Here is a 72,089-nt window from a genome sequence, read left to right as displayed (position 1 = left end):
TCAGAAGGAAAATCATTTCATTCTGCCTTTCTCATCATTCTGAGTTGAGACACAGGTTATCATTCTGCTGGTAGTCATGGTGCTAAAAAAATTTTTTTTAAAGACATTCAGTTTTTATCATGAGAACAGAAAGTGTTAGTTTTTAAGGCATTGAGAGTCCTAGTGAAGGGATAGGGATCATGAGAAAGACATTTTGCAGAATTGTGAAACCCTAAATCAGCTATTTAGAATAAAAGGTCTTTTAAAAATCATAACTGGAAAACAGGTTACTAAGAACATCCAAGGAAAATGAGAAATCTATATGTTCTGGTATTTTAAGGTAAATAAAAAGGGAATGAGTGTAATCAAGTTCTGTCCCAATTAGTACCTTACCTGTGGTGTGCCAAAAGGCTCCAGCTCACTAACTGGATCCTCCCACTTCAGTGTTTCCCTAACAGAATCCTTTAATAAAGAGCTTACACTTTGGATTCAGGTTGCATTAAAAGCAAGCTTTCAACCTCAGGGACTTTCTGTTTCTCAGAAGAGTTTGTCTTGCAAAGATTGGATTTCTGAGTTTGTTTTTCATATATCATTTTAGTTTGTTTTGTTTTGTTTTGTTTTTGTTGTTGTCGTCGTTGTTCGTTTGTTTATTTGTTTGTTTTGTTGAATTGGAAGGTAAGCTCACCATGTTCACCAATGCTTTGGCATAGATGGGACATTTGTCATCTTTGTAGTACTGGGGGAAGCAGAACTGTATTTTTTTTTTCTGTCTGAAGCATTTTTTTTCCTATGCTTTTTTGAGTATATTAGAAACCTCAGCTTTATTTATGGCTAACTTTCTGATCCCATACTTCACCCTTACCCATCCCCATGCCATCTCCCACTCCATGCTGTTCCACTACATGTTAAATAAGAAATAAGTCCGAGAGCATTGTGTATTAAAAGTGACAAGTAAGTGACTTGCTTTTTGATCCTTGATATCTCCTCAGTAGTTTTTGTATTGTCTTCTTCAGTAGCCTAGTGTTTATTTTCTGTTTTTTCTACTTAGAGGTTTCAGTTCTAGCTTCAGATACTTTTAGACTAAACTTTTGCTTTTATTTATCAAAGCACAATTTAAATTTTTTTTCTTTCAATAAAATACTTGAGGTTGTTTTTGGTACTTAAAAAAAAAAACCAATCAACCAAAAAAGAATTCTCTGGGTGAGATAGTTCAAAAGAACTTCTGGGGGTGGTGGGAGGAATGGTTTAAGGAAGGGGAAGTGGGACCAGAGATACTGTTATAGGGAGACAGGACACTAACCAAATTGCAGCTAGCATAAGTTGATTTTAAGGGAAGACTGTCCAATGTGATCTCTCAACTTCCCCTGCCCCCTCCCCCTTTTAATGTGAATGAAATGTTATATTGAACATTCTTTAATATGAATTCATCAAAGGTATCTAGCCTTAATTCAGTATTAAATCCTAAGGATTTTCTGTAAGGTATTTTGTGACCTATTTAATTTTTAATCTTAAAAATGATGACCACATATTAACCACATAAGCCCATGGTATTGTGTAAAAACAAAATAAAAACACTGATTCATATTGGATCCTCATGTATACCACCTTCTTAGGGTAATAATATGGTTGGGAAGGATCATTTATTTCACTCTGCTTTTTATAGAGGATGTGTTAAGGTATCCATTCTCCATTTCTATGTTCTTGTTTTAGGTGGGAAGTATTTTATGAGCATAGGAGGAGGGAAACCCACTACCTCTAGAACTTTCTATTGAGGGCTTATATTTTCCTTTCATATCTAACCAAATAAAATGGAAGGGAGTCATTGAGTCATTTTGGTTTGGTTTGATGATATTAATTTTACCAAGTTGTGAAAGAATCTAACCTTTGGAAAATATGATGGGCCCACTTAAACTCTAAAGTCCCATTGGGAATGATGTTTTCATCATGTAGATATCACATTGAATATGTTTTATTAGCAGATATGTTTATATATAGTCATTTACTATGACTTTTTAAAATTCTAGTTTTTAATTTTTTTTAATTATAGGATATATTCCCATGATCTGATTTTACTTTCTTTACACAATTCGTTCAGTTAGATAGTTCACTAACGATTTCTTAAGAATATACATAATTCAGTATGGAGATAGAGATAATTGCTGTTTATGGGTTTTCTTTGTTTTGTCTTTTTAGATGACATAAAACAGCAAGTTATGTTAATAATTCAGCTTTGCTTTTCACAGGTGGGGATCCAGAATTTTTAATTTTTTCCCCCCTCTAAGGATTTTTACTTCTAGAATTGTAACTCCCCTTACTTCATTTGCAGGTACAACAAAGAAAGCTCAAGAATTCTGACATTCCCATTTGTTTTTACTTTTTTCCATTCGGGCTTTTCTGTAATTATAATTGCTACATTACTAACATTCATTGGGTTAGCTTGGCAAGGTGCCTCCCTCTTCATGCTTCTATTTTTCCCATCTGGCATCTTCCCACTTTCTTTGCTGAAACTGGCCAGCCATTTCACTCTGCTAGCCCCTCATTCCATTCTGATTTTCTTTTTTGATTTTGGTTCTTTTCACTCTCATTAGGGCCCCCCCCGTCCCCCTTTGTCTTTCTTCCCACTCTGTACTTCATCTGCCTGCTTCACGGTCACCCTGCATTCTTGCTTCTTTTCATTTACAAATAATTTTACCCTACTACCCGTGTATTCCTCTTTTTTTGAACAAAAATTATGCTTTTAATTTTGATGTGCAGGATTTAAGTGTTTTCATCTAAACCTATTGCTTTGACAGGTTTCTGCTCTTAATTGATTTCTCTAGGTCGCCGAGTAGAGGGAGTAACATTTTAATTCTCTTATTTTGCAGTTTTATCTTTTCTCTATAGGGTTGTACGTTGGTCCTTTAGCAAGGACCTTGTTGTCTGAGGTATAACAATGAAGATATAATTACTCACCCATTTTCTTTGTTTTTATTTCCTCTCCTTTTGTAGGAGCTCTGGTTCTTGTTGAGTTCAGGATAGGATTAGTGCGCCATATTGTTGCCACTGGATGTGTGATGGCTTATTTGACCTTACTCTATTACTTTCACTGACTGTGATCCTTCCTAACCTGTAATGTCTGTACAGTGTACATGCTGTGTTTGGGTAGACGGGAGCATTTACATCAGAGTTACCATTCTCATATGGACTATGAAGCTTATGTTTTGGGGAGGGCGTGCATTGAAAGTTTACAAATAAAAGAGACAAGTTTGTCATGACCCTGACTTTCCTGTGGGTTCCTCCATTTTGTATTTTCTCCCAAACAAAGATTCCAGAAATAATTTGTCTTTCTGTGAGAAAAATAATGTTGCCTTATTAAAATATGAATTGGTCATTGTACCAACTCTATCAAGGAATACATGTAAAAAGTAACAGTGACAGAATTGATAATGTACAGTTATGTATCATTTGTGATTTCATAATGAAAAATGTTTGTGTATAATGACATGTTGTAACTTGATGGACATGTAAATAAAATGTTCATTTTTCTAGTTGGAAAACTTTGCATTTTTATTGATTCATTTTACACTGCCACCAAGAATGCTCAGAATACATATGATTATATATTTAGGGGCTACATGTTTTTCCTACTGGGTAATTTCCTGAATTTGTTCTAGACTCTTGAAGTTATTAGAATAACTTTTCATTAAATGATATTGCAAACCAATTTTTTTAATGCAAAATAAAGATTTCAGTTCATTTTCTTACTGTATTCACATATCTTATTATAATATTTGCAGAGAATACAAAGCTGGGAGGGATAAGGTTACTTAACTTGATAGAAACCAAAAAGATCTTCCTAGTTTGGGGGTTGGGGAGGGATACTATGACCCTCAAGCCAGTTAGAGTACCAGGCAAACCTAATACAGTGAAATTTTAATAGGAGTAAAAGTCATACACTTGTATTGAAAATATCATCTTTGGAGCGGCTAGGTGGCGCAGTGGATAAAGCACCGGCCCTGGAGTCAGGAGTACCTGGGTTCAAATTCAGTCTCAGACACTTAATAAGTACCTAGCTGTGTGGCCTTGGGCAAGCCACTTAACCCCGTTTGCCTTGCAAAAAACTAAAAAAAAAAATTTATCTAACCATGATTCTAGCGAAGATGATATTTTCCTATTTTTTTATTTATTTTTTTTAGGTTTGCCCAAGGCCACACAGCTAGGTACTTATTAAGTGTCTGAGCCCAGATTTGAACCCAGGTACTCCTGACTCTAGGGCCGGTGCTTTATCCACTGCGCCACCTAGCCACCCCAGATGAATTTTTCTTCTTGAAAATATATGGAGATTTTTAATGAACTTAGAAACTCATTATGAGCAGTATGATACAGCCAGTAGAAAGACTAAGTAAGGCTGGGCCAGTTGGGTAGTCCATTTGCTTGAGTACTAGACCTGGAGTCAGGAAGACTAATCTTTGTAATCTTTGTGAGTTGAAGTTTGGCATCGGACACTAACTTTGTGACCTTAAGCAAGTCATTTAACCCTGTTGACCTTAGTTATCTCATCTGTAAAACAAGTTGGAGAAACGAATGGCAAGCCACCCCCGTATCTATGCCAAGAAAACCCCAGATGGGGTCACAAAGTCAGACACTAAAGAACAACAATAGAGAATCATTATGGGGGCAGCCAGGTGGTGCAGTGAATAGAGCACTGGCCCTGGAGTAGCAGGACCTGAGTTCAAATGCAGCCTCAGACATTTAATAATTGCCTAGCTGTATGACCTTGGGCAAATCACTTAACCCCATTGCCTTGCAAAAACAATGAAAAAGAATCTTTATGAGAAATGTAATATAGCAGGCAAAAGAACAAAGCTATATTAAGTGAGGCATAACTTTCAAGAAAAGGGAAGTAATTTTCATGTCCTGGTCACACCAAATCTAGAATGTTGAGTTTGGAGAGTTCTAGTTTAGGAAGGATGTTCACAAATTGGGAAGAACCTAAAGGAGGACAATCAGAATGAGGAAGGACTTTGAGTCTGTGCTTGTTGAAAGCCAGTGAAAGGCACTGGCATGTTTGGCCTAGAAATGGAGGACCAGTGAGGTTAGACCATACAGTTGTCTTCAAGTATTTGTAGAACTGTCAAGCTGGTAAGGGATTGGAAAGGGACTTTTTCCCTCATCACCTGGGGGGTCAGAACCAAGAAGAATGGGTAGAACTTGCAAAAAGACAATTCAGATTTGACAAGAACTTTTTTGTTTAGGATTTTGCAAGGCAAATGGGGTTAAGTGGCTTGCCCAAGGCCACACAGCTAGGTAATTAAGTGTCTGAGGCCAGATTTGAACTCAGGTATTCCTGACTCCAAGGCCAGTGCTGTGCCACCTAGCCACCCCCAAAAAAACTTTTTAACAATTACAACTATTCATGGGTAAAATTGGGTTGAAGAGCATACTGATTCCACATAGTCAAGAGTGTTCAAGCAGGGTCTGAGTAACCAAACATGTTTGAGGTAGGTGACAGTGGGGATTCCTATTTGTGAGTTGGCTGCTAAGGTCTCTTCAAACTCTTAATTCTGTGATAGCCCTTAATTTTACCCTCATCTATTTTTATTTATGCCTTTTAAATATAATATTTTCCAATTTTTCCCTTTTTTCCTCCATTGAAACTTTACTTATAAAAATTTTTTTAAGGAAAACACAACCAACAAAGTGACTATATCACTTGGTAGAGTCATTATTTTACACCCATGGAGAAGCCCCCTCTCCTTTACCAAGAGTAAGGAAAATGTCTTTTTTTTTTTGGGCTGAGACTTAAAGGTTATTGCAGTTAATCTAGGTTGGGATTTTGTTTCTAAGCCTTTATCCTTCAGCACTGCAGATTATGGGCATAATTCATCTGTTTTTAAAAATTTTCATTTTTGAAGGAATCCTCAATTACACTTATGAAATTACATTATACCTTTTAATTGCACCTATTAAAAATAAGAAAATAGATTTTTGCCTAAAAGAAGATAGTTGGAATCATAGAGGAAAAAACCAACAATTTATGGTGAATTTTACTTCTTAACTGCTACATTTTGGCAAAAACAATTGAAAGGAATTTTTTGGAAATTCCTCTGAATTTTCTCCATGCTGAAGAGTTAAACAGTCTCACAGACTAATTAATGTACACATATTTGTGAGTGTTTCTAGAAAGAAAGTGACAAAAGACAGGAAAGAAAAGATTCAGAAACAGCTACTGGCTTATTCTGAAGTGCGAGGAATGTGCTTTCTCTTATCACACTATAATTTGAGTTTCCAAAAAAGTCTCATTGAATCAGTTTGACCATTCTTCACTCTCCAATCCTTCCATGATTTTTTAGTGCCTGAACATCACTCTCCTACTCTGCCTTTTTCCATGCTATCTCATTTCTAATTAGACTTATTTTCCCATAAAAATACAAGTAGAGATTTTGTTTGATACACTGCCAAAGAAAGTTAATACCGTAGGACAGTATCAAACTCAAATAGAAACAGATCCTGTGACTGCATGTTGACTGAAACAACCACAAATGTACTATGTTGTATTTTGATTTATTTACTTAAACATTTCCCGATTACATTTTAATCTGGTTCAATGCACAGGGTCAGGGAATGTGAGTTTGATTCCTCTACCTTAGGACCTAGGACTTCACTGTTATGGGACAGCCCATCCTATATTCAACACAAGAACTTTGTGTTCAGATGTGACCTCAGATACTAGTGTGATCCTGAGCAAGTCATGTATCTTCTGTAAAATGGGATTCAAAGTAGCATCTCCTAGGGTTATTATGAGAAGCAAATGAGATAGTATTTGTATTTAATGAATGCTTATTTCCTTCCTTTATGTTTATTTAGTATTTTTCTTGGACCTATGATTTCCTGGGAATAAAGTTCTGGAGTTAGATGGGTCTGCAGAAGTCATGTGGTTCAACTTCCTCATTTTACAGAGGGGCAAGCAGAAGTCCTTGAGATGATACATACTAAATCTCAGAGGTGAAATTTGAACTCGGGTCTTTTCTTTATTACTTTTTCACGTTCAAGGTGGCCTCCATTTCATCAGTTTAAGGAATCTTCTCTGATGTAGGTGAACATTTCCCTAAAAGAATTGTGTAAGTCACTCAGGAGAAATGATTTGCTCATAGCCAAAGGACTACTTCATGTGAGAAGTAAGATTTGAACCCATAACTCCAGCCTCTGATATGATGATGGGACTTATCAAGAATTATGCAACCTATAGAGTGAAAAGCCCATTTGTGCTCTTTGCTTGTGGTAGAGACCTTAAGGAACTCTTCATCTTCCCTAGTTAGTACTCAGAAAGATCTGAGACCTTCATTAGAGTCTCTTCTCTTCTTATTAGGGGAGGGGCAATGCAGTACAGTGGAAAGAGAACTAATTCCAAAGTCAGAGGGTCTTGGTTTGAAAAAGCCTGTCCTCAGCTCACAGGATTTAATGAACACTTCTTGACTGATGATGATTGGAGGATCTCTATTATGTTTTCATACACACCTACCTTAGACTCAGTCAAGGATCATTTGTGATTGGTCAGCAAATATTTGCTGAACCACAGTGTTAGAGCAGCTAGGTCATGTAGAGGAAAGAACCCCAGGCCTGGAGTCAGGAAGACCCGAGTTCAAATTGGGCCACAGACAAGTCACTTCACTCAGCTTCCTCCTCTGTAAAATGAGTTGGAGAAAGAAATGGCAAACCACTCCAGTATCTTTGCCAAAAAAAAAAACAAAACCCAAATGGGGTCAGTCATGAAGAGTTAGATACGACTGACAGCAATCTTAGGGCTGTAATTCTGAGAGTTGGTCTGCAAGTCCTAAGACTTGTGGGAATTCCTGAAGTCAAAGCAATTTTCATAATACATATAATAAAAATGCATGTTATTTATTAAAATATTCCTTTTCTAATTAAACGTGTGGCTAGATTTTCTAAGTATATTTCAATCAAGATACATCTCACAACTGACTAAAAGCTAAAATGAAGACTTGAAAGAAATTTGCAAAATGATTTAAAATGATGCTCTGGTGGGCTTTCTGGTTGGGGTATTTTGTAGGGATGGGGAGAAGAGGGACAGAATTTTCTTATCCTGTATCTGGTTTCCATAGCCTTTGTGAAATATAAACAGACTTGAACAGTGGAGCAGAATTCCCTGTGTTTTCAGAAGAATATCTCTTATTAATGTGATCTCAGAGAGGATTAAGATTGACTGGCAACAACCCACATAGTATGTTTTGAGGCTGCCTTTTACATCGGTCTGTGAAGGTCCCTGAAATATTCTGTCATAAAACTGCCTGCCAATTATAGAAATAATGGAAAGTCAAATGCATGATCCTCAGACCTTATGCACAGCATGCATCACCACATGGGTCTCCTCTTAGGTATACTATCACTGGAGGTGCGCAGCATCCAACAAAGGGAAACATGGGGCTACACTCCCACTAGGAATCACAAGCTTCTCCAAACTTGGTGTACCTTTCTCTACTTTCCCACGTGGGCTGTGACCTCACAAAGTATGAATGACAAGGTCTGTGTATTATATATGTAAACACACACAAACAAAAACACATTGAAGGCAGTGCAAAGGGTTTTCCACAAGTAGGTAGAAACAGTCCTTTGCCCTCATACAGTTCCCATTCCAATTGAGAGAAAATGGTCTGGCATTCCTGACATTTTTCTTAGGAGTTATCCCTGCTTGTCCTCTGGCCTCACACTCATTACTAACACTTTACCAGAGTGTTGGGTTGACCAATATTTATTGAGCCCCTACTATGTGTAAGGCACAATAATAGACACTGAGAAGAGACATCTGTAAAAATAGAAATGTAATCTGAGAGATAATACATAAATCATTTTTAATAAGTTCTAATTAGAGGAAATATGGTATAGAGGGGAAAGAATCCAGAGTCTTGGCTCAACTGTAGTGTTAATTGCTAGCTGTGTGACCCTAGATAAATCACTCAACCATTCTGAGCCTGTATTTCCATCTATAAAACAAATATGTTGGACTAGGGAATTCACTCAGCTTCCTCCTCTGTATAATGAGTTGGAGAAAGAAATGGCAAACCACTCCAGTATCTTTGCCAAAAAAAAAACAAAACCCAAATGGGGTCAGTCATGAAGAGTTAGATACGACTGACAGCAGTCCTTCCAGTTCTGACTAATTAGCTGCTGCTGCTTAGCAGGACCAAGGTAAATTGTGATGGGGCCAATTACGGAAAAGTCAAGAAAATGGATAATGTGGATGGAGCCATGGAGCCCTGGGAAGGCAATGAGGAAAAGTCAAGAAAATGGATAATGTGGATGGAGCCATGGAGCCCTGGGAAGGCAATGAGGATATTGAATGGAATATTGTTCAGTCACTTCAGTTGTGTCTGACTCTTTGTGGCTCCATTTAGGGTTTTTTTGGGAGGGCAAAGATACTGCATTGTTTTACCATTTCCTTCTCCAGATCATTTTACAGATGAGGAGACTGAGGCCAATAGGGTGAATGACACAGTAAATGTCTGAGTCTAGATTTGAACTCATGAAGATGAATCTTCCCAACCAATATGCTCATTGTTCCTCGATTTTGGAAAGACAGCTTACTTGGAAATAGCTATTTTGTAGAATTTTTTTTTAAATACTGGATTTTCTTAAAGTGGAGCATAGATGGATTGAGTCTCTCTGTATATTCATTTAAATTATTACCAAAGAGAAGTGGACCCTGGTCCAGATAGATTTGAAGATAGAACCCATCTACTGCTTTTCATTGTTCTTCATGGCCCCAATTGGTTTTTTTTTGGCAAAGACACTACAGTGATTTGCCATTTCCTTATCCAGCTCAATACAGATGAGGAAACTGAGGCAAAAAAGGATTAAGTAACTTGCCCAGTCACATAACTGATGTCTGAGGACAGATTTAAACTCAGATCTTCCTGACTTCTATCCTTTGTACCATCTAAAAAAGTGATTAATACCTATGCTTTACAGATTACCTCTAAGATTAAAGAAGGCAATGCTTTACCAAACTCCTTCTGTAAGATAATCATAATCTTAGTACCCAAACCTGGGAAAGAGAGAGAGAGAGAGAGAGAGAGAGAGAGAGAGAGAGAGAGAGAGAGAGAGATTCAACCAGTCACTAATGAGCACTGAGACAATAATTTTGAATAAAATTCTAGCCAAAAGATTACAAAAACATGGAAAAATTACCAAATTAGAGTTCAACTAGGGATGCAAAGATGATTTAACATTAGGAATTAGTAACTAATTAGGAACACCAACATAATTAATCCTATTAAAAACAAAAACACTAAAAATTAACACATCAAAATATTTTTTATAAAGTCTGGACAAAGTATATTGATTTCTGATAAAAGAAAATTCTACAAAATAAAGGAATAGAAAAGTCATTTTAGTAACAAAAATTATATCTCTGAAATAAAAAAATGAGCAGTATTTTTTTAAAAAAAGGAAATATTGGAAATTGTCCCAGCATACAGAAGAGTATAGTAAGGACTTTGCTGCTGTTATTTGATGTAAGTCTAGAAAGTCTAGAGATGGCAACATGAGAAGGAATGAAGATATAAAAATCCCAAAGCAAAGACAGCAATCATTCCTTTTTGCCAATGATAGTTAACCAGCGAATCAGAAAAATACAACATGTGTTAGGATCAGCAATTAGGATAAAAAAAATTATTTTTTTTCCCCTTCATTCTGGAAGACCATGAATGACATCAGGGAGGTGATATGAACTGAATTTGAGGGAAGGGTTATTATGCTAAGTCACCAGTCTCACTTCCTCCTCCAGAGCCATCTGAATCCATTGGCCAGATATGAATCAGGATACCTGGAGATGGCTCTGGATGAGAGGCAGAGTTAAGTGACTTGCCCAAGGTCACATAGCTAGTTAGCATCAAGTATCTGAGACTGCATTCAAACTCCTGTCCTCCTGAGTTCAAGGACAGTGCTCTATCCACTGTGCCACCTAATTCACAAAAATCAACATTTCTCTATAGCAATTATAAAAGGGGAGAAATGTAAGGTAATATTCAAATAACAGAAAAATATATAATGTTTGGAAGTCAATCTACCCTAGTATGCACAAAACAACTACAATAAAAATATATGTTCTTTTCATTTAAACTCCCCCAAAAGGGACCCCAATAATTGCTGGTATTTGTTCACTGATCCTTTACATAGCCATATTATTATAATTACTATTGGTTTCAGATTTTCACTATGTAAATATTCTCTTTGGAGGTATTCAAGGGTGTGATGGAATAAGCACTACATTTGAGATCAAAGGAACCAGGTTTGAATCTTGTCACTGATGTTGACTATAGGTAAGATGTTGGGCAAATCAGGTTCCCTCTCCTGTTTTCAGTTTAAAATAAAGGATTTGGATTCCTTGGATCTCTGAGGTCCTGGACATTCTAACCCATGATCCCATGTGATCATTTAGACCATCGCCCTTTCCCTTCTCTTTAAGAAAAGAAGTCAAATCCTATGTATCTCTGTCCCTTGGAGAACCTCACATGAGAAAACATGTCAAAAAGTTCGATAATATTTGAACAATGAATTACCTAAATTAGGAACAGGGACTTGAAGAAAAACCAGAGCTCTCCAAATTGGACCAAAATATATTCATTTGTGGGATCCCAAACCAAATGGCAATATGCTTTCTCAACTAAACCATGAATTGAAGTTTTGTTTTCATTTTTCTTCAATGAATGAACAGATTTGGATCATAATTAAGACTATTTTCCAAAACAAAACCAAACTAGCTCAACTGTGTTCAGAAGCTGCCACCATCTGGCTTAGGAAGGACAGGTACAGAGACTATGAGTCAGGTCCAGGGAAGGCAGAGGTTAGCAGAATTAAGTACTGGCTACAGTTTTGAGACCAAGGGTATTGGAACTCATTACAGAAAATTCAACATTTATTAATTATCTACTGCATATATTGGAAAATATGATGGTTCTAGAGTCAGAAGACCTGGGTTCTAATCTATACTCTGACATTCCTTGTGGGACCCTGGTCAAATCATTTAACTACTCTGGACTGTTGCTAAAAGAAGGGGTTTGGACTCATTAGACTGCTCTAAATCTATTTTATTCTATGCAAGGCTTGTGCTAGTTATTAAAGATATAAAAGGAAGGTGGAAGGTGGGAAGGGAGGGAGAACCACAAATAAGTTCTAAATAAGAAAGAATGTGATTGTATGGAAGGAGAGAGAATTCTCAACAAAGAATCTGATGAGGGAGAGAGTATGTTGAGCCCTGAAAGAAAAGGAAAGGATTTATGGGAAAGGGGACCCCTGAGCTAGGTAGGCTTGAGAGGAAGAAGAGGATTTCAACAGGCAGAGATGAGGAAGAACACACAATAAACTCAGGAAACAGGTAGTTGTGACATTTGTTAGGATCCCAGAGAATCCTGTTGTTGGATTTCAGGCAGGATGAGCCTGGTTCTAGTTCTCTCTTCTGGATTTCCATCATGATGACAGATTTCAGACGTGTCAACCACAAGTTAACAAGCATTCCCGAGTATAACCATCAGATTAAGACTGAAAACCTTGGTTTGCTCATCTTCCCCCGCCCTCAAGCAGTTTATTTCCTAATAGAGAAGACAACAGGCAAACAACCCAGACAAACAAGACCTATGATCAAGGCAGAGGGAAGGCATTTAGAGGTCCAGGCAGGAAACTCAATGGAGATATCACAAATGGGGCAGAACATGGAGAACAGGTCCCGGTCCTTCAGGAAAGATCTAGAAGTGTAACCTCTTCCACCCGGAGGAGACTTTCCGGAGCCCAGGAGCTGCTCATTCTTTCCTCTTTCTCCAGCCCCCTCCTCAAATTATATTTATGAATTTAGGCTAAGTGTGTGATAAACTTAGAGATGGATGCGTTGTCTCTCCCATTCGAGTGTAAACTTCTTTTAAGGACAGAGCTTGTTTCTTTTTCTTTATCTCCAGTACTCAGCATTGATGTCTGGTATAGGAGGCAATTAATAAGTAATTGGTGAACAATTAGTCAAAGGCCTCAAGACCCTTGACAGAACCCAACCTGAATCAGGTCAATATATAATTTTCCTCCTCTCTAGGATGAAGGTTCAGACTACAGCTCCTTCCAGTTCTTCCCTTTTATAGCTCTGATTTAATACAGGGCATTCCCCAGTCTCCAAGCCTGTATTTCACTGAACTAAAATCCCAATTTAAGGAGTCATTTGTTTTACCAGGAAGCTGACCCTTTAATAGAGGGATCCTGGGACTGCCAAATAAGAGATCTCTCAGAGTCCAGGGTTGGCACTGAACTATTATGACTGCACTTTGTTTTTTCTATAGATTTTAGTTCTTTTCTCTACCTTTGGAAGAGGAGGTGGTCTACCTCTTTCCTAGCACTGTAGTTGGAATCCTTAGACCCTATGGGGGCAGGGATTATTTAGAGACATATTGAGAGGTAGGGCCTGGGAATTGAAGTCAACAGACCAAGGTTGGTGTCTCTTTCCAACACATACTAGCTGTGTGACCATGAATTAAGACCAAACACTTTGGTTTGCTTATCTATAAAATGAGGATAATAACACTAGTACAACCCTACCACAGAAAGTCATTGAGGGGAAAGAGCTTTGAAAATAGTAAAGGGTTATATAAACAGGAGCTGTTGATAATTTTCATTTATTTTATTTTATGGAATAAAATAGGAATTTCCATAAAACAATATAATTTTAAAAAGATAATTACACATGAAACTGTAAATCTATTATGCACAACATACTATCTCTTTTAAATATATAATAAATATATAATATATATTGAAATATATAATAAAGTTGTTCTGAAATTAGGGATGCCTCAAGCCTGCACATGTATGTTGTTGTTTGCACCCATAAACCTCTATAGGCCAGCCCTCCACCACCAGTTTACATACATCAGGGGATTCTTAGCCACACAAGACAGTTGACAGTAAGTATCCCATGAATCTATAGATTTAAATGTTGAGTAGGTTCAGAGAGAAGATGATCACTCAGGACTGGGGTGGTCACAGGAGGCTTCACAAATATGCTTCCACTGGGATCACAATTCCCTGAAGCCAAATGCTCCATCTACAGTCCCATGGGGCCATTAGGGCATCTTCTTTCCAATGGACCAGCTCCCAGTTCCATTCTTTACAAGGTCCCACAGAAACCTTGGGGACAAATGGACCCTCCCTTTCTTCACTTCCCTTTCTCCCTTTTTTCTTCCCTCATTCCTTTTCTCCCATTCTCCCCCTCCCATTCCCACTCCACCCCAGATGTTTCTCAGCTCTCAAAGTCTGAAAAAACACATCTATCAGCCATTAAAAAATTAAGATCCAATTGAACCTGTCACCACCCGTCTTGGTCTTTGGCTCCACAGGCCATAATCAGGGGCACCCAGACAGAGGGCCCACTTCACCTTCCCCCAGTGGGGACATAATCACCCGCAATCAATTAGACCCTCAATCATGGAGCTTTGAACAGCTGGTGGTAGATCTCTCTTGTCCTCATTTCAAGATGCCAGTCCCCTTCCTGGCCCCCTCTTCTGTCCCCACCAGAGCCTCCCCACCCTGTCTTTCTCCAGGTCCTCATACATTTTTATGATTCTCCGGATTGACAAGGGGGAGGGGAAGAACTTGGAGTCGGCTTCCAGACTCGTAAAGGCTAAAAGGCCATCAGTGTTGTAAATGAGGATAACGGCTACATACCACCAGCTGTTTATAGTGCCCTCCTGATTGAGCCTAATTGGTGAGAAGTAATTGCCTCCACTCCACAGAGGTGAAGTACCTCCTCACAGGGTGAATGCAGCTGATGAAGGGCCTCAGTGCAAAGTCCTGACAGTTTTAGCCAAGCTCCATCTGCCTCTGGTTTCTTGGCTAAAGGCTGAGTTCATGAGCCTCCAGCCTCCATGCCTCCCAGAGCTGACCAGCACTAACCTCTCCTTTTGTCCCTCTGATCCTCCTCCTTTTCTAACTTAGGAGATGGAAATAGGTGTTGGAATGGGTGCCAGCAGCCTATTGAGGCCCCTGCATTCAGCTGTTGGGTCCCTTTGTCCTAGAGAGTGGGGGAATTGTAAATGGGACTGCGGGGGGCCCTGATGATCTTGGCAGCCGGAGAGTGGCAATGCCTCTCTTGAAATCCTTGCCTGGCACCTGCCTTGGTGTCTTTCTAGAGGAATAAGGATAGATGATCCCATATCATATTAGCTCCAGTTAGAACCTGTCCCCACTCACACCCTTCTCTAAGAAGCCCCATTGGCCTTTAGATGGTGGAAGTGTGTTTCCTATTTTGGAAGGTAAGGACTGGGAGACCATGACTGAGAAATCAGGAGGAGTAGAAATCTTTCCACCCAACAGACTTTTGGGAACTAAATATTGTGTTTATCTCAGGCTAAATCTGTACCAAACACTCAAATGTCTGTTGATTAAATTTTGTAGAGTATTGATCCCTTCCTGAGCTTACCCTCCTTGTGTTTAAATTGGGATTTTAGTTACAAATGCTAATATATTCCATTTACCTACAAGGTCACTCAGCAGGACTGAGGATTTGAACCCAACTCCAATTAGATCTAAAATTTCTAAACTGTTTATTCATTTTTAACATTCATTTAAAAAAAATGAGTTCCAAATGCTGTCCTTTGTGTGTACATATTTATTTGTTTGTTTATTTATTTATCTCAATATTAATCTGCACTCTGGATTCATTGCATTTAAATTTAGAGTGCTTTCTACTATACCCCATTGCCTCCTCTAAAGACATCTAATCCTCTCATTTGAACCTCACAGGAGATAAGGAAATGGAATTTATTTGTAAACTGTGGAACTGATTGGTGATGAGTCTTTATCAATTGGCTTGTCTATGTAAGTATAAGGCAAGTAAGTATTCAGTTTTAAACAGAAAGTGTTTGCCAAACATGGGGGGTTGGGGTGGAGCCAGGACATATGACCTAATTATATAGATAGTCAACAAATGTTTATCAAGCTCTAGAGACAGGCACTGGGTTAAATACTAGAGAAATAAAGAGGAGTTAAAGACAAACTTTGCCCTTGAGTTCTCTGACTGATGGAGATGATAACATGCAAATAACTAGACACTAACAAGTTAAATTGGATAAATTAGAATATAGGGAACTCAAAGGAAGAAACTTCTGTCAATGCAGGTATCTCTTCTGCAATTTATAATCCTAGAAAGTCACCATTGTTCAGGATCATTGAGTCAAAGGATGTGAGAGTCTTACTGATTCTGTGGTCAGCTCTCTATCCACTCCACCATGCTGACTCTCTATAGATGGAGACCGTTATAACTGACATCCCCCAAAGTCCATAAAATACATTGGCTCATTCAAGGTCTCAGAGGATGTGGGTTTTAGTCCCAGCATTACCACTCACTATATACCATGGTACCATGGTAGAGTGCCAAAGTCAGTCTGGGCTTGGCAAAGGACCAATAGATAGGATGGATTAGGGGCAGAAATGATTTTTATTATAGACTCATGAGTGGATTAAATCCAGAGACCTGGAAATATGCACATTCAAAATCCTGGGATCAAAGGCATCCTTCAGGATGGGGATACAGAAGATAATGGGGAAACACACTCTAGTTGGTTGCCAAGTCCTTGCTAGCACCATGACCAGAGCCACAAGGGTATCAGCTCAAGGCATGAGATAAGACCAAGGGAAACTAATCTTGACATTTCTGGTCTGGTCTCCCAACTAGAAATTCTCTCTCTCTCTTTCTCTCTCTCTCTCTCTCTCTCTCTCTCTCATTTATAAAACACCACCAAAATCTGCAACTTGCTCTCTCTAAGGAGTTATCAGATGGAGCTTCCAAGGACACCCCAAAGTTGTCATTCACAGGGTGAATATTTTGTTTACTTATCCTCCACGTAAATGTTGTAAACTTGATTCTTTCCCCCTACAAGTCAACCTAGAGAAAAAAATGTGAGATGTGAAGAGAGAGCAATGCATTCAAGGTTTTTAGAGACATGGAGTCTAATCCCAGAGTTACCACTCGCTATCCATCTGACCATGGGCAGGTAGTTTAACTCCCTAGAACCTCAGTTTCCTCAGCTTTAAATGAGGGAAGAGATTGAAATAAATAAATAATCTCAAAGGTCCTTTCCTAGTCTAAAATCTTTCAATCCAGTAACCCCTGCTTGAAATCTGAAGATGGCTTTACATGTTAAGGGAGAAAATGTACATTTGAAGGAATGAATAAAGTATTTATCAAGGACATAATATGTGCCAAATTCTGAGTACACAAATAGAAAATTAACTTTATCCCTGCTCTCCAGGAACTTCCATTTTAGTGGAAAGACAAACCACAGGGAAAGTTTCAGATAAGCTTTGGTTGCAAAGGTCCCAAGGTCCTTAGTATACAGCAGCAAAGCAGAAGGTCCTGACTCTTCTCTGTTCTTCCTCTAAAGTCAGTTTCTTTGTTGAGCCACCTCCCAGGAACTTCTTTTGGGGTAGCTTGATAGTGCAGTGGATAGCACATTGGCTCTGGAGTTAGAAGGACCTGAATTCAAATTTGACCTGAGACACTTGATATTTACCAACTGTATGAACTTGGGCAAGTCACAACCCCATTGCCCAAGAAGGCAAGAACTTCTCTTCTGGGTCTTCAATAACTGTGACTGCAGTACCTTCAGGATAATCTCCAAGTTGCATCTGCACAGGGCCTGCTTCCTAGGATAATAGCATGACTATTCCCAGGCTCTCAGGTTCAGTGTCCTGGACTGTCTTCATCAAGGTCTGAAGGAAGTGGTCCAAGTGGTGCTGGTGGTGGTGGTGTTACTTTTTTTGGCATATACTTCCTCCTGTCTCTCCTCTGAAGTACCTGGCTGACTTGCCTGCTATAAGGGTTACAGTTGTTTGGCAGCTGGTGGGGGTGGTTGGTCCCTTCTCCACAGGAGCTAGTTCTTTGGATGATAAGGGTTGGCCTGAAGGAAGGATAGGTGGCCTGGAGTGCTGTCATCCCCAGTACATCTATTCCTCACAACTCTGTAGTAAAATGAATTCCTGAAGTGAGGTCTCTTGAATCCCACACTAACTCATTAAACTAAGTTGCTATCTGAAGTCATCAGTTCTTCTGAGGCTTTCCATTTTCTCTAGGCTCTTCAAGGGAGAGACTTCATCAGCAAGTGGTCAAGTTGACTCCTGGTGAACCACACTTACCCACTTTGAGATAGACCAGGAAGCATTTTCACCAGGGTTGAGGGTGAAGCAGAGGGAGTTGGCCCAGGTGCCACTACCCAGATGACCTCATATTTATCATTATCATTTCCATAGCTAACAAATAGTGCTTACTATATATCAAGCAATATGCTAAGCACTTTAAAATTATTACCTCATTTGATTTTTTACAACAACCTTGGGAGGAAGGTGATACTATCATCCCTGTTTTACAGATGAGGAAACAGAGACAGAGTTTAAATGACTTACCCAGGGTCACACAGCTATGACCTATCTGAGGCTAGATATGAAATCAGGTCTTCCAGACTTAAGGGGAAAATCAAATTAGCCGGCTGCTTGAATGAGCACTTCTTGGCTCCTTTCTAAATAAGAGATCAATTATTTAGCGGCATAGGAGTGACACCATAGCTAGCAAATCACCTCTGCTCCAACATGTTTGAGTCCAAGGCTCATCATGGTGGCCTGCTTGCATATGGAAATGTTGGGCAGATGGAACTCTACTCAAATTAGACCATATCTATCCACTAGGATAGGGAACTAGGTGAAAAGAGGACACTGGACCTGGAGCCTGGGAGATCTGAGTTCAAATCCAATTGTAGACACATCCTGGCCATGTGATCCCAGTCAATTCTTTTCTGTCTGCCTCACTTTTCTCAACTAGAAAGTAGGAATCATAATAGTATCTACCTCATGAGGATCAAATGAGATAATATTTATGAAATGATTAATGTAATTCCTGATACATAGTTGGTACTTAAGAAATGCTCTTTCCATTCCTCTCCTCCCTCTACCCATTACCTTTACCCCTGGACTGGACCACAGTTGTCATTGATAAATTGTCCATAAGAGAATAATGTAGATAGGAAGGGGATCTGAGACCATTCAAGTCAACACTAATTAAGTACTTGCTTGGTTCAAGGTGATATGCTAGTAATGGAACATTTCCTGCCCTCAGAGACCCCATAGTCTACTTGGGAGATACAGAATATATTTAGACAAGTCATTTCCGGGAAGAGAGAGCACTAAGAAGTAAGAGAATGGGGGAAGGCTTCATGGAGGAAGTGACCTGAGCTGAACCTCAAAGAAAATCACTATTTGAAGAAGTGGAGATGAGTTAATCACATCCATTTCACACACAGAGGATGGTCAGCTTGGGGAAATGCCCAGAGGAAAGAGAAGCATATTGGTGTGGTGCAGTATGTAAAGGGGAGTAATATGAAACAAGACTAGACAAACAGGTTGGAGAAAACCCTAAATTTCAGACTGAGGAGTTTGTATTTTTCACTTTGAGGCTTAAGGGACCATGCCATTTGAAGGAACTGGGGATATTTCTCATGGACAGAAGTCAGGAGGAACAGGAGAGGTCTCTTCAAGAATCTTCTAGAAGAGGGATTCAAATTTTTCTCCCTGACTACACAAAACAAAAGGCCAATGGGTGGAAATTAGAGGAAGTAGATTTGGAAGAATTTCCTATCAGTTAAGGTTGTTCAAAAATAGAATGGGATGCTTGGAGAGGCAGTGAATTGTCTGATACAGAAGGCATTGCAGAAGAGCTCAGATGGACCACTTTTCAGAGTTGTCCAGGAGTATGTGTATGATGGTGGTGGTCTATGCTTGACATAGGGAATTAGATGGTCTCTTAAGTCACTCCACAATTTCTTCAAAATTATGATTTTGTGTTTAGACATTAAATTCTCAAAGGTTACTATAGCAGTTTATATAATAAGAATAATACTGGATAGAATTTTGTGCTAAAGGATTTACAAATGTTATCTCATTTGAACCTCACAAAAGCCCTGGAAAGTAGATGCTAGTGTGATCACCCTGTGACAATGGGGAAATTGAGATAGAGGTTACATTTGAATATATAGTTTCCTGACTTCAAGTCCTGGGTTCTATCTGTTTATTTATCAGTTGCCTAATATTAGTTTGGCAAAGGTCAATGTGGTCTGGTGGCTTAGAGGATTCAAGGGAAATCATTCTCAAACAATGCCTATGCAACACCTCGCCCAATTTAATTTAGTCCTTTAAGTATTTATATGTATTTGTTTTAGATACCAGAGAAGCTAAACTGGATCAACTCCATGATGCCCTCTCAACTGGCTGTCCTGTCTCTGAGGAGGATCCCAAGGAAGTCTTCATGGATAGTTTAATTATTCCCCATGGTACCAGTTTTAAAGGCAATAGTATCCCTTATTTGTCCTTTGCAAGTATTTTTGCTTTGATTTTCTAATATGAGCTTCCTAAAATCCCTGGTCAAGTTAAGAACATCAGCAGGCAGGTCCTAGGATGCCAGATTTAGAGCAGGAAGAGCCAGCTTAGAGGTCATCAAATCCAACCTTCTCATTTTACAGAGGAAACTGTGATTCCCCAACTCTAAGTAAAATACCTTTTCGCTACAGCAATCTCTCCCCTACTCTCTAGATTTCTCTACTAACTCCTTTTCAATCTGTTATCAACGGAGTAAAGGTGAGGTGGAGTCAGACAGCACATAGTAGGGAAGAGAGCTTTGGAAGATGAATTAGAAAATCTGGGTTTAAATTCTCAGTCCTTGCTACTTACTGCATGTGAGGCTTTGGACAAGTCACCATTTAAGGGCCTCTCATTTCCCCATCTGTGGAAGAAAAAATGACATTGGAAAGATAATTCAGAAGGATCATTCAGCTCTAACATCCTGGAATTTTATGATTCTAGAAGTGACTTTTTCCTTTCTCCAAGAATAAGTGAAAATATAATTTTAAAATTTTCCAGCAGATGGTGCTCTGAAACAAAGAAGGAAATTTAAGCATTGACCAGGTAGAGGGAGGACCTCTGAAGGCTCGAAGTGGCTGATTTCTGGGACTGGAGTGAAAACCACTTCTCCATTGAACTACAATCTGTGAGAATGGTCCTGGATGCCAAATTGGAGCCTTTGCCCCCCAGTGGGACCGGGAGGGAGAGACAACCCACAGAGTGTGCTTGTCACATCTCCACTCTCAACCCTTCTTCAGAGCCAGGTTTGACACCTGGCTAATAGAGAGCTGATGCTTTCACCTGATCTTCCAAATGTGGGCAGAACAGAAGAGAGCTGGTTCATCTTTGCTTTCCTCTCCATTAGAATAAAGATGACACTGAAAGGAAGCAAAATTGATTTGAGGGGACACTGATAATTACTTAAGGATCTAAAAATCTCCCTCCCCCCATCTAGGGGTGCCAAAAAAATATGATTGTTTCATGGAAGACAGTCAGATTGTCAGTCTAAAGCGAAGGGAGAGAATATGGGAAGGCTGGAATGGGATGGGGCTGGGGGGAGGGATCATTCAATATTAAACACATCCCAGAAGAGAAATCCTAGGGTCAGACTGACCTGAGAAGGACAAAGATCTAGGATGATCTTCTCAGGTGAGATTTAAGACAGGGGACTTGAGGACAGGGAAGAAAGAACATGGGGTGGGGAGCTGAAACCTGCCTCAAGGTACTTCCTACCAGTGTGGTCTTGATCAAGTCACCTCAATTTCATTTCCTTATCTTTTTAACCTCCCAGGATAAAATCTTGTCTCCTTTTCTTCTAGCTGTATGACACTGGGACAATCACCGGATCTCCCTCAGCCTCAGTTCCCTCGTCTGTTCCTGTTCAGTTTATTTTTTTAGTTGTATCTTAACTCTTTTGTACGCCATTTGGGATTTTCTTGGTAGATAATGAAATGATTCATCATTTCTTTCTTCATCTCATTTTACATGAGGCAAAAGGGGTCAAGTGACTTGCCCAGGGTCACATAGTATCTGAGGTAGGATCTGAACTCAGCAAGATGAGTGTTCCTGACTACAGACCCACCTCTCTGTCCACCTAACTGTAAAATATGGACAATAACTGGCCCAAGGTCACACATGCTAGTAAGGTTGATGTGACAATCAAATGAGATCATAGTTGGAAACCACCTAATACAATACCTGGAGCAAAGGAAGCTCTATATAAATGTTAGTTTTTATTAATAACATTTATGAAACTCCCAGCAAAGTGCCCAGCAGGTAGTTGCTATGATCAGTCTTTATAAAGTGCTTAGCATAGTAATTGGAGCATAATAGGCACTATATAAATGTTAACTATTGCTAATATTGATGATGCTATTTGTCCTTCATTTTCAAAGAAGACTATGACATCAGGGAGGAGATGTCATAACATTACATAATTCGTATTTGAGTGAGGGAGACTGTGCTAAGTCACCCACCTTGATTTCTCCCCTGGAGTCATCTGGATCCAATGGCTAGTTATGGATCAAGATGACTGGAGATGGTCCTGGAGGTGAGGTAATCAGATTTAAGTGACTTGCCCAAGGTCACACAGCTAGTAAGTCTCAAGTGTCTGAGGTCACATTTGAACTCAGATCCTCCTGATTCCAGGACTTTCCATGGCCTTTCTGCCTAGAGTCTGGCATTATATAAATAGTAGGTATAATCGGCATTAAATATGTATTAGTTTTTATTGATACATGGAAGACTCTTAATTAAAAGCAAAGGACCTAGATGGGGAGGAAGTGGACTTGGGGGATAAAAAGAGTCAAGAAGAGGATTTCTCTCAATTGATCATCTTCATCTTAGGAAAAAGGTGAGGATAAAGCCAACTCATGTAAAAAATTTAGTGCAAATTTGTCTTCAGCACCCCCTCTAATTTCTATTTTTGTTTTCCTTCCTCCATCACAAGTGCCTGTTGCCTCCATGCTGTTCACATCAGCAATAAAAATAAAGTCAATAAAAATCAAATATCTACTAATATCAGCACTGTGTTAAGGACTGGGGGAATTCAAAGAAAGTCCAAAGACAGTCCCTGCCCTTAAGAAGCTACTCGTCTAATGGGGGGGGCACACAACTATATCCAAATGAGCCATATATGATTTGGAGATACTCAACAGAGCCCCTTTGCCACTGGACTTCAATGACTTTGGAAGACAGGGTGAGACTGATGACTTTATGAAACTCTGCCTTTTGTAAAATCTAATTCACAATGGAGTCAAACCATCACCCCTTGATGACATTGGTCCTCTTTGAAAATGAAGGATAAACAGCAACAACAAGGACCAACAGAAGGAATCAGGAAAGTCTGCAGAGGAATTTGGCTGAGATTAGAAGGAAAGTTGGAGGCTGAGAAGAGGAGGGAGAGAATTCTAAGTATGGAGGACATTCAGTGAAAATGTCAGGAGATGGAATGTCATTGGAAAAACAGCTCCAGGGGTGAAAAGTAAAAGAAGCCTGGAAAGGTGGGGGGCTGGGACAGATAATGAGAGCCTCTACCCTTACCTGCCCTGCCCTGTCATTGCCATAGGAACTGAATCTTTCCCTCTTCCCTGTTGTCATCAAAACTAATCTGTACAGTTTCACTTTGGGATAGGGAACAGTAAATTAACCTGATAAATCCTTGGTTGTACATTAGCAGGTGCAAATAGCTTAATTGTGACATCCCTAAGCAAATGGTCATTTTTATTAAAGCAGGATGCTTTCATGAGTGAGAACAGAAGCCATAATTTAGTCCTTGCTGGATTAATGTACTTAATGTCCATCAATCAGCTGTTCATCAATTAACTAACATTTGTCAGAGTTCAACAAATTCAATTATTTAGACATTAAATCTTTCATTCATTGAATAAATATATTAAGAACTTACTATGTACAGAGAGCTCTGTGCTGTAGACTAAGAAAGATCCAAAGTTTAGATTATTCACAGTCCTTTCTATCATAGAGCTTACACTTTTAGGATAAGATACTTTCATAGAGTTGTATCAGGGAAACATCAATAAAAATGTATTTAAAAAAAAGATTTGAGTGTTTACCTAGTTTATTTGAGTAAAATTGGGTTATTCAATTAATTGACCCCTCTCTATCTTTACATATACATATATTGTTTTTATAATTTTTTTTTAGGTTTTTGCAAGGCAATGGGCTTAAGTGATTTGCTCAAGGCCACATAGCTAGGTAATTATTTTGTGCCTGAGACTGGATTTGAACTCAGGTCCTCTTTACTCCACTGTACCACCTGGCTGCCTCCCATTATGACCTGTTTTTGTCATTTTTATTATGCCATTTTGTCTAAATTCATGTAGGCCTTCTTTGTAGTAAATGTATTCATAATTTTTTATAGCACAAGTAATATTTCATTACATTGGTATTTCAAATCTTGTTAACCATTGCCCAAGCCATGAACATTTATCTTGTTCCCAATTCTTTTCTATTATTAAAAAAATCATAAATAAAAAATTACAGATAATATTAAAACACTAATATTACATGAGTGTTTATAAGTTATGAACCAAAGTGCTATGTGAAAGCCCAGAGAGAAATGAATGAACTTTGTTGATAATGATGTATATATCCTCAATCTAATAGTTACTTTGTTTAATTTTCCCCAGTAAAGACCTTTAGCACATCAAAAGTTGTCTAAAAAAATAATCATTACTAAATAGGCTTAAGGACAAAATAATAAACAAATATATCATTGTCTCAGCTCTTTACAAATACAAATTGATATACTAACAGTGATTAATGAAGACAATAACTATCATAAGTTAATAACAATTGACTGAATCTAATAACCATTGCTGGGCGATAGCCAGCAGATATTAACTGTGACATGCCTGCTTAAGTATTGATGCTTTTGGAAGGTAATAATTAAATCTTAGCCTGTATAAACACATTCCGATCTTAGAGAGTGATTGTTGCTTTGGGGTTGACTGGGCCATATGTTCTCCTGTATTTTATCTTATTTTTCTGGATAATTTAATCATTTTATTAATAAGACCAGCATGATATTAATAAAAGGATGGTTTTTTGCCAGTTTCTCTTAGACCAAAGACCTATCTCCTGTATTAAAATAGAGGATTAAGTTATTTTTTTTTAAATTTTGATCAAAGAATTTCTAAATTGATAGCCAAGGCTCAAACAAATCCCTGTGTGATCATCTCTGAGACATGAAAATCTTCCTGTTTCCTCCACTGCCTGTCTTTCCACTAAGAGCAGCTGGGAAGGTAAACCTAGGAGCAGAACCAGTTGACACCACCCTACATGAGTTGTCTTTCCCCTGATATAGGGAAGGAAGGGAGGCATGTAGTTTCCCCTGACTTCCCAACTTGACTGATGTCTGGAAATTTTTCTTATCATAGACTAGTTGGGTTGTTTTAGACTTCACTTACCTGTCTCCCATCCCAGAAAAACAAAATAGTGATAAAAAAGCATAGCTTACATTGGTAAAATACTTTTTTAATTTTCAAAGTACTTTGAGATATGAGGCACCAGACCTGGAGGGCTCCTCTGCTATGTCACCTGGATGCCCAAATGGAATATTATTATGCAGTAAGAATTGATTGATATGAGGAATTCAGGAAACATGAAGATTTATAGAATTGATATGGAGCAAGTAAAACCTGTAGGACAATATTCACATCCACTACAATAATGCAAATGAAAAGATACTGAAAGAAAGCCAACAAGATAAGTCTCAATGGAACATGACCTAGATATCAAAGTTCATATCATAAATAAAATATAGGAGAAAGGAAGATCTATGGATAAGGAAAGAATTCATGAAACAAGAAATATACAAGAGGACATAAGATAAAATGAACAATTTAAATTATATAAAAATAAAATATTTTTTGCATAATCTAATATAAAAAATTAGAAGGGAAACAACTTTTTTGCTGGAAAATAGGTAAAATTTTTACAACAAATCTACTCTGATAAAATTCTCATATCTAAGATTAATGAGGAATAAATTCAAGTTGATGAAACCAAGTTCCCTAAAGGTCAAATGATAGGAACAGGTAGTTTTCAAGTAAGAAATATTTTTTGTTTGTTTTTTGCAAGGCAAGGGGGTTAGGTGACTTGTCCAAGGTCACACAGCTAGGTAATTATTAAGTATCTGAAGTCGGATTTGAACTCAAGTTCTCTGGACTCCGGTGCTTATCTGACTCAGGAAGAAATCTTAATTATCAAGAACCATGTGAAAAAAAATGCACTATATCATGAGAAAAAATGCAAATTAAAGCAACTTGAGGTTCCATTTACATTTATCAGACCAGAAAACAAGGTGAAAGAAGAAAATAACAGATGTTGGAGTCAATGGGGGGGGAAAAAGGCCTTTAGAGCACAGTTGATGGAACTGTGAATGGGTTCAGCCATTTTTTGGAAAACAATTTGGAACTATGTACTTTGACTCAACTATACTACTACTAGGTATAAGTATAAACTACTTCACCATCACTACCCCAAAAAGAAAATCAATAAAGAGAAAAATGACCTACAAATGCACAACTATTTAATAACAGTTCTTTTTGTGGTAGCCAAAAATTAGGAACAGAGGTGAAGGAGAAGGACCCTCTATTGGGGAATAGCTAAACGAATCATGGGAGATGAATGTAACAGAAAATATTGTGAAATAAGATATGATAAAATGAACACTTTCATAGGAGACTGGGAAGTCCTCTACAAAGTAATGCATAGAAAACTGAGCAGAACTAGGAGAAAGAATTTATCCGATGGTAGAAGCATTAAGAGAAAATCAAGTTTGTAAGACTTTAGAACAGTGATCAACACAATGATAAATCACAGGATGATTTCTAAAAGAATGGTGAAAGGTCACTCACCTCCTGGTAGCTGATGAATCTAAAATGCAGAAGGCGGCGTACTTTTTTGGTCATGGCTAATGTGTTTTTCTTGACTCTATGGACTAAGGTTTAATTTTTATTTTGATTTGCAAAATGGGGATAGGGAGGTAGTGGGAGGAAGGAATTTTTTTAAGAGGAAAAAACAAAAAAGTTATTTATGCTATAACATGCCATATTTATTTAATGTAACTTGGGTTGTGCAGTGGTATTACTTTGAATTTATAATGATTGCTAATAGCTAACATTTATATGGCACTTATGTGTCAAACATTTTACAAATGGAATCTCATTTGATCCTCCCAACAATCCTGGAATGTAGTTGCTACAATTCCTCGAATTTTGCAGTTGAATAAACTGAGGCAAACAGAAACAAGTGACTTGCACACAATCACCCAAATTGTAAGTGTCCTGAGGTTAGATATGAAGTTAGGTCTTCCTGATTCCAGGTCCAGGCTTTACCCTCTGTGGCACCTAGCTTCCATTGTATCAGCTTACGATTTAAAAAAAATAATTTCACTACACTGCTTTGATCAGATAGTACTACTATTAATATATTCTTGTTATTGTGAATTAATGGGAATATTTTATTTTTATTTATTTATTTATTTTTATTTTATTTTATTTTTTTAAATGGCAGGTGCACAGGATTTATAGTGAATATCATTAAAAATTTTAAGTCATTCAATTATTGCTGATACCTATGTTGTGTTATAAAATAAAATATTTTATAAATTAAAAGAAGTCAAATATTAAATCATTGTAATGACCAGTCTGAGTCTTATAGAATTGATAATGAAATATGCCTCCCTCTTTTTGGGGACCATGAAGAGAGAATGTTGCATGGGTTGTCAGAAATCGTCATTATACTATGGGGACCATTATACTATGAACTGAAAAGATTTTCAGAAAGGTCATCTGGTCCAATCCCTTCATTTTGTACATGAGGAATCTGAGGGCCAGGCAAAGGAAATAATCCACTAGATCTAAGTGCTTAGAACAGTTTCTGCACATAAGCCAGGAAAGAATGACTAAATGACTAAATAGATAAAGAGAGAGAGAGAGAGAGAGAGAGAGAGAGAGAGAGAGAGAGAGAGAGAGAGAGATGCTTTTGTTATTATTCAGTCCTATCCAACTTTCTACGAACCTGTTTTGGGATTTTCTTGACAGAGTTAATTGCAGTGGTTTGTCATTTCCTTCTCCAGCTCATTTTACAGATGAGAAAACTGAGGCAAAGAGGGTTAAGTGACTTACGCAGTGTCTGGGACTGGATTTGAACTCAGGAAGAGGAGTCCTTCCTCACTCCAGAGCTGATGCTCTCTATCCATTGCCCTGATAGTAGAGAATTAGATAGATAAACAAACAAGTGGGTGTTTATGTAATAGATATAGAATGAAATAAATAAATCATAAATATTTGTTGAATTGAAATTGCAGGGGCAGAGCTGGGGTTCAAATCCAGATCCCTCTTGACTAAATCCCCAACTAGTTATTTTTCATGGTTATAAAGCAAGTAAAGTGAATTAGGAAGGGAAGGGAGATAGTATCTGTTTCCAGATTTAACTGTACTATCAAAACAAATTTTTTTAAAAAAATTGCTTTAAAGAAAGTTATTTCCTCTCTGTGAGCATCTTTTTTCTTTAAAAGATACTTGGATTAGATGACCTCTTTTTTTTCCCCTTCCACTTTTAAATCTCCATGGTTCCATGCCTTCAGGCTTGCAGACTTGAAGGTCTTTTTTTTTTTTTAATTTTTGCAAGGCAAACGGGGTTAAGTGGCTTGCCCAAGGCCACACAGCTAGGTAATTATTAAGTGTCTGAGGCTAGATTTGAACTGAGGTACTCCTGACTCCAGGGTCGGTGCTCTATCCACTGTGCACCTAGCTGCCCTTGAAGGCCTTTTTTTTTTTTGCCACCAAAAACAATCTCATGTTCCAGACATGCAGTCACTGAAATATAATTTATCTTCCTTAAGGATGCCCAGGACAAGGATGTAATTAGCAATGGGAAATTTTGAGCCTCATCTCCTTTTTCCCCCGTCCCTTACATTCCATCTAAAATCTGAAAAGAATCTGTGGTCCAGGCGTGATCTGGGATACTGCATTGTTATCAGTGAAAAAGTATTCATTACTCTCCTACTATATGCCAGAGGGGTGTGTGTGTGTGTGTGTGTGTGTGTGTGTGTGTGTGTGTGTGTGTGTGTGATACAGAGAGATTAAAACACTCTGAAGACATTTCCTGTTGCCTAGTAAAACCCCCTGAAGAAGGGCAGGGAAGACCATGCTCTCTCTTTTTTTATATTTAATATTTGTTTATTCTCATTTTGTACAAATAATGATTTTTTATACATTAATAAAATATTCTTGTTTAAGAGTAAACAAAATACCCCCCCAAAAATATAGACTTGCTTGAGCAATAAAGTAAAGGGGAGAGAAAAAAATTAAAATAAAAAATAATAGTGATAATTGTAGGTATGGCCAGGTAGCGCAATGGACGGAGTACCAGCCCTGGAGCCACGAGCACCTGAGCCCATATCCAGCCTCGTAAACCCAACAATCACCCAGCCATGTGACATGCAAGCCACCCCAACCCCACTGCCCTGCAAAAAACAAAAGAAAAGAAAAAAAAAGACTCCAAATAAAATAAAATAGTAATCATAGTAGGGGTGGCTAGGTGGCCAACAGAGCATTGGCCCTTGAGCCAGACACCCAACGATCACCCTGCTATGTGGCCCCATGCAGGCCACCCAGCCCCATTTGCCCTGCACCCCTCTCAAAATAATAATAATAATAAAAATGTGCTTCAGTCTTTGTTCCAACACCAACAACTCTCTCATGGGTAGATCACATTCTTTATGATAAGTCCATTGCAAAAGTTACTTCCATATTTTTCCACTGTTGCCATTGCTGATCACAACTCCCTCCTTTCATATTTCTCCATTACCATGTACTATATTTTCTCTCTCCTTTCTCTCTGACTCTGCTGTAGCATAGCTGAGTGGTGCAGCAGACAATTCCCTGGTCCTGGGGCCAAGAAGCCCTGAGCCCCCATACCACCCCTTAGGCCCAGCATCCACCTGGCCCTATGGTCCCAGACAGGCCTTGCAATCCCAGCCCTTTGCAAGAAGTAAAAAAGAAAATGTGTTATATCTGACCACTCTCCCCCCATGGTCCATCCTCTCCTCCATCACTCACACCTCCCACTTCCCCCTGTCCCCGCTCTCTTCTTCTTACTCCAGATGCCTATACCCCATTGAGTACATCTGCTGTTTCTTCTCCTAGCCACCTCTGATGAGAGCGAAGATTCCCTCATTCCCCCTTGCCTTCCCCCTTCCATATCATTGCAATAGCTTATTGTAATAAATAAAAATCTTATTATGTGAAATATCTTGGCCTATTCCTCCTCTCCTTTTTCTTTCTCCCATTACATTTCCCTTTTTTTCTATTGACTCCATTTTTACATCATATTTTATCTTCAAATTCAGCTTTCTCCTGTGCTTCAACTATAAAAACTCCCTCTACCTGCTCTATTAACTGAAAAGGTTCATATGAGTATTATCAGTGTCATTTTTCTATGCAGGAATACATGCAGTTCATCATCATTAAGTCCCTCATATTTCCCCCCTCTCCTCCACTCTCTATGCTAGTCCTGTATTTGAAGATCAAACCTTCTGTTCAGCTCTGGCCATTCCAACAGGAACATTTGAAATTCCCTTGGTTCATTGAAAATCCATCTTCTTCCCTGGAAGAGGACATTCAGCCTTGCTGGGTAGTTCATTCTTGGTTGCATTCTAAGCTCTTTTGCCTTCTGGTATATTATATTCCAAGCCCTACGAGCTTTTAATGTAGTTGCTGCTAAGTCCTGTGTGATCCTGACTGCAGCTCCACAGTATTTGAATTGTGTCCTTCTGGCTGCTTGTAATATTTTCTTTTTGACTTGGGAGTTCTGGAACTTGGCTACAATATTCCTAGGGGTTGGTTTTTTGGGATCTCTTTCTCAGGGGGATGGGTGGATTCTCTCCATTTCTATTTTGCCCTCTGCTTCTAGGATATCAGGGCAATTTTCCTGTAGTAATTCTTTGAAAATGATGTCAAGGCTCTTTTCCTGATCATGACTTTCAGGTATTCCAAAAATTTTTAAATTATCTTTCCTAAATCTGTTTTCCATATCAGTTGTTTTTTCAATGAGATGTTTCACATTTTCTTCTAATTTTTCATTTTTTTGGTTTTGAAGTCATGATTTCTCGTAAATTCATCAATCTCCCTGAGTTCTATTCTTTGTCTGAAGGATTTGTTTTCCTCAGAGAGTTTTCTTATCTCTTTTTCCATCTGGCCAATTTTGCTTTTTAAAGCATTCTTTTCCTCAATAACTTTTTGAACTGTTTTATCCGTTTTATCCATTTGACCTAAGCTGGCTTTTAGCATGCTATTTTCTTCAGCATTTTTTTGGATTTCCTTGACTAGGCTGCTGACTTCATTTTCATGTTTTTCCTGCATCTCTCTCATTTCTTTTCCCAGTTTTTCTTCTAACTGCCTCATTTGATTTTCAAAGTCTTTTTTGAGCTCTGTCATAGCCTGAGCCCAATTTCTGTTTTTCTTGGAGTCTATAGATGCAGGAGCTTGTGCTTCCTCATCTTCAGACTGAGTATATTGATCCTTCTTGGGCTCATATGCAAAATATTTCTCAATAGCGTTCCTCTTTTTCCTCTGCTTGCTCATATTCCCAGCCTAAGCCTGTTTTTGGGGTGCTTCTGAGCTTTTGGGACACTCCCACAAGGATCTCAGTGTGTGAGGCTCTGTCCTCCCTCCTAGTCTGTGAATGACCATTTGTGCCCCACTCTGCTACGGGGCTGAGGTGGCCTCCCCCCACCCCTGCCTGTTCTATGGGGGAGCAGGGCTAGACTTCGATCAGGATCTGAATGTGGTCAGAGCCCCAGAGTCCTGTTCCAGGGGCAGAGGAGAAAGCTCTGCAGTCTCTCTCTCTCTTTACTCCCCTCCCTCAGCTCAATGGACTCATGCCCTGGAGGCTCCACCTGCTTCTGGTTCCTGGATCTGGGGCTGCTCTCTGTGTGCCCTGAGGGCTGCATTTCACGTGCTTGCTCTGGCAGAGGTTCCCTGCTTTTCCCCCACTTTGTGTTTGGTGCTCCCCGGGGTGTAGCTCAGGAGACTCCCCCACTGCTGTGAGCTGGGGCTCCCAGTGCCCTGGAGCTGCCTCCAGGAGGCTGAAGTTCCTTCGCTCTGGCGGGCCACCCCTCTGGCGGGCTGCCCCTTCAACCCCCAGACCATCCTCTCTTGAAGAAATTCCTTGACTTGGGGTCTACTCATCACATTCCTCCTTGGTCATTTATTTGCACAATTTCTCAGGGCAGAGGAAATTGTTTAGAAGCCCCCTTGAGATCTTGATAAAGAATTGATCTGTTGTCTTCAGATTTCTCAATGGCATTGATCAAAGTGTTCCTCAGCTGCTTGCTAAATCTCTTCTTACCAAGTATAGGAAACTCTGTTAGTTATAGTTGGAAAGTGGGTATGTTTTGGTTAATCAAATTTTCTGATTATCTGAGGAATATTTATGCACTGTAATTATAAAGTGGGTAGGTAGTTGGCAGGTGGATAGAGTGCTGAACCTGAAGTCAGGAAGACTCCTTTTTTTCTGAGTTCAAATCTGGCCTCGGGTATTAGCTAGCTGTGTGACCCGAGCCAGTCACTTAATCCTGTTTATCTTAGTTTTCCTCATCTGTAAAATTCTGTAGAGAAGGAAAAGCAAAATCAGTGTCTTTTCCAGGAAATCTCCAAAAATGGTCATGAGGAGTTGGACTCAACTGAAAAACTACCAGACAACAAAATGAACTGTTATGAACTTAATAAAAATCAAATATCTATATTTCTATGTTCAAAGAGTACCAGAAAAGAGATCCTAAATGAAACTTCACAGTACATTACATATATTGTCTCCTTTATTTTCTCTCAGAAGTCAGAGAGTAAATTCATTACTATCCTCATTTTGCAGATGGGGAAAACAAGGCTCCTATTATAATATGCCCAAAGTTGGTACATGATTGCTAGTTAGAACCCAAGTTTTCTCACTCAAGTAACTGAACAGAAAATATCCACTATAATGGGGGGGGAAGCCCCTCTTTTTAAAATCAGTATCCTACCAACACTGTCAGTCTCTATGAAATCACAATATGAGTATTGGAAAGGTGCAGGGACTCAAAGGCAGTAACACATTACTAAAAATAAAAAAGAATTGGACCCAATAAAAGATATTTTAAAGAAATGTGTCATGGAAAAAGAGAAACATGGAAAGACTTACATGAACTGATATAAAGTGAAGTAGAATCAAGAAAAGAACATACCCAATGACCACCATGAAGTAAAGGGAACTACTATCAACACACAATAGAAAATGAATGTTGCAAAAGAGCAAGCTTGATCCCCAAAAAGAGGTTTGAGAGATTGATCCCATCAACTCCTTTGAGAGATGAGAGTGAGAGATACACAGTTACAGAGCATTCTATGTGTATGTAGATATATATGTGCATATATATGTATTTAAATACATCAGGTATATTCAGATTTTTTCATAGTATTAATTGACTTTGTTGACCTTTTGCTTTTGTAAAAAAAGTATTTATTATTTAGAAAGGCTTTTTGGGAGAACAAAAATATTTAAAACTATTTTAAAAAAAGAAAAAAATCCAGTGTGTAAAAAAAACTCCAGAAAACAAACCACAAACTCATTCTTCAGGTTCTGAAGACTATTTCTAATTTTTTTTTTGATTTTTTTAAGACTATTTCTAAAGAAGACTTGGAAACAAGAGGCACCAAATTTGTTACAAAACCAACCTTATCACCACATGTTTATACTTTGGCTATAGCCTATGGAACCTAAGACTGAGAAGGACCTCAGAGGTCATATAGTTGCCTTCCCCATCAATTCCCAATTGCCCCATCTAAGGAAGCTGAGATCCAGAGAGCTCATTGCCCATAAGCCACAGCTGGCCAATGGTAGAGCTGGGATCTAAACCCAGGGCTTTTTACACTTCACCCTGGCTACACATCAGATGGAAAGATAACCAAAAACGCTTAAAAGTCAAAAGTCACTGGACAGTTCTATATGAGATTGGATTTGAACTCAAATTTTTCTGATTCAAGACTGAAGTATCTGTCTAGATTTGAAAGCCCCACATACTTAACTAAATAAAATCTAGACAATTTTACTGGAGGAATAAAATCTAGAGGTAAAGTATCCAGAGGACAGAGAAGTAGCAACTCTCTGACTCAATCACTGCTGCATATCTCCTCAATGTGAGAAATACCCCCAACCATCACCCAACCTATCATCAACCCCGCCATCCCTCCCACACACCCTGAGTATTTCCCCACTGGTGTAAATAGAGCTGATGTAGTCCAATCCATACTTGGCCACTATGATAATTTATTATCATCATCATCATCATCATCATTATTTATAAACACCTTAAGATTTTTTCAGGACACTCCATATTGTAATTACATTATAACATTGTCTTGTTGGCTCTTCACAACAATCTTGGGGAAAAAGAAATTATTATTCCCATTTTATAGATGATGAAATGGAGACTGACAGGGGCTAAGTGACTTGTCCAGGGTCACATAGCTAGGATATTTAATTGGAGCCTGTATTAGACCTCAAATCTTTCTGCATCACCGTCTTGAACAGTCTTGATATAACATATAACATGTCCGAAGAATAGTTATTCAGCCTCTATTTGAAGTCTTTCAAGGAGGGTGAACCTGCTATACATAATAAGGCACAACCCATTCCACTTTCATTAGGGAGTTGACAAGTCTGACATTAAGCGCTGCTTGCTTCTTTCCCCATTCTTCACTCCTGGTTTTGCTCCTTGGGGCAAGGTAGAACAAATTTAATCCTTCTCTTCCCAGATATTCTTTTATAATTAAACCCTAAAATTGTGCCATCGTCCATCAGTGTTCCCTTCTCCAAGCTAATTCCTTCAATTGGTCCTCCTAGAACAAGAACTCAAGACCCTTCAGCATCTTGGTGAAGTGGACACTATCCACCTGGAACTAATTTAGAAGAAACTAGAAGATCTCCTCTGACTGGACAACAGAAGACCTGTCTTTTCCATTTATTGCTTGGTTGACTTACAGGTTGGAAATGATGACTTTTAAATTCTTTTGCAACAGAACAGTGTACATAGTGACAGCAACATTGTGCTATGATCAACTAGCTATTCTCAGCAATTTAATGATCCAAGACAATTCCAAAAGACTCATGATGACAAATGCTATTCATATCCAGAGAAAGAACTAGGGTATCTAAATGCAGTTCAAAGTTTACTATTTCTACTTCTTCTTTTCTCATAATTTTTCTCTTTTGTTCTGATTCTTCTTCCACAAGATGACTAATGCAGAAATATAATCAATGAGATTGTACACGCATAACCTTTAATCAGATTGCTTGTTGTCTTAGGGAGGGGAGAGAGAGAGGAAGAAAATTTTGGAAGTCAAAATCTCATAAAAATGAATGTTGACAACTACCTTTACATGCAATTGGAAAAAATAAAATATTATTAAGTGAGAAAAAGTTCCTTTCACAACTTTGAATATGTAAACCTACTTAAAAAGGAAAAGGACAAGGGCAGTTAGATGGTGCAGTGGATAGAGTACTGGCCTCAGACTCAGGAGGACCTGGGTTCAAATCTGACCTCAGACACTTAATAATTCCCTAGCTATGTGACCCTGGGCAAGTCACTTAACCCCATTGCCTTGCAAAAACAAAAATAAAGGACTAAGCATTTGTATGGGATCTATTATATATTAGAACTATTTTGAAAATCTCATTTAATTTGAGACTCACAAAAACCTTATAAGGGAGGTGCTAGTATTTCTCCCATTTTGCAAATCAGGAAACTGAGGCTCACAAAGATCAAGTGATATGCTCAGAGTCAACACACTTTTATTCTATGTTAAGGAGGCAAGATTTACTGTGTAGGGCTCTATCTCCTGAATCACAGCTGCTTCTGAAGGCAGACACACACACACACACACACACACACACACAGAGTGTGGACTTGGTGGGTGATACTCTATTTTCTGGGTACTAAGCCTTGAGACTCAGCACCCCTACCACATCTCTTCACTTGCTTCAACTCTTTGAATCATGATAGGAATGCTTGTTATTTATCTTGATGACTGTAGCCTTCCAATTTAGCCTTAATCACTTTGGACTACAGACTGGCTTCAAAGGACCAATTTGATGTTTCAGTTCTTTCGGGTACTATCATTTGCTTTTGTATCCTGGCACATGTTTATGAATGGCCTCATTGACCAATAAGGAACTTTGAAGCTATGACCTCCACAGTTTGCACCATAGAAAGACCTCAACCTGTAGTAGGTCTCCTCCCTTCCCTTTTCCCAAATAAAGATTGGTAGGAATAATATATTCACTGTCTTGCTTAGATGCTGTTGTATCCACAGGACTCCATGAGCAAGGAATCATAATCCCATTTGATATTGTTTTGGTGACTTCTTCATAAAAGCCCCAAGTCAGACCTAATTCACAGATAAAGAAATTGTGGTTTAGACTTGCTCTGGCCTCAGTCAGTCAGACACTTACTAGCTGTGTGACCTTGAGCAAGTCACTTAACCCTGATTACCTGGCATCCAAGGTCATCTCCAGTTGTCCTGATTCATATCTGGCCACTGAATCCAGGTGGCTTCAGAGGAGAAAGTGAGACTGGTGGTGACTTAGCCTAGCCCCCCCCATTCAAATCCTATTCATGTGATTGTCATGGCATCACCTCCCTGATGTCGTGGTCTTCTTTGAAAATGAAGGGCGGACATTAGAGAGTTAAATGTCTGCTAAGGAAAGAAGAGAGCTGGAATTTGGATCTCTGGATCTAAGATGTTTTCCGCATTTCTTGTCTCTTAGTCTTATTAATAGTCTCTTATCAGTCAACTCTATGCTGGGCTTTGTAGGATACAGAGAAAGGCAAAAGATTGAAGTTACCCAGAAGAACCACTCTTCTCAGGAACATTTGCCTTCTGATGGCTCCTGAATCCATTGCTTTTCCCCAAAATGAGTTATTTTCTCCATCTGCCCACTTCTCTCCTCTCACATTCAGTTCTTCTCACTTGGACTCTTTCAGTCCTGATTTGTCTCCCTGGTTTCAGTCTCTCCAGAGCTGTAAAACTGATGTTCCTAAAGCTCAGTCTGGACATTGCTCTACTGCTCAAGAAGCTTCCATGGATCCCCATTGACTCTGGGACTGAAAACCTTTTCAGTCTCACTTTCTTTCATTTAAAAATATTGATTTTTATTGATTAAAAATTAATGTTTATTGATATCTTTTGTCTAGCCTACCTTTCAGACTGAGTGCACACTATTATTAACCCCCTCCCTATCATGCACTTTACATTCCAGTCAACCTGGTCTATTTGTCTTTCCTCAACCATTTTACCTCCCAATGCCTTTGCTCATACTGTTTCCCATTCCTAAAATGTTCTCCTTCTTCATCTCCAATTTTTGGATCCCATTCTCTCAAATTTTAACTCATATAACTTCTTCTTCAAGAGGACTTTTCCAAGATTCTCTCAGTTGGTGTATTTTACCCTCCCTCCTCCCTCCCTTCTTCCTCCTCCCTCCCTCCCTTCTTTCCTTCCTCCCTCCCTCCCTCCCTCCTTCCCTTCCTTCCTTCCTTCCTTCCTTCCTTCCTTCCTTCCTTCCTCCCTCCCTCCCTTCCTTCCTTCCTTCCTTCCTTCCTTCCTTCCTTCCTTCCTTCCTTCCTTCCTTCCTCCCTCCCTCCCTCCCTTCTTCCCTTCCTTCCTTCCTTCCTTCCTTCCTTCCTTCCTTCCTTCCTTCCTTCCTTCCTTCCTTCCTTCCTTCCTTCCTTCCTTCCTTCCTTCCTTCCTTCTTCCTAAGCTTTAACTTGCAGGGAGAGGGTAATTCAATTTAAAAAATTTGTTTTGAGGATGTGGGAAGGAGGGAGCAGCAGCAGCTTGCTTTCCCTAGAAAGTCTGCCCAGGGCTCTGACATCCTAGGAATTTGTCCAGCCTGCTTTGTGGGCATGTCCTACTCGAGCGAGTTAGAATAGAGCTGACCAGGGCTCAAGAGGGGAGGGTCAGTTAGGAAAGGGAGGCAGGATCAATTGTGTGAAATTCTCCTGCAAAACAGACTTTATGAGGATGATAATCTGCAGCTTGGGAAGTGAATATGGCACTGTATAAACTATGAGAATGGGTGAAGACAGGGTAAGAATAATTGGGGGAAAGGAGACAAGGCAATGGTTTCACTATATCTCTGGGTTTCCTCTTCCTCAACTGTAAAATGGGAGGATTGTGCCAGATGAACCGATATTAACTTAGGTTCATGGGATTGGGGAGGATGGGGAATATCTCTGGATAGATAGTCAGAGAGAGAGAGAGAGAGAGAGAGAGAGAGAGAGAGAGAGAGAGAGAGAGAGAGAGAGAGAGAGAGAGATAGGTGGAGTCTACAAAATTGAATTTTCACTAACATCTACTAGAAATGTAGCTTTCCTTTCAATTATTTAAAGATGCTATGCTGAGAAGGGGTCCATAGACTTCATCCTAGCCTGTCAAAGAGGTGCAGGACATCTAGTATCCAATTCTAAAAGCATAGCTGTGTGACAGCCCAGGTGTTCTCCTTAGTGACCTTGGACAGGCTTTTTAATCTTAGCCTCAGTTTCTTCATTTATAAAATGAGGGTTTTGGTCTAGGTAATCCTTAAGATCTCTTTCTTCTAAATGGAATAATAGCCATGAGGGTCAGATTGGGTCAGTAAGAGATATTTGGGGACCTGGGTCAGGAAACTATCCTGTCCATAAAGGATGTTCCCTGTCACCCACAATTTGGGAGATCTGTTTGTCAGTGCATTCACATAAAGAAAACCTGTGGCCCTGGGTCCCAACACGCTCATAGAATGAAAGTATTTTTAAATTCGATTTTCTGACCTAAAAAGGCTTTTTTTTTTTTTGGTGTGTGAGGAGGAGACAGAGGGGGAGGGAGAGGGAGTACTCTGGGTCTTTAAGGACTTACACCAGAAAGACTGCCTATAAATAGGCTTCTGGTACTTCAAAGAAGGGGGAGGGGGCAGCAGGATGAGGGCCACTGGGGCCCGAGCTGCTTCTGCTGGTGTCTGGGGGGAAGTCTTGGACTGATTGGCAGAGTTTATAGAAGCAGTCAGGGAATCAGTCCCACGAATTTTACTGTCTAGGAGGTTGGGCTGATTACTCTTAAATTAGAACTGGGAGGAGGAAAGTAGGGGGACTGGGGAAGGCTGGGATTTGAAACTCCTTATTCCAAATTGCTGTGTGACCTGGAGACAGTCTTATAACCTCTCTGTCTATGATAAATTAATTCCAGCTGCATGGTTACTTTTCATCATCAATATTATCATTAGCTCTCCCTGCTCTCCCTCCTTCCCTGCCCCCACCCCTTGGCAATGACTTTAGATCTCATATAGTAGTTCTGTAGTTTCTAATACAATTACATGCATGTTTGTGTGGGTATATGTATTTATCTAGATCTCTCTATATGTATGTGTTTGCAAATATAAATATATATAAACACATTTATACACACATATTTGGCAGCTAGGTGGCTCAGTGCATAAAGTTTGGTTCTAGAGTCAGAAAGACTCATCTTGAATTCAAATCTGGTCTCAGGAACTTCCTAACTGTGTGACCCTGGGTAAGTCACTTAACCCTGTTTGTCTCACTTTTCTGAGTGAGGTGGAGTTGAAAATACCAAACCACTCTAGTTTCTTTGCCAAGAAAACCCCAAATGGGGCAAGGAAGGGTAAGATACACCTGAAGCAACTGAATTACAGCAACATATCCATATAGCACTTGCTTTCAGTCTTATCTCCTCAGAAGTAAAATGTCTAAGGGAAGACAAGAACCACTTTTAGCCAAAGTTTGTATCTTCATTGATATTTAGGATACAGGGACATGCTTCAGATGGGTTGTATTGGCATTGTTCATTTGGGATCTGTAGGAATTTAATCTGGAAAATGTTCAAGTCTGCTTTTTCTGAAGAAATGTCTGCAAAACCAACACTGAGTTTAGTTCACATTGTTTAAACTACTTAAAAGAATTTTGTTTTTTTTAAAGGTTACATTTATTTTTGTTTATTTTTAAAGGTGGTATAGTGTTATGGAAAAAAGGCTAGGCAGTTAGCGAGAATGGAGAACTGAGCCCTGGGGCCTCCATTTACTGTTCCCTATGTCTGTCTGGTTAACATCTCCAAATTTCAGTTATCTCATGCTATAATTTTATACAAATCTATATATCTACATTCTTTACAAATTCAACCAATTGATACATGCAACAGAGAGGATCTCCAAAGTTATCAGTGATGTCTTCTTTCTCAATTCCAAAGACCTTTCAAAGTTATTGACCTCTCTTGAAGCCTTTGACACTATGTCACATACTCTTCTTGATATTCTCTTATCTCTAGGTTTTCTGTCTCTGGGTCTCTGTGTCTTTCTGTCTGACTCTCCTCTCTTTTTGCTTGCTCTCTCTCTTTCTCTCTCTCTCTCTCTCTCTCTCTCTCTCTCTCTCTGTCTCTGTCTCTGTCTCTCTACCTCTCTCTATGTCTCTGTCTTTCTCCTTCTAGTTCTGTCTCCATCCTTGTCTCTCCCCCCCATATCTCTCTATCTCTGTCCATCTGTCTATATGTCTCTGTCTCTCTTCTGGTTCTCTTCCTACCTGTCTGGTCCCTCCTTCTTGGTCTCCCTTCCTGGACCTTCTTCCAGGTCACAACTTGGAAGTGTCTCTAAAAACTCTGTCCTGGGCCCTCTTCTCTATACTATTTCCCTTGGTGATCTCATCAGCTCCCAGACATCTTGAATTAGATGTCCTGTAGATGTCTCAAACCCAACATGTCCAAATCTGAACCTGCTATTTTTCTCCCTAAGTCCACTACCCCCCGACTACCCAACTATTGTTGATGGCACTATCTAGTCATCTAGTCTTGCTACCAGGCGTCATCTTTAGGTCTTCATTCTCATCCTTCATATTCTATCAGTTGCCATCTTCTATCATTTCTACCTTCCTAGTATCTCTTATATAAGTCCCCATTTCTATTTTGACAAAGATACCTTTTTGGTGTAGGCCCTCATCACCTCACACCTGAATTATGGCAACAACCTGCTAATGGGTTTTCCTGATTCATCTCTCCTCATTCCAATCCATCCTCCAGGCACTTTGTCAAAGTTATCTTCTGTCCAAGTCACTCTGCCCTCCTCCCTCATTCAACTAACTCAAATTGCTCCCAACAGGTTTGTATGTTGTCTTTCCATTTAGATTGTGAGCTTCTTGAGAGTAGGGACTGATTCTTGCCTTCCTTTGTATCTCCAGCACCTGGTACACAGTAGGTGCTTAATAAGTGCTGGTCAAGTATTATTAAGGACATTAATCATAGGCAGAAATATTCTTCAAGTCAGGATGAATATGTTTCAGGGTTTCCACCAATTCCCAATGGTGCCACGATTTCATTAATCTCTTGAGACCACTGTTTCTTCATCTGTAGAATGACAGTAACAACAACAGTAGCAACAATTACAACACCAATAATGTTTCATCTACCTCCATGGGTTGCTTGTCATAAGGAGTCTACTTTGATTAATGTGCCATAGAAATATGTGTTTCTGTTAATATGACCTTAATATTTACAACAAATTCACAAAATTATACTTTTTTTCCTTCCTTATTCATTAGTGTTGGCCATTAGGAGGTAGGACACATCTCTTAGAAGAAGGTAATTTTGGTTACTGTTAAAAGATGTCTCATGTTGGGGAAGGAGAATGGATGTCATTACTCCACCAATGAAGGGAGTATAACAAATTCTCCCCATTCCTTGGTAATGTCCTAATTAATAGTTGATTCCTTCAGAGTTGCATCATCAGTTTCCCTTTCCTAGTGAGGTCCTAGGTGGTACTTTGGGATAGAGCAGGGGTGGATAGAAAATCCTGTCCCTTCCCCACTGAGACCCAGTTAGGGCAGGGTAACCTCCTGACATCCAGTGGATTGGATGTCGAACTATAGTCCTTACAAGGGGGTGGGAAGGGAATTCTGACTCCCCTAAATCCAGAAGGACTCCAGTAGAGCTGGGGGTCCCAGATGACTCATCAGATGACCTAATCCTACTAGAAGGAAGAGGCACAGCTTGACCTTGACCTTGACCTTCCTTGTCAGTGACTTTCCAGGGAACAGGTGGTTTTGAGCCCTCTTCTCCCCTTCTACAAAGGGGTCTTGTACCCATTCTTTCTTCCACTCTATCTTTCCTTACCTCTCTCCCCTGCCCTCTCACCCCAGATTCTCCTCCTTTTAATAATAATAAAAACAACAGCTGAAGCTTTTTATATAGCTTTTAGGTTCAAATATGTTATCTCATGTGATCCCCACCACAAAACCTGGGAAGGTGGTGTTATAGCATTTTACAAATGAGGAAACTGAGGCAGAGAAAGGTTAAGCAATATGCCCAGGACCTGAAGCTACTAAGTTAATAAGTGTCTGGAAGCTGGATCTGAATCCAAGTCTTCCTAACTCCCAAGACCAGAGCTCTGTATCAACCCCTTCTTTCCCTCTTCTAGGACTTAAGAAATCCATATGTCCATATTCAGACAGGGTCTACTGGGTTGAGGATAAGTATCCATTGTAATCCTCTTTACAGGGATAATTGTGTGACTTAAATATTTAGACTTATTATTAAGAATTCTATTTTTATTACATAGAAGTCATTAATTGGCAGGTTTACATGTTATTAAGCTAATGAATCCCTTGATGGTACCTCTAGTTGGGAATTCAATTTATACTAAGATTGGCATTTTCATTACCTAGTTAAGAATTACCCTATAGTCTAATCTATTGGTCCCTTTTAAGTAATTTTTCCACTCCCTTCCTTTCTTATCCACAGACCTCTATGGGGCCAGAGAGAGATTTCAGGGGTTGCTGAACTTGGATATGGGAAGAAAAGCTGGGCTATTGTTTCCCACTAACCTTTGGTTTCCTTTGTAATCCTTCTCCATTTTATGGTTTGCCTTTAAAAACAGTATTGTGACTTGGGATCTTTAGGCTCTGCAGGTTTCCGGAGGGGTCCATGACACAAGATTAACAACACTTGTTGGAGAACAAAATGTTATTAGGTGGAGTTCAACTTTGAACATGCTCATCTCAATTCAGTATTCCTATTTTGTTTTCTCTTTGGGGGCTGATTGTACCTCCCCTGTAAGTGTGCTAGAGTTGGCATAGTGGGTCCCTGTTATCATTCAAATCTTCCCCTATCATGTTCCAGATTTTTCCCTCTATTCTTTGCCCCATCAAAATCTCCTGCTTCTAGGTCTCATTATGTCATTCCATATAAATTCCTGGTTCTAGGTCTTGTCCCATCAACAAGCATTTGTTGAGTACATACAATGTGCCAACTAATGTGCTATATGATTCCATGCTAACTAACTCAGGGTCAGAATATCTTACTGTGTCTGACTCTTCATGACCCCATTTGGGGTTTTCTTGGCAAAGATACTGGAGTGGTTTGCTATTTCCTTCTCCAGCTCATTTTACAGATGAGGAATAAATGACAATAGCCATCTATTTTTTGATAAACCCAAAGACATTAACTTCTGGGATAAGAACTCACTATTTGACAAAAACTGCTGTAAAAATTGGAAAATAATATGGCAGAAACTAGGCATTGACCAACATTTCGTACCTATTAAAAAGATAAGCTAAAAAATAGGTATATGATTTAGACATAAAGGATGATATCATAAGTCAGTTAGGAAAACAAGAAATGGTTTATCTGTCAAATCTGAGAGAGGAGATAGAGATAGAGAACATTATAAAATTCAAAATTCAAAATTTGACTAAATTAAATTAAATTAACATTAAAAGTGTTTGCACAAATAAAACCATTGCAACCAAAATTGGAAGTAATACAGAAAGTTGGGAAATAATTTTTATAGCTCATTTTCTGATAAAAGGAGTCATTTCTAAAATATATAGAAAACTGAGTTAAAATAATAAGAATACAAGTCTTTCCCCCCATTGATAAATGGTCAAGGGATATGAACAAACAATTTTCAGAAGAAGAAATTAAAGCTATCTTTAGCCACAAAAACTGCTCTAAATCATTATTGATTAGAGAAATGTAAATTAAAACAACTCTGAGTTACACCTCACATCTATCAGATAGACTAATAACAAAAAAGAAAAATGATCAGTGTTGGAGGGGATGTGAAAAAAAAACAGGGATACCAATGCACTGTTGGTGAAAATTGTGAACTGATCCAACCATTCTGGAGAATAATTTGGAACTTTGCCCAAAGAGTAATAAAACTGTGCATGCCGTTTAATCCAACAATACTGCTACTAGGTCTGTATCCCAAAGAGAGAGAATAAAAAAAGGAAAAAAAGACCCATATGCACAAAAATACTTATAGCAGCTCTTTTTTGTAGTGTCAAAGAACTGGAAAATGAGGGGATACCCATCAATTGGGGAATGGTTGAACCAACTGTAGTATAGGAATGTGATGCAGTACTATTGTTTTGCACAAAATCACAATTGGGTGAACTTCAGAAAAGCCTATAAAGACTTACGTGCTGGGTGAAGTGAGCAGAACCTGGAGAACATTAGCAGCAACATTTTACAGATGAGGAAACTGAGGCAAGCAGAGTTGAGTGACCTGCCTAGGATTATACAGCTATTAAATGTTTGAGACCAGATTTGAACTCAATAAGATGAATCTTCTTGACTCCAGGACTGCTACCACTGTGCCACCTAACTGTTCTCTGGTATCTTTAGGACTCACCTAATTAGCTAATGATTAAGTATTAATGACTCCTGAAGGTAATATATTTTTCCTTTTTTAAATCCTAACTTTTAATTTCTTAACTACAAAGGATGATCAGTTAGGAACTAGAGCAGGACCACTCCTTTAGGGTATAAAAATGGGTGTCATATATAAAATATCAGTTGGGAGTACTGTATAGTGGATTTTACTGTTTTGGGAATCTAAAGACTGGGGTATGAGACTCTGCTTTGTCACTTCCTGATTGTGTGATTTTTTTGAACAAGTTACCCTAAATAGGGACAGTGGACTTGGCACTCTCTACTTCAGTGAGTTGTCATAAGGAAATGCTTTGGCCAACTTGGAGAGTTAGTCATAAAAAGTATTCTTACCACCTGCCCTCCCTCCCTCCCTCCTCCTCTGCCAAGCAGATGGAGGAACCAGTCTTCCTTCTACCCCTCTATGTCTACACCATGCATTCAACCAGTGTTTGATGAACTGAATTTGTTGTGGAGGCATGAAGGTCACTTAAATAAGGTTTCACTGGATAAAAATGCAAGGGTCTGTCCAAGCCTGCATTTTCTAGTGAAGGCTAATTGACCATTCCTGGCATCCCACTGGCAGGTCTTTCCTTGGATGAGTGCCCTTGAAGTTCTGGCAGCTCCACCAGGTGACCCAGATGACCACTAGAGGGCGCTTAGACTCCACTCACGGAAAGGGAGTCCCGGGATGGCCTTGGGATGACGTCTTTCTTATTTTCAACCTTGCCTAACTCGAGAGTGATTCTTGACTGTATGAAACTTTTTCTTTTCGGAGAGGAAATGGTTGCAGGAGAGCCTGTGATGGCATCCTGCCACCCATCCCTACCACCTGCTTTGCCACAGAAGCATCCAGATTAGAAAGAGAGGAATGGACCTCAGGTTTGGGCAACCTTTCTCCAGTCAAAGGCAGGCATGTCCTCTCCTTGAGTGGCCAGTGTTTGGATTCTGGACTATTTGGCTTCTGACAATAGCAGCTGCAGCAGCAGCATCACAAGGCAGAGATGGGAGAGATGATGTCAGCCACCACTACAAAGTCAATGCCAAGTCATTCCCTACTTAGATAGAACGTGTCCTGCATCCTTCCCATTGTCCCAGTTCAAAGAAATGTCTCAGCCTCTCTGCTTCAGTTTACATAGTGTTCTTGTGTTCCAGGTGTCATTTGGAGTCACTCAACAGGGACCATCTCCACAGTGGAGAGATAATGTCTGAGGCAGTAAGGGGGCCCCAGAAACCTCAGAATAAGAAGGCAGACATCTAGCACCTGCCATATAAATTCAAACTATACTTTTGTGACCCTTTTCCCTCCCACTGTGCATAGTACAGTACATTGCATAAAGTAAGGACTCAATAAATGTTAATGAATGAATGAATGAATGAAGAAGAAGAAGAAATATTTCATCCCCTCTGGGGAAAGGGGTTCCAAGGAGTACAAGGATCACTTCTCAGATCTGGGGTGAAGGCTGATGTTGAGTAGAATAGAGTTGCAAAAGCAACCAGGGAGGCAACTCTAAGAGTAAAAAGAAAACTCCCAGTGTGGGAATGCTAGGGAAGGAACTATTGGGAATTGAGATAGGAAGGTTCTGGTTAGGAATGTGATACTTAAGACCTTTGTGCTATATATAAATGAATACACAGACATATCCTATTACATACAATTATACATACATATACACATAACATTCAGCCCTCAGACCTAAAGTCATATCCAGAGATCATCAAGTCCTTCTCCATGACTTATTCATTGTAAAATCATCTCCCAAAGTATATCACAAGGCTTCTAGTTGATATTCTGACCTCTAGAAAAGGCAGTTCTCCAGCTGGGTTATCCCCTTCTCTTGCAGAAGGAATTGGGTGTTGGCCAATGGCAGGGCTCCATGTTTTCTCATCCAAGTAACAGCTTTCCCAGCCACAGGAAATCCATTGACCACCACACTGATCCCTTGGCTAGGAAACAAAACTCTTCAAAGGCATTCAGTCTCTACTGCATTGGGAGCTCTTAATGTGTTCTCTGGCATAGCATTTGCCCTAATACAGTGTACCTTTTAGATTTCATATTTCTGAGACATTTGATGTGAACCAACATTTTATCCCTTAGCCAGTAATAGGTACCCTCCTCTTAAAGATGATGACTAATAGTAAATAACTTGTTTGTTTTTTTTCCCAATTAGATCTGAGATTTACATAAGATAAAAGCCACAGTGTTTAGGTTTTTTCCTACTAATTTGAAAGGAGGGAAAAGACAGTTATTTCCTAATCCAGATTTCTTAGTTTCCTTGGATGGAGTGATTGTCTAAAAGAAACCTTGGTTCTTTCTCTAAATTCTTCCAGATCATAAAGGTTCATGTGATTTCAGCTCTAAATAGTTAACTGCTTCCAGTTCCTTTCCATTCTGTGTGCTGTATTATTTTGCTTTGCTTTTTTTTTTAGGGTTTTTTTTTTTTGCAAGGCAAATGGGGTTAAGTGGCTTGCCCAAGGCCACACAGCTAGGTAATGATTAAGTGTCTGAGACCGGATTTGACCCAAGGTACTCCTGACTCCAGGGCCGTTGCTTTATCCATTGCGCCACCTAGCTACTCCTGTTTTGCTTTGCTTTCCTGAAACTAGATTTCCATTCAGATTTGCCTAGTTAATTAACAAATGGAAATGACTATAAGGTAGACAGCTAGGTGGTACAGTAGATAAGTACTTCACTGGGAGTCAGGAAGACTGTCTTCCTGAGGTTCAAATCCAAACCTCAGACATATACTAGCTGCATGACCTTGAACAAGTCACTTAACCCTGTTTATTTCAGTTCCTCATTTCTAAAATAAGAAATGGCACACCATTCCTAAAAGCATCTTTTCCAGGAAAATCTCAAATGGGATCACCAAAAGTCAGACATGATTGAACAACAACAAAAGTTGTCATAGACCTGAAGTAACTATTTGTGATACCTTCCAGCTTAAAGTAATGCCTGTGTTCAGATGGGGGTTAGCATTTCCTTTTGACTCTCATTGGAATGTACATCATGGGGATATTTCAAACCATTTCATGCTTGTCCACATTGCTCCTAGTTTTAGGTTCACCTTCAGCTTGACACTGGGGGAAGCCAAGCCGGTAGAGGAATTCAGGATTAGAAGAGTACCTTGACTAGAAAAGGTGCTCAAATAAATGGGTTTATTACTGAAGAATTGAAATATGTTGGATCTCTAGGTGAATGTTTTTTACATGGAAGGATAGACTAAAGGTCATTTCTTCTGCATTAGCAGTGTATCCTGCTCTGCTGAGACGTCTCCACATCCAGTTGAAGGAAGAGCTAACTCCAGTAACTCTCTGTTGAAGTATGAAGAGGTTCTTTGTTTCTTCCGTGTCAAAATTCACAACTAACTGGCTTTCTTGACACATCAACCCAGTATTTCACACATAGGTATTGTAAAGTGTGTAAAGGGATTCACCCAGGAGAGGGATGCTCCTCATTCCACTGTCTTCCTTCATCCCCTTCACACACACACACAAAAGTTTTAGGTTTTAGAGTTGTTTCTAATGCAATGAGTCACCTGCAACTTTTCACCTTAGTTGGGTGATTAATCACCCATTGAAGGGATTTGGAAATGGAATTCTCCACTGGAAATTTGTTCCTTTTCTTATTTTCATTGGAATTTTATGAGAAAATGATTAGGTTGGGGGAATTCTGTCACATAACAGACATTTCAGAAAGTCTCTATAATTTCTTTAATTATTCAAACAACAGCACAAGGGTAATAGCTTCAAGTACATTCTTATACATATTTTCAACAGGAATAGATATGTATTTAATCATTCGCTAGGTCGGCAGCAACCACTATGCATACATTTTATACAAGCTATTGCCATTGTCAACCATGAACATGGATAACCTTGTGTCACCTTGAGAATGGTGCCATGGTGAAATCAACTGGTGGCCCCTTTGCTCCTTGTCTAACTTCTCTGCCATGATTCCTTCCTAAGTCCTTTCAATGCCCATGAAGAAAAGTGATTGTTCACAAAAAGCTGCAGAGGTATTGTTAAAAGATGGAGTGAAAAGAGAAAGGATGTTTAAAGGAAACAAGCCACAAGAACAGTCCACTGAGAGGCCTTGCTGCCCACATGGCACATCTGAATTCTATGCTCAGAGATTGTTTTGCTGTGAGTACTGCTATGGCTCAAACTGAAGCCTTTAGAGACACACTGGGTGATGGAATTCAGAAAATCTGTTTCTGCCAGTCTTGCATCTTGACATACATAGCTCAGTTTTGCTCTTTTGCCTAACTCTAGGTCCTGAGTCAATCTAAGTCACATTAATAAGTCCCATCTGGGTTTGTAAACTCTGTTTTTAAAATACAATTTCTAAGAAGGAAATAGTTTTTAACAAATATAATTGGAGAGGATCCCCCCTCCTATAGATAGAACCTCCAATCCAACCTCCACTGTAGATGAGTGGCCCAATACCTCTGTTCCTGCTTTATCATTTTAACTCAGTGTGATATTTTAATATTCAATAGATAGGATACCATACCACCATTAAACATCTCCTTTCAACATGATCCAGTATAAACATTAGAAGGGGAAGTCACAAGTCCAATATGCTAACACTACATCATAGAATGGGCCAGCTTTTCCCCAGATATCATCCCACAGGCCAAGTGCCTAGGGCTGGTCATAGAATCAGATATGTCCTTTGGTTAACAAAATCATATCACTGGATGATAGATTTAGAGCCAAAAGGAAAGTCGAAGGTTATCTAATCCACTCTCCCTTTTTTATAGGTGAGGAAACTATTCATCGAAAGAGCTGGGGGTTCAATACAGGACCTCCTAATCGGAATCCACCATCTTCTTTTCTGAACATGGGGTACAACGTGAACAAAGTTGAGTAACTGGAGTAACACCTGAAGATACCCTAAAGATGGTTAATCTGAAGAAAAAGATGAGAAACAGACAGGGTTAATCTATAAAGTAGACTCAAGTTTCTAACTCCATGGCCTGTCACAGACCAGATGACCAAGGGCTTGGGGACTAAGGCAAAAGGGTATGCTCACATATATTAGACAAAGTTTACTATAATTCCCTAATATAACCATAGACAAGTTTTGAGAAGATTCACAACCTGACTCTAAAAAGACAGAAGCTGACCATTAGTAGACATGCAGTCATATGAGACCTGCTACCACATTGAGTCCTAGGGAGCTTGAGGTCCAGTCAACTGGGACCAACAAAGGGCTGTTTCAGTGCTACAGGCATGGAAGTTTGGGAAAGATTTGGAAGCCAACTGCTTGCAGTAGATCCCCAGGGACCATGCCATCCAAAAGTTGGGTAAGGTTGCATATAACAAAGGATTAATGGAAAGAAAGGGACCTCCCTGTCTTTTTATCGCCCCATCAATGGCCACACAGAACTGGAAAAAATTAGCAACATATATCCTTCCTGGACTTGCCCACTAACAGTAGAACAGGAGGTGGGGGCGAGGGAAATTCCACCCCTTCCAAAATCAATCCATCAAGAAAGACCAGGCAGAGAAGTGGATGTTGCTCACTTGTTCTCTTTCTGGTTCAGAAAAATCGAGAGATTTCTAAAGGATACTGACTGGGAGAATTAGATAGCAGTAGGCCATTCTCCATGCAAGGCAAGGCAAGGATGGGACCTGGTCACTAAAACTCAGAGGCAGAGAAAGTGCAATGAGACAATTCCTTGGCATTCTAAGGGCGGGATGGGGCCTACTTCTAGGCACCAAAAAGTGCCTAGAGACAAGTGAGCTGACTACATAATACAGAAAAAGAAATTAAGGGAGAAAGTTCACTGAAAGTTCCTTTGGGGTTGACTCATTTCTGACAAATTAGATTTTGTTTGATCAAGGGGAAAACCCCCCTCCATACACACACCACCACCACCACCACCATACCACACCCAACCGTGGGGAGTGCAGAAACAACTTCACAAAATAAATACAAACAGATTGAGGTTTCTCCAGAGAGGAGACTAAACAAGTTGATTTGATGTATTTGGTTACCTACTTAAGTTTATCTGAATTCACAGTATAAGCAACACATCTAAATATAATATTGGAAACTCCTTTCAGCATTGGGTTTCCCAAACAAAGAAGCCAAAAAGAAAAAAAAATGGGCTGCAACAATAACTCTTAGTTATTATATACTAACCAGATTGTGCATGGCACATTTTATTTCTATAAAACTATTAAAACTATTACAAAATATTTTAAAAATACATTTTAGTAAATTTACAGTAGTTATTTCTCAATTTATTAATGCAAAACATCCTTTTTTTCTCTGTACAAACTACAGGCTCCATCTTTGTGGGCTCATTACCATGTGCGCTTTTTTTCAAAAAATATTATTTTCTAATAAATTCTTTGAAGTTAAAAATAACAAAGTTCTTGCAGTTTGCAAAAAAAAAAAGCGTGTAACAGTCTTGACTTCCAAGAATGTGGCCATAATGGTGCTGACGATGCAAATATTAAACCCAAAAAAGACGATACAGGAGATGGCTGTTACAGTGGAAACTAGTTAAATTAAAATAATATATTCTCATATTTTACACTATTTCAAAAAAAATGTAATTCTGTTAAGTATTGATCTCTCAAAAAATCTAATTTACAATTCTGCGTACAAAAATATAATTTGTGGACCCCCACGAAGCATTGTCTTACTTTACACTTGCTGGAAAGCAGGAGCGATGCACAGGAGGAGTGGGAAAGTACAGAATTTTGCTTTCTGAAAGTCAGGACACGCGGGACATGTAGAAAAATAGACTCTGAGCGGTTTTGCTTGGCCTCACAAAATAATCTCCCCCCCCCCCGTGAGTACAATTCACATGATAATAATAAATTATCAAAGAAAACAAAAACTATTTAAGGCTCTTGAAGGTCCGGTTCATATTATTTAAAACATCTATTCAAAATACCAAACAAATAAATAGCCAGGAGAGGAGGAAAAAATAATAACAAAAATAAACCAATAACAGAAACATCAAAATTAAAATATATATAATATATATATATATATATATATATATAAACTAAACGCAACAACAAAACTTCCCGGGGTCTGTGTTTTCCTTAAAGTCTACTTTGGACTGTCCTACTTGATGCTCAGCGTGGTTCATCGCCGGGGGCTTCCCAGTCTGCTTCCGTGCTCCGGTGGCCGGCTGGGCCGCGGCGCCCCCTCCCCGCGCCCCGGCCCGCAGCCGCCTCCCCCGCCTTTCAGCTGGACTTGACCGCCATGCCCAGGGGGTGCAGCGCGTCGCTGTCCAGCAGCCAGGTGCTGATTTGGTAGAGCAGCTGCGAGTACCAGTGGATGCCGGCCGCGGCGGCGGGGGCCTCGGGGGCGGCCTCGGGCAGGGGGGACGGGCCGCCGCCGCCGCCGCCGCCGCCCCCGCCGGGCCCGCAGTGTCCGGCGGCCGGGGAGAGCGCGGCGCGCAGGGCGTGCGCCAGGCGCAGGGGCGCGAAGGCCCAGTGCGCCCAGCCGTGCTCCTCGATGACGGCGTAGCAGGAGGCCAGCACGCGGTCGATGAGGATGGTGCCCTGCGCCGTCAGCGGCGCGTAGACGCCCGTGGCCTCCTCTGCCAGGGACACGCTGTGCACGGCGGCCGGCAGCAGCCTGCGGGCGCCGCCGCGCTCCTCCACCACGTAGACGCGCTGGCCCGGCCGCACCCGGCTGGCGAAGAGCGAGCGGCGGCCGGCCCCCGGCGCCCGGGGCCCGGCCCGGCCCGGCGGCGGCCCCGCGGAGCCCGACTCGTTGTGCGGGGCCACGAAGAGCAGGTGCGCCGCCGTCAGCAGCAGCCGCTCGCGCGGCTCCCGCGTCTCGATGGCGTAGAAGACCTTGCGGGCGCCGTCCTCGCGGTCCAGGAAGGCCAAGAAGTCGCTGTAGAGCAGGCGGCCCTGGTCGTCGGCCGCCAGCACCCGGTCCCCGGGGCTCAGGTCCTTCACCAGCTTCGTGCCGCCCTGCTCCAGGTGCACCGTGGCCGAGCCCGGGAAGCAGCCGCCCGACTTGGCGGCCACCGAGTTCTCTGCGGGGGGCGGGGGGGAGAGAGAGGGGGAAGGAGGGGGTTAATACCGAGAGGAAGGGGCGCCACCCCTCTTTCTGCCCACCCGCCTCACGAGCACTCAGCCCCAGGGAGGGAGGGATAGACTTGGGGGGGCGGGTTGTCCCGTCTTCCTTCCTCCCCCTGCTCGCCTCTAACGCTCAATTAGAAAGGTGATTGTCGCCCACTTTTTTTGGGGGGGGGGAGGTCGCGGTTCCTATTTCATTTTACATGAAAAATCCCTTTTCTCCCTTTCTCCCATTCCTTCCAAGTTACTATCCGGTCACTAAATCCTCACTCTGGGAATCTCCGGAGCATGGGGGGGGGGGGGGGGGGGAGAAGAGAGACATCTTTCTCTCTTCTCTATTTTTTGCTATATCTTTCTACCCCCTCCCTTTCTTTCTTTTCTGTCTTCTCTCCTCTTTCTTTCTCCCTCTTCCTATGTCTCTTTCTTTTCATCTCTCTTGCTCTTCTCTCTCCATCTCTCTTCTCTTTCCCCTCTTCTCTTCTCTCTTCTCTCTCTCTGTCTCTCTACTTCAATCTCTCTATGTCTATCTCTTTCTGTCTGTCTCTCTCTTTACCCCAACCTCTCTCTCTCTGTGTCTTTCTGTCTCTATCATCTATCTATCTATCTATCTATCTATCTATCTATCTATCTATCTATCTATCTATCTGTCTCTCTGTCTCTCTGTCTCTGTGTCTCTCTACCTCAACCTCTCTGTCTCTGTCTCTGTCTCTGTCTCTGTCTCTCTCTCTCTCTCTCTCTCTCTGTCTCTCTCTCTCTCTCTCTCTCTCCTTCTTCCAGTAGAGGTCACAACCATAGAAAGCATCCAGCGTTCTGGGGGACGGCAGGAATATAGGTCAGGAAGTCTCTTTTCCCCTCCCCCATCCTTCAGGGGATTCCCAGAAGGAAGACTGAGTGGCCGGAGAATAGAAAATCCCCCAGCGCAGGGCTGACCCGGGGTGGGATGACCTGGGCTTCTTGGAGTGAGGGAGAGGGGAAAGTTGGGACCGGCGAAATAGACCCAAAGCGCTGCGATTGTCGGTTGCTTGGGGGTCTCTGGTGAAAAATAAGTGGAATATTTGGTAGTAACTCCACAAACACACCAGGGAACTGGCCTGGGAGGGAAAAACCCAGTGTCTGTTTGGGTTCTCTAATTAAAATCTAATAAAGAACCCACGCATTGTCATTTCGGTTCCTTGAATAAATGGGAGGCACTCTTGGAAGAGAGGACACTTCCATTTTCTTCCCCCCTCCACTTTTTTATCGCTCTCTCCCTACCCACCCCGTTATTTGCTCAGGTGCAGAGTCCCCCGTGTGCCAATTCACACACATACTCTCCAAAAACCCAGGCCCTCACAAGCATTATTTGCACAGCAAAGCCACTCTTTTGCAGGGCACTCAAGATGGATATTTGAATTTTAAATGGAGGACCCTGCTCTAAGCACCAGATAGACGCGGCCCATTTTCAATACCCCCTTTTTGCCACCCCAGCCCCTCGCCTTCTCTCTCTCTCTCTCTCTCTCTCTCTCTCTCTCTCTCTCTCTCTCTAGGCCTTTGGAGAACTAGAGGGGGGCCTGGCAGGGGAGGGGGGCGGAGGAGAGGGGCTGTCCTCTTCTTTGCATTCCAATCTCCGGGATCATGCTTTTTGCAAATAGAGATTGAGATAAAGAATCTTCCTGCTGGAATTGCAGGGGTTTTAATCTTCTCATCAGTTTCTCCGTCATGAAGTGAGCCTCTGACCATTGGAAACCAGCTTTAGTCCCCGAAATGGGACCTGGTCTCTAGAAAACCCCATAGTAGAGTCACACGACCCCGTCTGACACGCACTAGATATTACCCCCAAACCCCAAGTGTGTTCGGAATTTCAATGAGTAGCTTTCTAGTCCCTCGGAATTCTTCCTCTCCCTAGGAAAAATCCACAGGGTAGATTATGCCTTTACATTTCGGAGGAGAGTTGAAGAGAAATTCCTGGGGGGAGATGCTTTGGACAGGGAGCAGGGGAAAGGGTGGAAAACTATTATGAAAAACAGAAAGACAGGGGCCTCCGAGGTCACTTCAGCGTCTAGACAGGATAGCCTAGAGAGAGGCTCACCGGTTCCCCTGCAGGGTGAACCTACTCAGATACCACCCAGGCCCACCCTTCCCAACTGCAACAGAGGTTTGCAAGTGAAAAACTTGATCATCTCTGCAAGTGAACATTTCTATTTTTCTTTTCCCGTGTTGAGCCCTTTCCCTTAGCTATAAATACACATACCACTACCATCACCTTCCAATTTCAGCCCCCTATCCACCCTCTTTCTCTTGTTACAAAAAAGTCATTATTTTCTTTCTCCTCCAAGTGTGTCTTGACACTTTTAAAATGTTTCTTAACTAAAAGATGCTATTAAAATACAGTTTAGAAACCAAGCAGGCAAAGCCAGGAAAGTGGAGAAAAAAGACTCTTCTGAAATTCACCGTTAACTATTTTGCTAAATGTGTCAACTTATGCTTAGAGGTGGAGAAACCTTTAAAAAGAAATTCCAAATGATGGGTTGGGGTTGGGTGCTTTCCTCTCCCACCCTCCAGTCCTCTTCTTCATTTTTCTTTTCTCCCCCCCCCCCTTTCTTCATTTTCTCCATAGCTATTCCTCCTCTGTAACAGCATGTGGCGTTGCAAGCCCAGAGGAAAAAAAAAACCACACATGTAAAAAAAAAAAAACCCAACCAACACTCTGGTTGGGGATATACCAGCTGCAGACCACAAGATGAAATCAAAGTTTTTGGCCCTCACCCACAGTAGTAAGTAATCTTAACAGAGCTAATAATAATCAGGGCTTCTGAGCGTGCGGCCATCCAGATGTTTTGGAAGCACTACTGTTTGTTAAGGCATATGAAAGCTCGCCCACTTATTTATTCATTTATATATTTATGCTAGTTTTTTTTTAAATCCACAGACTTGAGTGTGAGAACATTTAAAAGCAAACTCTGGGACTTCACCCTCTCCAAAGGCTGAAGTATTCTGTATGTGGACGAGTGTGGAAGGTTGACTGTTTCCTCCTTAGAGGAGGAAAAAAAAACCAATCTGGTTTGATTAGGCTTTCTAAGCCACTTTCTAAGTGGCTACACTGATATTGATTGCTATTTGCTTCATAGTTTGATCCTTGGAGCAGTAGACACCCCCTTTCACCATGGGGTAGACACATTCTATCTCAATGCTCCCATCTTCTCCCTGTTCCTATCCCTGTACTCTCCTAGAGCTGACAATGCAAGTTTGAAATCAGAAGTGAAGAAGGTGGGTAGATAAAAGAGAAGGAAGAAACAAAAAGGAAGGCAGAGTGGGAGGGAGAGAGAGAGTGGAAGAGAAGGAGGGAAGGAGGAAGGAAGGGTGGAAAAGAGGAAGGGATGAAGGGAAACTTTCCTACCATGCCAAGGGCCCATTAAAGTTGTGTTTGGAGATAGCTATATACTATAGAATCATGATATTGGGGAGCACAATTCCTAGAATGATGGGAGTGGAAGTTGAAAGCCAGAGATTTAGAGTAGAGATGTTAGCCAATGACATGGAGACCCTTACCAGATCTGCCTTTCTCTCTTCTTTGTTTCTTTCTGTATCTTTCTATCTCTCTTATGTCTGTCTCTATATCTGTCTCTGTCTTTTCTACACACACAGGCATCCACATAGACACAGACACACAAGACACACACACACACACACACACACACACACACACATTCTTATCTTCTCTCAGTAGAGGTCACAACCATAGAAAACATCCAGTATCCTAGGGGAGGGCAGGAATATAGCTTAGGAAGTCTGTGGTGCAGATCTGATGGTGCTAGAGAGGGCCTACTGGGGGAGGGAACTTGTTGAGAGATGGGAAGTCAGGGTAGGGGTGGAGGTGGGGGTGGGATTAGAGACTGGCTTGCTTACTCCCTTACCTGCTTTCACAGAGCAGTGGATATGGGCTTTAGATTCGTAATAGACCCAGTCGAAGCCTGCCTCCACGGCCAGGCGGGCCAGCATGCCATATTTGCTTCGGTCCCGATCTGAGGTAGTGATGTCCACTGCCCGGCCCTCATAGTGAAGCGACTCTTCAGAGTGGTGGCCATCCTCATCCCAGCCCTCAGTGACCCGAAGTTTCACCCCAGGCCACTGGTTCATGACAGAGATAGCCAGGGCATTCAGTTTGTCCTTACACCTCTGGGGATAGAATTGGGAGAGGTGTCACAGAGGAGGGAGAAGACAGACGGAGAGGCTGTTAACAGGACTGAGAGCTCTTCCTGTTTCTTGTACCCTCCCTCTCCCTCTCCCATTTCCCATTCCAAGAGTCTCTCTTGTTTGTGGACCTGACAGGCAGGAAGCAGCTCTTTAACTTCCTGTCTCTAGAATCTAGGTAGTCTCAGAGGAAGGTCTTTTCTTATGTCGATTGTTTTGGGGTGTGCATGTATATGTGTGGGGTGTATGTGTATATGTGGGTGAAGAAAAGACAGAGGGGTGGGAGTGAGTTGGAGAGCTAAGGCCTTGAATTCACGACTGCCTAGCTCAAAATACAGAATACTCACTTGTAGTGTTGGTCATCTGAGGATGCAAATTTATAGACAACAAATTGCTCCTGGGATGGATGGCTTTTTGAAATACAACAAAATAACAACTCCTGAATCATAGGATTTTGAGGGTAAGTGGCCTTAAAGACAATTTAGTCCAACCTCCTCAGTTTATATATGAGGAAACTGAGGCCTGGAGAGCCTCAGAGTCTTGGCCAAGGTGAACTAGATCCATTGACTCCAAATTGAGATCTATCTTTTCAAACCACACAGTGGTCTGGCAATAGGTTGAAGTGAGAGGAGTAAAACAAGGGAATCTCTTTTAGAAGACCCAAACACCTGACATTCTCAGAGACCAAAGCAAGCATATCTTATACGACCCCTTCCCCCACTTTCTTTCTGGTGCTCTCCTGGCCTATGTGTCGCTGGAACTTCTATGAGCCCAACAGCTAACTTTGATCTGACCCAATGGGATCCCTCTCAAACTGGAGTTCTCCCCACCCCACTCTCACCCACTTTCCCAAACCAACCCTTCCTTTGAAGTTAAATCACTCCAAAAAGCCCTCAGAATTAGAGGTATATAGTGAGACAGACAGAGAGAGAGAGAGAGAGAGAGAGAGAGAGAGAGAGAGAGAGAGAGATCTTATAGTTCAGAGATATAACCCTCCCCCCCCCCCCCCCAAACTGCATTGTACAAATCTTAAAAAATGTCATGATTTATCTCAGGGACTTTCTTTGTCCATCTCTAGACTTAGGTGAAGATTAAGCCAAAGGTAAGAGAGGAGAATAAAACTGGAAAGTTTATAGCAAAGTTTAGCAGGGGGAGGGGAAAGAAAAAAGATGGGGGGAGGAGGGGGAAGCAACCAGGTGAGTTATAATTTTCCATATGGGTCAGGGCAGGGATGACAAACATTCTTTATCTGGAGAGCCACATTCTTTTTACTCTATGGAGTTCTTTTCTGCCAAGGTTTTCTGTGGTCTGATTGTGTTTCTTGTTTTCCTTAACCTCTTCCCTTCCCTCCCCTCTTGTTCTCTTGGTCCCAGTTTAGAATGGTGTCCAGCAAGTTTGAAGAGCAAACTGAAGGGTTTCAGGGAGGGGGTAGTGTTTCTACGGATGAAGAGAGATGAAGTTGCATGGGGGGGGGGGAGGAAGGATGGGAAGTGAAGAAAGAAAAATGTTTCCACAAGAAAGTCTAGAACCATTCATTTATCATCGATCATCTATCTATTTGACTGTTGTCTATGTATCTATTTATCATCCCTCTATCATCTGTCTGTCTGTCTGTCTATCACCGCACACATACACAAAGAGCTCATGCCAAAATGCTTTTCTTGTGATTATTACAATGTTTTCTTGGTTTTGACCCACTTCAAAAAGAAATCTAGAGGAAAATTGAAATATATTTTTGGGGTATGGGGATTGGTGTTCTCAGATAACTTTCCTGACTTCCATCTGCCTTCAAGTCAGGCCAGAATTATATCTAACAGGCTGCTGTGGAAAAGTTTAACTGAATGAATGGGAAAAATTGAAAGAGAAGTTGCTGGTGGAGGATAATTATAGGGTCTGAGAAAGGATGGTGGTGGTGAATTTTGTGTCTCCATCAGATGGAAGGTAGGGTGTCTCTTTTCTAGCCAGAGTCAGAAATCAGGGGCAGAAGCAGAGACAGTGGGAGAACTAGAGGTGCCTTTAGCTAAGGGGCCTGGACTGGCCCTCTGTGGCAGTCAAGGCTGCTTTCTGTTAACTTTTTCCTAGAGAGGATGCCTGACCTTCTCCCAGACAACTCTCCCCAAAGAGCTTACCAATATGTAAAATCTACCGCAAAGGACCCTTTTTAAAAACAAGTTGTTAGGAAGCCTTTGTGGGGGGGGTTGCATGGGGTGGTAGAGTTGAGGGTGGAGGTCAAAGTGGGAGGTGGAGTGAAGGTGGAAGGAGGCGGGGAATCCTTGTATCGTTCCTACTCTACAGTTTTCAAGGGAACTTGACTTGGTTGCTCAACAGGAAAAGTTCTGTGTATTTGGCAGCAATAAAAACAGTAATATGATTGTGGGAGTTAGAACATAAAACAAAACCAAGAAGCAGGGAGGGGGAATCAGGAGGGGAGACAGGCTAGCCCTTGCAGGAACCTGAGGCTGCTAAGTTTGGGGGTATTTTTTTTTAAGGAGAAGAGTTTGAGTGAGGTCACTAAGAGGATGACACCCACTTTACGAGGAAGCCAAGCGGTCAGCCAAGGGTGGCAGAGCAAGGCCGGCCCACGATCACACGTGCCCTTGGCGCCCGCGCGCGCGCACACACACACACACACACACACACACACACACACACACACACAGAAACACGCACACGCATGCACTCTGGGGACCTTCCCGACGCACTTCACCAGCTCAGTCCCCACTCGATGGTAAAGCGTTAAACAACCTGGGGCCTATCTAGCGAAGTGGGGAGAAAAGGCTCCCCTCTTCGGAATGGGGCCATTCATCCGGAAGGGGGGCACGCGGGGAGAGAAGGTTCTGGGGAGGGAGGGTGGGGAGTGGGGAGTGGAGATGGAGGCAGTGGGGACAGAACGCTCGGGAAATCGTGAGTGGCAGGTTCCGAGTTCTTACAGGTTCCCCTCCCCCCAGCAGTCCCTGAATTCCTTCTGCTAAAAGGGTAAATCCTACCATCATCATCTTCCCTCCTCCTCCTCCCCCCCCTTCCTCTTCTCCTTCGTCTCCTAGGCCTCCTCCTCCTCCTCTTCCCCCTCCCCCGCTCCTGCTCGCTGCTGGCTGAAGGACTCTCACTCTCTACCGGCTGAGCTGGATTGTCGGAGTCAAAAGCCGTGAAGCTCAGACAATTTCTTAATTCACTGGGTCGTGTGCCACGAATCAAGCCCAATTCTGTTCACTCACCGTGAAGCCCAGCAGGGCCGCCTCAGCTTGGGCTTTTGTGTCAGCTGAGGCAAAGTTGTTCCACGCGCCCCAGCCCTCTGCCAAGCGCCTAACCTCTCTCGACACAAATGAGTGCTCGCAGGAAACACTTCGCAGCTACCTGTCACTGTAAACAGCTTGCCGAGTTTCCCTTTCATGCGGGGGACCCCGAACTGCCAGAGATCCACAGCCCTCCCCCCCTCATACCCCAGGCATCTCCTGTCCCCCTCAATGAAGGAAAAGCCCCCCTCCCCCATGCTCCACCCCTCCCTTTCCCCAACGTGGTTCCAAAGCAGCCTGGACATTTCCTAAATGCCGCAGTTCCTGGCCGCTTCCCTTCCTCACCCTCCAGCCGGATCCGGCTTCCTAGCCAGCTCCCCGCCGTCCCCCCTTTCAGACCACTGTCCCCCGAGACCGGGGAGCTGACCTGCCCGAGCCTGTACATGTGTGTCCGTCTGCGTTTCCCCCTTCCCTCGAGTTAATATTAACCAGGAGCTAATGCGTTCGGGAACGGCTCTGAAAGTTCCACTGGGGAAGCTCTCGCCATGCTTGAGGGACTTGTGAAGCAGCCGGCACACACACACACACACACACACACACACACACGCACGCACACACACACGCACACACACGCACGCACACACACACACACACACACGCACACACACACGCACACACACGGGGGGGGGGTGAGTCTAACTCAGGGAGATGGCCTGCGGAACCCCACTTCAGAAGCGAGGTCTGCGGAGAAATGGATCACTTCAGTCCTCCCACCCCCTCCCCACCTCTCTAGCCCTTAGATCACCAGGATATTCTTTCCCACAACAACATCCCAAAGTAATGACTTCCTTCCCCTCATCCCCCCCATCACACTTTTTTTCACGTCGGGAGTCCGGGATGGGGGTGGTGAGAGAGACCAAGTGATCGGACAGATTCCTCAACTCGTACTGCTTCCCACTAGCACACTTGTTTAGGGTGCTTGTGTGGGGCAGTGCTCCGGGGACTTGGTTTCCCCTCATTCCAGCAATCCTTCTGATTGTCGCCCCCTCCCCCCTTTTATGTCAGGACCAGAATTGGCCAATGCTCGGGTGCGTGTGTGCGTGTGTGTGTGCATGTGTGTGCATGTGTGTGTGTATGAGTGTGTGTGTATGTGTCTGTGTGGGGGGACTTATTTGTTTTCGTTTCGTTCGTCTGAGGGAAGTTGACAGAAGGTCAGAAGTTCAAATACTGCCAGCCAATGGCAGCCGGAGTGGTCAACCCTGCAGCAGGCGCGGCGCTGACTGCCCTGGGAAGGGGCGGGGAAGGAGAGGCAGAGGTAGAGGAGGGGATGGGGGGCACCCAGAGTTAGTGAGGTGGGGGAGCCCGAGCTTCTGCAAAGGCCGAGCAAGGAGCAGCACAAGAGGAGAGACGGGGAAGGACAGACTGGGAAGACCGAGAGGAATGAAAGAGAAAGAAGACAGGCTCTGGCCAGCCCTCCTCCGGAGCTTCCTCTCCAGCTAGCCGCCCAGCCCTTTAAAACCTCATCACCACACCCCTCCTCCTCCCTCCTCCTCCTCCTCTTCCTCCTCCTCCTCCTCCTCCCGCCGCCGCCGCCGCCGCCGCCTGCTCCTCAGCCCTCGCCTAGTCCGCCCCCTCCCCCAGTAGCTTTCTGGAATTATTATCATTATAGTATTATTGTTATCACCACCGCCGCCCTAGTCAGGGAGCTCATTCGCGGCCGTGCTCCTGTCAGGGAGGGGGAAGGATGGCTTTCCTTCGGGTCCAGGAGAAGCTGGCCCGGCGGCGGCGGCGGCGGCGGCGGCGGCGGCCCCAGCCTCTGGCGTGTTAGAAAGGATCCAAGCTGAAACCCTAGCCGTGCCGATCGATAAAGGAGGAGTAAGTGGAGCTGAAAATGCGTCTGAGTTGGCGCACGGCTCCTCTGCCTTGCAGCTTTTCAAATAGGCTGCGATGACTGAGGACTGTTTGCGGGGACCTGAGGTCTGGAGGGAGGGGGGGGGGCCGGGGAGGGGGCAAAACCGGCTCCCGGGCTGTCTGTCAGTCGGGGCTCCCACAAACCAGAGCAACTGTTACTAGGGAGCGGAGCCCGAACCTGCAGCCCGGCCTCACCGCCCCCCATTCTACCCCGGATCCTTAGCCATCTCACCCCAGCCCAGCCCCCCGCCCCCAGCGGGTGGACGAGCAGCTAGGGGCTGCGGTGGGGGCCCGGGGGGGAGCGGGAGCTCCCGGCCAACTCAGTCCACCGCGCTACCTCGACCTGCACACTGTGGCCTGTCCATATTGCAGGCTCACGCTTTTATCTGGCTCCCAGAGCCCGCGTCAACGCTCTAGGTAAGATTGAAGGTGGCCGAGAGCGGATGAGGAAGAGTCTGCCAAGGACACTCATCAAACAGAGTCATCTCGCAGGGCAGTCTTTCTCCTGCCCCTCAATAAACCAGGGACTTGGGGGGGGGATTGACTAGAGATGGGAGGGGGGAGATCACTACCAACTCCGACCCCCCAACTTTCCACCCCCACCAGCGGGGTTCCTCCAGCCTCATTGCGCTATCAGCACCAAAGGTGGGACTTCAATATTTTAATAGGGCAATACAAATGCTATTGACCTATATTTGCAAGGAAAACCATTTCCAGCTTATTAGATCCATGGAGTTTCAGGAACTCCGTGACTGGCGGTCCAATCTGCTTCTCAGACATCTCAGTATGGGAAAGGAGATACGAAGGGAGCGTTTGTTTTGCGGTTTCTTCCTTCCTTTCTTTTTCTTTCTTTCTTTTTAATAAAATAAATCTCAAGCCTAAGATAGTTCTGCATTCCATTTTCCTACTATTCCCTTCCCCATCCCCCACCAATATTTATTCGGTTGTAATTCTTGAGCAATCTGATTTAAAAGAGAGTGATGCAATGCTAATAAGTTATAAGTCCCTCCCCTAAGGTATCACGGGCGACGGGAGAAAGAGAGCATCCTTAAAGAAATATCAATATATTCACACTCGGATGGGCACAATCGCAAAAGACGGTATTGCCATACAAGCTACATAATACAGAAATGGGAGAGCAATAGCTGTGGCTGAGGCCACACTGCCTTTTGTCAGAACAGTCTCCCTGGCCTGCCGAATTAAGAATTTATTTGGGATGTGGGAAGAGAGGAGGTGAGAAAGGAAATCAAAAGGAGATAAGGAAAAAAAAGTGTCTTAAGATCTAACACTCAGAGGGCTCATCGTGATCTGGGGGTCACTGGATATTCATGGGGGGGAGCGGATTCCCCCTTCTGCCATCCTTCTGATGTTCTATTCCCTCTCCCCCTCCCGCCCCCCCCCCCCCCAAGCAACAAGGGCAGACTCAAGGAGCCGAATGCCCTAAAAGCTGAGCTCTCTCTAGCAAGTTGCATGACAGGGCTGAGACAGGATAGGGAGTAGCAGACCAATAACACAGAAATCAAATCAATGACAGAAAACCCGAGCTCAACTGCCACTCTCCCCACCCCCATCCCTACCCCCAAACTTCTCTAGCTGTACTCATTCTATGGCTTCTTTGAGAAAGAGGAAGGGTGATGGGGTAGATGGGTGAGGAGGGAAAGGGATCTTATCTTTAAATTGAGCAGAAGGGGGGGGGGGAGGAGAGAGGCTCATTCTATGTGCGCTTCCTTACACGTTTTCCTCGCCTTTCAAAGAACCACATTAAACGCCACACATGGATGGATGGGTTTCTACCTGAGTCATCAGCCGGTCCGCTCCGGTGTTCTCTTCATCCTTAAATATAATGTCGGGATTGTAATTGGGGGTGAGTTCTTTAAATCGCTCGGAGTTTCTGGAGATCTTCCCTTCGTATCTTCCACTAGCCCCCAGGGTCTTCTCCGCCACGTTGGGAATAAACTGCTTGTAGGCTAAGGGGGTCAGCTTCTTGGGGTGCCGCCTCTTCCCAAATCCCCTGCCAGGTCCGCATGCCAGCCCCGAGGACATCAAGAGAGAAGAGACGAGAACCACCAGCAGAAATCTCGTCAGTAGCAGCATCTCGTCCATTGAATCCAGTTACTTCAAAGCTTCCTTGGTTTGTGTGTGTGTGTATATGTGTGCGTGTGTGAGTGTGTGTATGTGTGTGTGTGTGTGCGCGCCTGTGCGCGTGTCTATCTTAGGTTGTCTCCCTAGGTCGGTCTCTCTCTCTCTCTCTCTCTCTCTCTCTCTCTCTCTCTCTCTCTCCTCCCTTCCTCCCTCTCTTCTCTTTCCTTTTCTCTTTTCTCCTTTTCTCTCTGTAAATAAGCCTTTGCTTCCTTGCTGATTTCCTTCAACTATCCACCGATCCCTATCGAGACAGGTGCTGAAATGGCAGGCTGCCGGCCGCTGATAACGGAACACATCGGAGTTGGGTCGCGAGACAGCAATCAAAAGACAAAAAGAGTCTGATTTTAATGGTAGCAAGCCTAGAAACGCTTGTGAGAGAAGCCTGCCTTTAGCACTATATTATAGCTGGCAGGGACCACATCTGATTGGCCGAGGCGAGACAGCCTGTCTTCTGATTTAACCCTCAAAAAGGCAACAAAATGTTTCTTCTGTTGCTGCTGCTGCTGCAGCTTGCTGCTGCTGCCGCTGCCGCCGCACTTTCACCTGAGGGCTGGGGCCGGGGGTGGGGAGGTGGGGGGGGGCAGAAAGAAAAAAAGAAAAGAAAGGGGGGGAGGGGGGAACACAAAGGGGGTTGTAGGGAAGAGAGGTAGAATCTGCTTTATCAGGAGAGCATAAATTACATGGGTTTTCCTTCTTAAACTTTCTTGGGAAAGGTCAATTTGTCAAGCAAAGTTTGATGGGACTGCAGTTTTTAAAGACAGCTCCTTCCTTCTGTCTCTCCCCCTCATCCCCCCCAAATCAAACCTGGATCATCAGACAAATGTTCAATTAAAGCTAGGAGTGGCAACAATTCCCTTTTGGTGACTTTATCAGGGAGTCTCTCTCTCTCTCTCTCTCTCTCTCTCTCTCTCTCTCAACAATATCAGCTCTTTCTACGGAGGAGAGGCTTTGGACACAGAAGCAAGCATCCTTGGAAGTCGAATAAGGTTAGCTGTGGACTTAGAGTGTGAGTGTGCTGGGGGGGGGGCGCGAATTATAGCTGGCAATCTGTGAGGACTGTTACTTGAAATACTTTCACTGTTACACAAAATTCTTGAGCCAGAGTTGAACTAGATGTCTCCCTCCTCAAACTTTGCAGAAGAGGAGTGTGCCCAGGGGACACCGCCAGGGCTCAGACTAAAGCGCTGGGTTCAGGTGTTAGGAGAGAAGACCCTGACCATCCTCAGCCCCCCCCCCCCCAGCTCCACGAAGAAGGGAATAGGAGGTGTGTGTGGCGGGAGCGGGGGGCGGGGGAGCGGTGTGGGGAGAGAGTCATTTCCTCTTAGGGGACAGCAGTCTTTTGGTAAGGCTCCGCAAACAGCCCCATACATCGATCGGAGCAAAGTGCAGGGCAAGAGGACGAGTTCCAAGGGAAATTCAGGCTTCTCTTCAGCGCCGTGCGGCGATGTCTTTATTCTGGACTCCCCGAATGATTTGCCAGACCTAAGGTGATTAGAGGCCAGAAAGGTCCCTGGGAGCCGGAGTTAGGGGTGTGTGTGGTGGGGAGGCCGGAGCAGACTCGATTCAAAAACATTTTTCTGGAAGGAACAGTCTATAAGAAACAACTCCCTAAGCCAACAGCATTGGTCTTAGATCTCTGAACCTTTACAGTCAGGGTCCCTTGAACCCCCCACGCATATTTCGAGCAAGTTCCAATGAAATCCGAAAGACATGGGATTTTTAAGTGTCCCCCTTTTCAGGGCTTGATATTCTTATTCTTTAAAAAAAAAAACCCTACTGGGGTGGAAAGAGCCGCGGAGTGGAGAAGGGTGGAAAGGGTACGAGTGAGATACAGAGCTATAAAACTCAGCAATAAGAAGATAACTCGAAAGAAATAAGAAAACAAAGAACCAAACCCCAAATCTATGGGGCGGGGAGAAGAAAGTCAACAAGGCTCCTCCAAACCTTGAAGTTTTAACTCCCTCGGCAATGCGGTATGTCGAGATCTATGAATTCATTATTCCAGGAGGAGGGGGTGCTGGAGGGAATGAAGACTTGTGATATTTCCGAATGGGACACAAGCTCTTGCCTCATCCCTCCTCCTGTTTCTTTCTTTCTCTCCCCCCCCCCCATAGTTCCCTCCATTCAGTTCTTTTCAAAGTACAAAGCCTGGTCCCCCTGTCCTACGGTAACCCCTTTCCTAAGACTGAGGAAGAGGTCTAACCAGGGCTTGGGCGGCTGGAAAACACCTCCCAATTTTATCAAGTAAAGGAAGGATCAGGGCTAAAAGTTGCGGGGTTTAGCTCCAGACACACAGCCCTCAGCTGACAAGTCGGTGTTTTAACTTTTTTGCTTTGTGTGTGTGTGTGTGTGTGTGTGTGTGTGTGTGTACTCAACTCGTGAAAATAGATACAAGAAAGATATAACGTTCTATCCAAAGAAGCTAAGGTCGTTTGATGTGGTTACCTGGCGCAGCACGTGTTGATGTAATATGATTAAATAGTGCCAGGGAAGAAGAAGTTATCCTGCCTCTGTGGAATATTGCACACCTTTTGATCGCCCTCCCCCGCCCTGGCAAGTCTCTCTTCCCTTCCCCTCCCTGTCTCCACCCCCGCTCCCCCTCCCCCACCCCCCAACTTCACAAATAAATCAATTCATTAATAACCACAGCACTGGATCGCTTTCCCTCCTGGCCACCACCTTCGGGAGCCCGGCAGTGAAGGAGTGAAGTCTAGAATCCCGGGGAACCTCCTCCTTAGCCGGCTTTCCCTATATACAAAGCCGTCAGCCAGAGAGCAACAGGCAAGGAAACACAGAGGAGGAATTAATTAAACGCAAATCATAAATACACGTGGACAAACCCCAAACCAACAACACTGAGGGTGTGTGTGTGGGGTGTGTGTGTGTGTGTGTGTGTGTGTGTGTGTGTGTGTGTGTGTGTGTGCATGTGCGCGCGCGCGCGAGTGTGTGCGTTTAAAAGCCAAGAGTCCAACATTAGTCTTATCTCGAGGCCGAAGTTGGAGAAATCCGGGGTCTGGGTGGGTCGGGGCTGAGCACGATGCTGCTGTAAATCGGTTGCCCAGCCCAGACTCTCCCGGATCTGGAAAGAGCACAACCAGAAGGCTGAAAGGGCTCCTTCTACTTTGCCTCCTGGTTCTCCGCCTCCCTAGGGGAGAACAGGAAGGGGACCCTGCTTGTCGGGACCCATTGGTTGGCGCAAAGGTTGATTTAAAGCGGCCAGAATCCCTCACGGCTTCAGTCGGTAGCAATGCGACATCCCTGCCTTCTCCTCGAGCCTCCCTCCGAGGATCCTCCTCTCCCCCACCTTCCCCCAAACCGGGAAAAAAAATGATGTCAGGAACTGGATAGATTGACAAGTCTTAAAAATAATGATGAGGATAATGAGGATGAAGGGAAAACCCCGATAGGATCCAGGGCTGATGTCCTTTTCAGTTGCATTGATCTCCCCAGTCATGGATTGGGGGGTAAAGAGAGAAAAGAAAAGAAAAACAAACCCCACAATGCCCACCGTCTCATTGTCTAAGAAAACCCAGGCTCTGCTTCAGTTTCTTGAGAAAGACTTTCAGTCAAAGTGCTGGAGGTGGGTGAAACAGGGGCAAACAGTTCCTCTTCTTCCCAGGCCCCCCTCCCCCTACTGTCTCTCTCCCCCCTCCCTTTCATCTCACCGACACCCTTCCCATTTCCCAGACACCAGACACTCTCTCTGTCTTCCACCTCCAGACACCAGATGGCTCTCTCCCTTTGCCTCCCCCACCCACTTCCAGACAAGCCAGGCCCCTCCCTTTGCCTGACTGTCAGCCTCAAATCCCAGTCTATTCCTTCTGCCTGTCAGCCAAATCCCATTCTCTGCTTCCAGTCCACTTGGGTTTTCCCCACACCTGTCTGCATGCAGGCATGCATCCATCCATTCAGGCGTCTATCTATCCCACTAGAGGACAGGCGACCTCCCTTTGTGTTCTACCCCCAGACCCCCAGATGGCGCCCTTCCTTGGATCAGCTTCTTCTGTTTCCCCCTTCCAGCCCCAGACACTAGATGGCCCCCTCACTCTGCCTTCAGATTAAACATGGAGGACTCAAGCCTTGGTCTGGTTTTCCAAACCATAACAAGGTGCTTGAGGCAACCTGAAGGCCTTGAGAAGATAGGCTGACCTTTATTGAGAAGGCAGACTGATCCTCCCATTCCCACTATCTTCCCTTAGGGTTGCCCCCAAGCAACACCATGTCATTTGTACTTTCTCTTTATTCCATCCTCTCCATTTACCTCCAATCCTTAGTCTCCAACTCCAATTTCACATTTACAAATTGTTACACTCTTCTGCTCCCCTTTGGCATCTGCCTGTTACTTTAATAATGACTTCCTCAATCTTGTTTCAGTTTCATCAGCTCTGATTTTCATCCATCTAGCCTTCTCTTTATCTGTTTCTAACCATTTCTCCCCACACCCCACTCTTAGCTTCACTTTGAATGCATTTTTGAGGAATCAACTGACCCATACCTCCCTTAAAGTAGATGCCTCAATAGGGTGCAGTGGCTTTTTCAAGGCTAGACCAGCCAGTCAGTGCTTCTGTCCACTAAGGACCTAGATAAAAGGCTCATCATTTCAAGTTAGGACACTAAGTTGTGCCTTTTTTTTTTAACCACAGCAATGAATAAATGAATGGATACAGCATTTTTAAGAACTTCCATGTGATACAAAGCAACAACAAAAATAGGCTGCTCTCAAGAAGTTCACCAGTAAAGGAAGGTTTCAGATTCAAGTCAAATGGAAAGATCCCATGGTCCTTGGGGTGCCATAGCAAAGCAGATATTATTGCCTCTTCTTGAATGTCAATCTATCAGTTTCTGATTTTGAACTGTTCAAGAGTGTCAAGGACTTTCGTGATAAGAACGTTCTTTTCTAGGTCTTTAATAGCTTGGCTAAGCATTTGTAGGAAAGTTGCCAGACTACATTTCCACAAAGACTGCTCCCCAGAGTGATGGTTGATGATGGTTGAGGGCACTAGGTTGGAAACATTGTTATTTCCAAAAGTCTTGGGTTCAGGGACCTGGACTGCCTCCATCAGGATCTGAGGGAAGATGGTCTTCAAGTTGGTAGTGGTCATTTGACTTGCTTGTCTTTCTCTTAGAGTGCTAATTGATTCAATAAGACTGGCTTACCTATTTGTATGGGTGATGGCTGATTTTTGGAGACTGTCTAGTATGGGGTCACATTTTTATTAGTTACAGAAATCATAGATCCAGGAAATGCTTCTGAACTCATATCTTTGACATCATTTAACTATGACTGCTCCTATGATCATAGAATATAGAGATTATCAAGTCCAGAATTTTTTTTTTATTTATTTAAGGCAATGGGGTTAAGTGACTTGCCCAAGGTCACAGCTAGGCAATTATTAAGTGTCTGAGGTCACATTTGAACTCAGGTCCTCCTGACTCCAAGGCTGATGCTCTATCCACTGCACCACCTAGCTGCTCCAAATCCAGAAATTTTAAACTTTTTTGGTGTCTTGGACCCTTTTGGCAACTTGGTAAAGTTTATAGATCCCTTCTCAGATTAATGCTGTTAAATGCATAAAATAACATACATAGAATGACAAAGGAAATCAATTGCATTGAAATATAATTACTAAATAAATAAAAAAAAACAAGTTCATAGGCCCCAGTTTGAGAACCATTGGTAACAAGTCCAACTCTTTAATTTCATAGATAATCAATTCCGTAAACATTTAACATGCTTCAGCTATGGTCTAGGCCTGGGCTAAGCTGAGGATACTCAAATAGATCTTTGAATCATAGATTTTGAAGTTCTCTCCAACAATACAAATAGCAGTCCATTCTGTTCTACTCCATCCTCATCTTTCCAAATATTTGTCATAGGGAGTTCACTTGATATGTTAGAGGCCTTCCTCAATTTCTCCTTACATTTCTCCTTAGAAGAGAACACTGGTTATCCATCTCTCATCTTGATACAGAAAAGACCAGATCATTTCTTTTATACAATTCCTGAGTAACAATTTTTACTTTTTCTTCACAGTTTCTCAGTGATTATTTCTTGCAGCCTCCTCACACTCATCAGACAAGTCTCCCTTGACTTTTTTTGTGATATTAATTTTTTTATTTTTATTTTTTGGAGAGAACTTTTACATTCTTGGCCATAGAGCAATATTGGTAGAATGTTGGTATTTTAAAAAATGGATTTTGCTTTCATGGAAAGTGTGGAGTCATTAAAGAAATTTGGCAATTTCCAAAGGCAGCCCAGTTTTCTTTTTTCCTGTTCAATTGGGTCCCATTGATTGTCCATCTTTGAAACAAAGGTACTAAAAATATGAAGACAAAAATGAAAAATCCATGAATTCAAAGAAATGACAGTATGTTACAGGGAGAGAGAACACTGACTCTGGAATTCAAAGGAACTGGATTCAAATTCTCTCTCTGACAGTTACTTCCTTTAGTCCCTTAAGGAATTTGCTTTATTTCCCTGGGTCTTTCTTTCTTTATAGTAAAATGAGGGGATTTTTCCTAACTGTCCTCTGAGATACTTTTTAGTCCCAGAGTTGTGATCCTAAAAAAGTCCCTTTTAATATAAATGGTCAGTAACAAGCTTGAAGTTTGAACCCCTCTCCCTGCAAGTTCATAAGCCCACACTTCCTTTATGTCTCCTGGGAGGAGGCTATGCACTGGGCCCTTGGGCTTAGTGAGGAATAAGGTGGCTATCTTATACAGCCAAGCCCTGAGAATGGTTCTCATTGTATCTAAGTTTCTTCCCTTATGTTAGGTTAAAAAAAAAAAAACTGTAAAGTACTTTGGACTGTTAGGCCATTGGTGGACTCTTCATTATCTGTGGCTGAGAATCTGATAAGTAGTCAATCATCTTTCATTTCGACTCCCACTGAAGGGTGGGACGGTGGCAGCTGCTTTTCTCTGCTCCCTTCCGTTCAGTGGGACAGAAGTGGCTCCTCAGCATCTCATTCCTGCTGCCACAGAAACCAGGGTCAGTAGGAGCAGCCCCATAAGCTACCACAGCACAAATTTGCTTTTTAGACTCATTCCCACTTGTGCTTTCTTGCAGTGAGTAAAGGGACAGTGAGAAAAGTTCTCAGTTCTGTTGGGTCCTATGGTTTTTGTTTATGAAGGGTTTGCTGGTTAACCCTGTATATTGAGGGATAGTGTAGTTTTGGCAGAAATAATAATGCACCAGAAGGTAGAAAACCTGCATTTTAGTTCTGATTTTCTACTCTTTCTGGTTACAAAAACTACTTTAATCTTCCTGACTCTCAGTTTTCTGATATGTAAAATGGAAATAATAATTCCCATGATAATAATAATAATAATGTAAAATGGAATTAATAATAATTATAGGAAAATGTACTCTTGAGAGTTATGATCTATGATTTTTAATGGATCCTTTTTCTCGTGGTACATTCTATTCTACATGAGACACATACAAACTAACAATGTAAAACTGGTATGATCATAAACTTTTTTTATAATGCTTTATTCTTTTCAAAACACTTTCATATATGTGATCTCATCTGAGCCACACAACAATCTGATGAGGTAGGTAGGACAGGTTCTTATATTACAGATAAGAAAACTAAGATACAGGCTAAGTGACTTGCTTAAGGCCACACAGCTACTTAGTAACAAATAAAAGAGGCCCCTTGAAATAATAGGTCAACAAAGACAGGAAATAATTAAGGATGAACACAACTTGAAATAGGCAGCTTTATGTACATGTGTTTATAGCACAGGCCCCTCCCTTATCTTGACTGAGTACAAGAATTTAATTAAACTTGGGATGGAGGCTGCAAAATGGACTGGGAGGAATTAGTTAATTTTATGTAACCCCCCAAATATTGAACTTAAGGAATTTTCAGATTTGAAGGCATTGATAGTTGGACACTGATACCCATTTCTGCCTCTTGGC

The 72,089-nt window shown here is 42.0% G+C and overlaps 2 protein-coding genes across 7 annotated transcripts in view; one reads left to right on the top strand and one right to left on the bottom strand.

The window, feature by feature from the left end:
• RBM33 (RNA binding motif protein 33) overlaps positions 1–3,515 on the top strand; it is a 166,521-nt gene extending 163,006 nt beyond the window's left edge. For all 5 annotated transcript variants that reach the window (XM_074193284.1, XM_074193286.1, XM_074193288.1 and 2 more), the window contains one exon: positions 1–3,515. This exon is cut by the window's left edge and continues 3,240 nt beyond it. The gene's annotated coding sequence lies outside the window, so the exon portion shown is untranslated.
• Positions 3,516–51,857: 48,342 nt separating this feature from the next.
• Positions 51,858–64,471, bottom strand: SHH (sonic hedgehog signaling molecule). Of its 2 annotated transcripts, XM_074195085.1 has the most exons (4): positions 63,815–64,471; positions 56,600–56,861; positions 52,071–52,663; positions 51,858–51,986 (listed from the first exon to the last, which is right to left on the bottom strand). In XM_074195085.1, exons 1-4 carry the CDS (start codon positions 64,121–64,123, stop codon positions 51,858–51,860), a joined length of 1,293 nt encoding a protein of 430 aa, XP_074051186.1. In that variant the 5' UTR covers positions 64,124–64,471. The 2 variants fall into 2 exon arrangements, with proteins under 2 accessions (XP_074051186.1, XP_074051185.1); XM_074195084.1 differs by having other exon boundaries at positions 51,858–52,663.
• Between the last annotated feature and the right edge of the window lie 7,618 nt (positions 64,472–72,089).

The sequence above is a fragment of the Macrotis lagotis genome, chromosome 7 (assembly GCF_037893015.1).
Source record: "Macrotis lagotis isolate mMagLag1 chromosome 7, bilby.v1.9.chrom.fasta, whole genome shotgun sequence".
In the NCBI taxonomy this organism is placed as follows: Eukaryota; Metazoa; Chordata; class Mammalia; order Peramelemorphia; family Peramelidae; genus Macrotis; species Macrotis lagotis.
This window is presented reverse-complemented; position numbering and strand designations above follow the sequence as displayed.

Bases quoted from the DNA above. Each gene is read 5' to 3' on its own strand.
- SHH (XM_074195084.1), bottom strand. From the start codon at position 64,123: ATGGACGAGATGCTGCTACTGACGAGATTTCTGCTGGTGGTTCTCGTC. The intron at 56,862-63,814 runs GTAGAAACCCAT...TTCTATCCCCAG, and splicing joins CGGACCGGCTGATGACTCAG to AGGTGTAAGGACAAACTGAA. The intron at 52,664-56,599 runs GTAAGGGAGTAA...CGCCCCCCGCAG, and splicing joins CCACTGCTCTGTGAAAGCAG to AGAACTCGGTGGCCGCCAAG.